The 60948-nt window shown below is 44.8% G+C and overlaps 2 protein-coding genes across 2 annotated transcripts; both read right to left on the bottom strand.

Moving 5' to 3' along the window:
* Positions 1–24639: 24639 nt before the first annotated feature.
* On the bottom strand, positions 24640–34487 carry SLC30A1 (solute carrier family 30 member 1; the record flags this gene model as incomplete). The annotated part of the gene is made up of 2 exons (XM_083856547.1): positions 24640–30483; positions 33854–34487. 2 exons carry the CDS (start codon positions 34485–34487, stop codon positions 29573–29575), a joined length of 1545 nt encoding a protein of 514 aa, XP_083712673.1. The 3' UTR covers positions 24640–29572.
* A 17863-nt stretch (positions 34488–52350) lies between these two features.
* Positions 52351–60452, bottom strand: NEK2 (NIMA related kinase 2; the record flags this gene model as incomplete). Its single annotated transcript, XM_083856167.1, has 9 exons — positions 52351–53017; positions 55416–55504; positions 55589–55643; positions 56578–56797; positions 57561–57687; positions 57939–58021; positions 58700–58937; positions 59961–60187; positions 60357–60452. The coding sequence occupies 9 exons, from the start codon at positions 60450–60452 to the stop codon at positions 52791–52793; spliced, it is 1362 nt and encodes a 453-aa protein (XP_083712293.1). The 3' UTR covers positions 52351–52790.
* Between the last annotated feature and the right edge of the window lie 496 nt (positions 60453–60948).

Below are 60948 nucleotides of genomic sequence, written 5' to 3' on the forward strand. Positions count from 1 at the left end.
TCGCCAAATATTCAGCCTGCAGAACACTTCTTCCAAGTAAAATGGAGGTAAGAGTGTGTTCAGCCTGGGGGGTTGCAGAAATCAGCCTCTCCCTACCCAAAGAAGAGGATCCAGCATGTGCCAAAAATAGCCCTAAGTGCCCTGGAGACCTTCCTAGCAGTGCAGAAGTCCCATCTGTAACCAGAAAGTCGTGATGTCCGGTGTCAATAATCACCAGCAGGCAACCCGAGGAACGCCAGATGTGTCTTCCCCGGGAGCAGAGCGAGGCCTGAGCTTTCCATCGCCTCCCGCTCTGGGAAGGTGCAGCGGGCTGGCGAGGCGGCAGCGTGTGGAGGGAGGGCAGCCAGCTGGGAGCCGCTCCAACGCCGGCGCCCAGAGAGAGGTGAAAATCAATAACGCTGCTAATAAATCACAGCGCGACCGCTGGCGCACGGCCCGGCTTTGCCCCGGCCTCGGGTCAGTCACTCCCGGCTGCTCCCTCCAGGGGCCGGGGCTCGCTGCCTCCTGCTGCTGCTGCTGCTCCTCCGGGCGCCCCTTCCCGGGAGCTCTCTCGGGTCACCCGCGGTGTTTGCGGGGCTGCGGGGCGGGGGAGGGGAGGGGAGGGGAGGGGAGGGGAGGGAAGGGAAGGGAAGGGAAGGGAAGGGAAGGGAAGGGAAGGGAAGGGAAGGGAAGGGAAGGGAAGGGAAGGGAAGGGAAGGGAAGGGAAGGGAAGGGAAGGGAAGGGAAGGGAAGGGAAGGGAGCCAGCGGGCTCACCCCGGCAGGGAAGGGAAGGGAAGGGAAGGGAAGGGGGTCAGCGGGCTCACCCCGGCGGGGAGGGGGTCAGGCTGTCCCCGGGGCTCAGCCCGCAGCCCCCATTGCGCGGCCGCCGCGCCGGCAGTGACACCGCGCGGCCGGCACCGGCACCGGCCCGGGCACCGCACGGCGGGGACACGCCGGGGACACGCCGGGGACACGGACAGCGACTGCTCCGCCGGGGGCCGCGCTCTCGGATGTTGGCACAGAGCTCTGCGTGTCCCCATCCTACATCGAGGGATGAGCCTTCTCCTCCGTCTCCTCCTGGATATATGCGCACACACGCACATACATATATATAAATGTACATATATAGCTGCAGCCCACCTCCCTCCTCCTCGACTCAAAGTTATAACGCTGTCATGTCTTGCCTCCGCGCCCCGCATGCCCATTCCCACTGAGGGCTCGGCAGAGGTGCCAGCAAACACCCTCCAGGAAGCTGCAGCCTTATCTGTAATCAAACTCACCCCGCTTTTTCCCAACCTTAGTCTCTTACACCATATCCCCATTTGGCTCCCCCTCCCGGGATGTTTTAAATGAGATTCTGATTTGTTCAGGCCAGGGATGATCTTTTATCATGTCTGGTGCTACCCTTCCCGCACTGGGGTGCAGGCAGCATGGGACCTGCAGGCATAATTACAGTCCCGATAATAAGCAGCAGTCACGTTGTTTGTCTCCCCGCTCAGGCTGCCACGCTGCGCTGTAATCAAACTTGCTGATTGTTTTTAAAAGGCAGGTGTGTACTTTGTGCCTGATGCAAGGCTGTCCTACATTACATTCTGCTCTGGGTCACGTCGGGATCTTTGGATTCAGTACTGAAGGGCTGTGGTAATCCCTCCAGGCTGGTGTGCTGCAGGGCTCTGGCTCCCTGCCTTCCCTAAAAGACATGAGACCCCTGCACTCAACACAGCATGTGGGCATGATGCTCACTCAGCCTGGGGACACACCTGCTTGTCTGTCTGCTGCTAAGGAGAGGTGAGCTGATGCTGTCCTCTCATTCCACTTTGTGAACCACAGCACTCCCTGAAGGCTGCCAGGCCCATGATGCCCAGCACAATGGATGTGCCAGGTACATTTCTCCTCATTTTCTCATTAATAAGCATGTGGTGAGTGCTGGTGCTGGACACTGTGCTGCCAGCACCACAGACTCCCATGAGACATGGCTGGACAGGAAGGCTCCTCGCTGCCTCTCAGATTAGCATATGTCAAGTCAAGCTGGTCGCTCCAGCTGTGCAGATCAGTACAGAAGAGACATCAGCACATTCTGAGATGCCAATTTGCAGCTGCAGCTCCCTCTGTGTGGCCAGCCTGCCCTGTGGGAGTCACATACCAAGACTGCCAGTGTCTCTGAGGAGCACACCGGTGCTTGCAGGCACTACTGGCACACGATGCTGCCAGGGAGCGGCACCACAAACTTCTGCAGAGATCATGTCCCTGGTTTTCTCCAAAGTGACCTGGTTAAAGGGTAAGACTTTGGCTTTGAGGAGACAGCCAGAATTGTCACTGCCAGATCTGTGATGTGGCAGATCACCTGGGGAAGGGTTGAGAATGCACTGAGACCCTGGAGAATGGTCTTCCTTCCAGATGCTACTGTGCTGAGGCTGACAGTGCTGTGTATCTCTGTGTCCAAGACCCCTTGGCATGTGTTGCCCAGGACCCACGGGCATGTGTTACCCCAGCCCTGGAGGTGACTCATTTCTACACGTCCAGAATGAAAACTCTTCATGTCTCTTCTTTCTGCTCACCCTGTCCACCAAATGCTAGCAGTTTCTTCAGTGTCTTCAGGGGCCTCAGATATTAATTTTCAAGCCCTCTCAAAAACATGGCTTGGAAAAACACAAAGCACATCCACACCTGGCATCGGGCAGATGCCCATCTGGATCTGAAGAATGCTACAGAGTCATCTGTTCTCTGAATATCACTGAGATCAGAGAGAACTGGGCCTCTCATCTGCTGAGCAAACAGTTGCATAAATGAAACTGCCTCAGGCTCGCTGGAGTAAACTCTCACACCCAATGTGTCCTGGAGTTCAAGCATTTTAGAGAAGAAAAGTATGGAAATATCACTGTCTGCTAGGGACAGTTCACTGCTCCACCTTTTTCAGCTCTCTTCTGGCAGGTTGTCATCACACCTTGCCTATCACACCGCTCTCCTCTGCCATGCACTCTGGGCAGGTTTCCAGGCTCCAGCTGGGGAATACCGACTTGATTAGATTTGATTCACAAAGGCATTTCACAACATTTGTTCACCTAAACAAAATAAAAGTCTTAGATCTAAGGATATTAATTAAGGGCAGGATAGATCCTTTTGAAGCAAACTACTGGTAACTCACCAGATTTTAAATAGTACACTTTCCTGCCAAAATCCCCTGCTGAGGGAAAGTTCATATAAGTTCAGCTGCTCAACCCATGACTTCCTGAAATAGGAGGTGACATGTTTCTGACTTTTGGGCCCCTTAAACATAAAGACGCCTGTTCCAATTTTGTCAATTAACCACTCATCAGGTATGCAGGAGGTTTTAGCTATTTTTTCAGGCCTCAGACAAACAGGATGCCACCAAGGATGAGGAGGATCTTGTGTCTCTTACTCCTTCAACTGGTTCTTTTTGCTTGGACTCCTAATTGATGCGTCCAACATGCACACTAGAAACAAGAAAAAAAAAAAAAAAAGCCATCACACCTGCAGCAATGTCCAGTTCACAATAATTTCTGCTCAGGCTGATCTGGGAAGGAAGAATCCCCGGCCCAGTTCCATGCAGTGGTGTTCTTCATACTCAAAATTCACTTCTTGTCCCCTAGCTGATTTCTCAGTAGCTACATATAGATAGGAATGAGCTGGTTCCTTTTTGAAAACTAGCAGGCTTTGATGACTACTGCTGAGTTTATAATGTGGTTTGCCACCCCATGCTCTCAGTCTGTCACCATGTTCAGTTCCACAGCACAGTGCTCACCTTGCCCATCCATGAGGCTGTAGCTGGAACTGCTTAAAAAACAAAGCACACTGCACAAGGAGGAAACCAATGGTGACATACCAACAGCCTTCCTGGGTGCTCAGGGAGAAGAACAAAGCTGACCTCTTTAGAACCAGGACAGGGGAGCATCATTTGCAAACCACTGTCTCTCCTGGGGAAGAGGTCTGCCTCTGTCAGCTCAGCCATCAGCTCCTCCTGAAGCACTCACAGGTGCAGGGGGCAGGCTGGCTTTGGCTCTCACCCTTCTGGCAGTTTCATCCTGAAAGAAAACCACTATGGGAATGCATTCAGTTTCCTCTCCATTAAGCCATTCCAGAAAAATAATCTCGACCAAGTGTACTTTCTTCAGAAGCAGCACAAAGCCTGCTCTGTGAATCCCAACAACAACGTGCTCATTAAAACTTGCTGTTATGCAGCAATGAAACTGCTCTTGGGAAACGGGTCTAAAAAAGAGGGTACAGTCAGGAGCAGAACAAGTAATCGACAGAGAAAGGAATTTACAGTCAGACACTCCTTCACTAGGTTGGAGTTACTTCAGTCTTACTGCAAAATGCTCCAAGGCAAAGCAAGAGCTCTTCCTGAGCAGAGGAAAACAGGCAGGCACATGTTACATTGGCCTATGGACACTGCTCACATGATGGAAAGGGCATCTGAGGGCCACATGACATCTCTCAGGAGAAGGCCATGGTTGAGGTGGACCTCTGACAAGAGCAGGAGACTGGCCTGAAGCTCAGCACTGTTCCCATCAGCTCCCAGCCTTGCTGAAGGTAGAGGGGTTTCACATGGCATCAAGTACAATACAGGATTGTGACACCGCCCATGCTCAGGCGTCATCCTGCACTTCCTCTGGGGAAGCACAGCCTCCAGCTTGCCAGGCAGGTCTGGTGCACCACACTGCAACAAGAGACAAGAGAAAACACTCTTGGCCATATCAAAATGAGTCATTGTTTTAGCTGGAAATTTAAGCAAAGTGAACACCATTATGCAGAACGTTTCCGTGTCGATGAATCAGCTTCTTCCAGGGGGAAAAGCTGAGCCATTTGCAGAACACTGACCCGTTACACAGCACAAGCCCTCCCCCAGAGACCTTGCAATTAAGGCCTGAGACAAGCTGGAGCAAGCAGGCAAAATAAACCCTGAGTTCACAGGTACCAATTAAGCAAGGAGAGCAGAAATCTGAGTTTACCACTGGTCTGACCAATGCCAGAGGGGAAGAGTGTGTTGGCCAATTTCAAAATTAGATTTAAAAGAAGAAGAGCTGGTTAATATGAACCAATAAACCTTGCTAGGTTGAAAAATGATGAAATGCTCTTCTGTGTGCTTCTGTCTTCCACTTTTATGCATATGTCATGAATAATTAACTGGCTCTTTGTCTTCAGCCCGTGATGAATTCTGGGGTGTAGTAACAGGAGTAGCTGATGGTATCTTGACTGTCCTCCCTTTAGACAATACTACACTTCTGCATGTAATCCTATGATGGCACAAAGCAGGTTCTCCTTATCCTCCCAATCAGGTTTCTATCCTGTCTTCTTCCTGTGCATGTAATCATCTTCTGGAGTCACGTTCATAGAAGCAATAAGCACACACACCACACAGCAGCACAGTCCAGACTGGTAGAGATGCTAAGGCTGGGCTGTAATTACACAGTAGAAATCCTTCAGCAGCAGTCAGCAGCCCTGGACAATAACAGCAAACAACTAACACCTTGTAGGCTAGCTTACCCATTAGTTTTTTATTATTTTTGTGGTCATGAGTCATGTGGGAGTACCTAGCAGGTAACATGTCACATACAAGTGTTGGGCCTGGAGACCAACGGAGCAGAAAATATTTTTTCTTTGGCTGTAATTCTGAGCCACCCTCAAGAGACAAGCTGGGTAATCACTGTCCTGGCAGTCATGCAGGTAGCTGGGCACACAGTGGTGTCCCACCATGACCAGGAGTTAGGCAGTTGCCAAAGCAAATGAAACACAAGACAGGAAATACATGAATAAATCTGATCCAGCAGCACTGCAGGCAAACACAATCCGTGCTGGGAACAAGCAACAGAGAATGTGATCCCATCCCACCCAAGGGCAGGATTGTCATATTCCACTTTCTAGCAAACCATTCAACAGTCCAAAGCTTGGGAGGCCCTGCAGGACATGTTGCACACATTCATGCACCTCCTGGGAGCACCATGAAAGCCACAGTAATCCTGGAAGCGTGACAATATTGGAGGCTGAACTAAATCACACCACTATGGTGTGTGCAGGTGCCCACATTTCATTCAGTGTGGTTGAAGTGGGGAAAGGCAGCCTGATGGAATCAGTGTGCACTTCTGGTGTGGACAGCCATCACAGGCTGGCAGAGGGAAGGGAGCTTTCTGGGGAAGGAGACAGTGCGTGGCTGGCACAGAGGGCATAGATGGGAGAACTGGGTGAGACAAACAAGTTTACTTGAGATCTTGGGGGATGATTAAAAAATGAAACACAAAGGTAGGTCTGAAGAGTTGCACGAGCAGTCACAGTGAAGTAGCAGAAACAGGTACCACCAGTCTGCATCTCCCTCCCTCTCACCCACACCCCACATCCTGCCCCAGCTTCTGGCTCCACAGGGTCTGAGTCTCCACAGCTCCCTTCTAGAAAAGGACAGCTCCTACCCTTTCTCTCTGTCTCCTGCCAGGCTGTTAGGGCTCTGCCTTTCTTACAAACATCCTCCTATGGGCCTCAGGAGTCCCGTGGACTGTCCTTGGCTGGCACTACAAAGGTACAAGGGGCACCCACACCTCTTGTGGCCCCTTCCTGCAGGAAGCATGAACAAAAGTGCAGTGGAGATTTTCCCCTCTTTCCATCACATATTACAAGCCTTTTATGAAAGCAAATAATTAAAAAACAAATTAATAAAATAAAATTAACTGAGACATGACCTCAGCCTGGCCACTTGGAGTGAGAGGTGGTGTCTGGACCTGGTCAACTGTTGCTACAACTATGCCACAGCATTTTATTGAGTAGTCAGAGAAAAGGCAGGGTCCATGCTGCATGTAATTAATGTTTTTGATGAAAGAACAACACTATTTCCCTGATTTTCCAGCTCTTTCTTATGGGAAATTATTGGAAAGTGTTTACCTAGCTACTGGAGCTGAGAGTGAAATGAGTACATTGCAACAAATAACCCTCCCATTTTTTCCCTTCAAAACAAATATAAACCCAGTGGGATCAAAATCTGCTCTTTTCTTTTTGCAGATGCAGTGCCTGACTTGTCCCAGCTAAACAAAACACATTTCCCTCCAGCTTTGCCCTTCACTTTTCAGTGATGGTCCCAGCTAACTTGGGATCCCAGGGCAGCATGTAGACAACGGGAGGATCTATCTGGGACAAACGCTCCTGTGCAGAGTGACAACAAGCACAAGGCAGGGGATTACTGCAGGCTAGGGAGTGTATCCACCTCAAAAATGCTGTTGACTGCAAATGTATGAGGAAACATGTCACCATTGTAGACAGACTGTACACAGCGATGTCTGATTCAGATCACTACTAATTACTCTGGCAGGGTGCTTGAGGTGCCTTAGAAAGCCAACACCCGCTGATGAGGCTTGATCCTTCCTGCAGTGGTGTTCTGCCACTGATTGCAGCTTGGGTGTTTCAGCTTGTGCTGGTCTTTCCTCCTGGGAATGGGCTTGCAACTCCTTCTGATGCTGAGCTCCCACAAGGAATGTGTTCACTGCTCTGTCATGGACTTCTGAATGACAGCCCCGAAAGCAAGTAAATTAGTGACAGATTGATACTCAGCTATACATAACAGGTCTTACGGTGTGGGTTTTCACCCACTATTACTTGGCAGTAAATTCACTCAGGAACTGAAGGAAAAGTATGATGCAATCCATGCCCTAGGTGAGGAAGGGAGAAGATGCTAGCTCTGCCCCTCTGTCTATGCAGAGAGGCTCCAAACAAGACTAAAAGCAAAAAAAGAAAAAGGCAAGAAGAAATGATGGATGTGAAATGCAAGAGAGAAATATAACTAAATATCAGAGGGGTAAAAAAACACCCAGGAAGAGATTTGTACTAGAAGCACCGTGTCTCCATGGCCAGAGCTTCCATTCCTAACTGTGCCATCTCCAGCCCCACCATGGCCTCTAACCCACTGCAGGGGACCTGAGATAAGTGAAGGCTGCTGAGCCAAGGCTCACTCATTTGTTCCCAGGGCACACTTCATCCTGCCCAGCCACCTCTGGATCCCAGACACAGTGAATGAAGAGGTAAATGCCAGCTCTCCTGGACACTCCCATGGTGACACTAAACCCATGCAGCACAAACACTGGTTCTTGCAGGAAAGGTAGTCTTCAAAATAGTCAGGGCCCTGGGGAGTAAGTATTTATACATACTTGTAATTTGATTTTAAAGGTTGGAGAATCCTAGGCAAAGAGCTGGGGAAAGTGGTGTGAAAAGACCACATTGGTTCTCTAATTGGCATGTTCTTGGCATTGTAGCAACATGCATTAGCAATGGCAAAAGATCAAAGACAAGACATTCAACAAAAACGAGGTCAGTGGAACAAAACACATTATTACGGAAACCACCTTGCCTCTCGACATTAACTGTGCCATGAGAGAGACTGATTCAATCCTGATAAGAGTTGGAATATTAGAGGTTGCAGCACACATTTCTCAAGAGCTCCTCCATTGATCCTGCTGCCCAGTTGATGATCAGCCTCTTTGATGACTTTCAGTTGCACCAGGGGGTCATTTCATTTTCCCCCGTGCTGATGTGAAACTCTCACATGGCAGCATGTGCCATCCAGTGTTCACAGCAGTGCTGACTGCTCTGGCTTCTTCTGCATACTACACACCCATAGCAGAGGTCTATCCCACACAGAGAGGCTGTGCTATTCCATCACATTGCTCACTCACTTGTTTTATATGTTTGGGGTTTTTTCCCCAGAAAGGAAAGTGGAATTATTTTTTCAGGTTTTCTTTCTGTTTTGTTTTGGCTTGGTTTTGTTTTAAATTATCTTAATATTACTTGTAGAAAAAGGACTTTCACCCATGGTCTCTTGCATCAGTCCAAAGTGCAAGGATACTCTCATTCAAATATTGTACTGAGGTCACACAGAGCAAGGAAGTCAAATAAAATATTTTTATCACTGTTATGGGAAAGAATCTGGAAAAAAACCCCAGTAATTTGCAACCTTGCATTTTCTGACACATGAAGATGAATTCAAGTCTTAGCACTGGGAGTGAAGACTTTTGTTTATTTGATTATATTGAAAAACTGGGAAAGGACTTCAAAAGTGCACTACTGCTTGTTTTGGTGCCCTCTGGGAAAATGGAGGGAAGGTGCTCCAACAAAAACAATTGAGCAGAGGCCTGCAGGTGGACTTCGGAGCCATGACAAAGTTAGGAAACCCACTGATTTGGGTCAGAAAGAAAGGAAAAGCCTTTGGTTGCAGCTGAAAAAGTGATCTTGATGTTTAACAAAATTGACCCTCAAAGTTCCCAAAAAAATCTGAGGTAGACTCTGGCTGTTTCTCTAGAGAAAATAATGCCAGAGCTATACTGAAAACTGGAAAATTAAGTTTAGGGTGGTTCACTAATGATAAATCATCATGACACTCTTCTTTGCCAAGAAAGCAGGAAGTTTCTCTTCTCAGGTGTACCAAGGTCTTCAGGAGGAAATGATTGCATACACAATTGCTGAATCTGTTCCCGATAATTATAATGTTTCTCCACTGAAGTAAACTCCCTCATTCTTCTGCAGTTCAGCTCAGGTGATAGTTTTCAACACTTCCATCATCATCATCATAAAAAAGGAGTGTCCAAAGTCCTGCAGGGATTGGGAGGGGCAAGCAGCGGACATCGGCTCTGCCTCCTGCAGGAGCATCAACAGCACCTGGCAGGTGGTAAGCAGCATTCAGCCATTCAGCACTGGGGCAATATCCGAGCAGGCAAAATCAATAGATCCTGAAGCAAAATAAATCTGCTGAGTTTTGAAATAGATTTCTACTTGAAAGATAAAAGCTAGCATGGAGGAGAAGCTGGGAGAATCAAAAGGGCTCCCTTGCAGACTAAAGAGGGAAACATTGTTCCATCCCATGCCATCCCATCATTACTGCCATTTGGGGGAACCCAGGGACACTTATCCCTGGAGCAGATGCCAAGGAGGGGAGTGAGTGGCCCAGGCACCATAAGGATTGAGGGATCCTCAGCAAGGAAGCGTGGAGAGCTCACCCTGTTCCCTGCACCCTCACACACAGCCTTCTGGGTCAGATCAGTACAAGTATTTAGCTGCCTACAAATGCAAATCAGGCGCAACGTGGTGTTTCCCAAAGCATTTGCATCTCAGACACCCACATATTCCTAAAACTCTCCCGTTCCGCCTATGCACTCTGCGTTAGTTTCTTCATTTCTAAAATGGATATGGTAATTACCCGCCTCTCTGGCAGCGGCAGCAGCAGCAGGAGAGGAGATACGTGCTCTGCTGCCGTTATCTCAGTGGTGGCAGCACCACACCCCCTTCCCATTCCCCCTCTGCGCCATGTGCCAGGCAATGCCGGCTACTCCATCAGCATCTGCAATTGCTTCTGGAGACTTTGGGAGAGGAGAGAAATGCCAGCTCTGCCTCTAGCCCTGTTTAAGATGGCTTTTTGGGATGATGCTTCCTAACCATTACCTCAATATCTTCAGGCTTCTGCCTCAGGAAACCTTCAGGCCCCCCAGACTGGCAGCACATCTGATGGTTGTGTTTCACACACGCAGCTGCTGGCAGGCACATGATGGGCACTTGCCAGAAATACCACGGGGTCATGAGCGTGCACTGCAGGGAAATGAAATCTCTGTGGGTGCCTTTTAAGGAAACCACAAATCCTTGGGCGCCTCAGCAGTCACACAACTGAGGAGAATCTGTCCTCTGTGTGAATTTTTTGCAGTGTATTTTTCCTGGATTGCCAGCCTTTTGTACATCCCCTTCATAGCTAAGCCATGTCTTCATCTCCTCTTGGCAGTGCTCATTTCTCACAGTAAGAGAATATCATCAAAACCTAAGAATAACAAACAGAAGTGTATCCTTGTCAATCAGCATAAAGCAATCTCACATTAAATTGACCTTCTGGAAGGCGCTTTATGTTCTACTTACTCAAACAAAAAAATCCTATTTTCCTTTATATAGGAGAGAGGGAAGTGTACAGACAAAGGGGTTTTGCTTCAGGAACAGAGAATACCAAAGAGAGGTCACCAATTCAGTTTGCAGGCTGAACTCAGCAATTAAAATATCACAACACAAGTAGAAATCTCTATGCTCAAACAAACACTTCAGCTGATCATCCACCTACTTCAGGCAGGCAATCCATCAGGTCTGGCCACTCTGACACTTTTGAAAACTTGTGCAAATAAAAGCAGTAGGCAGTGCTGAGATTTAGACCTTGAGAGGCAGGTGCACCAGCTGCGGGCAGAGCAACATACCTGACCTAAAAGCTCCTAGACCAAAGAGGGAGCCATCAAGATTGAGCTCAGAGTAGCACATATGGTGGGATCACAGTGTTAAATTCCAGGTGTGCAGGTGCTTCTAAAACTCTCAGACACAGAAGGTACCACCAAAGCAGCAATGTAGCAAGCAAGAGGATGCAGCTCCCCTTGGCTGCAGTAAATGCGGCTCATTCCATACAGGCTCTCGGGGAGGTGCTGAGTGTAGTACACTAAATTAGCAGGAATGCTGCAGCACACTTATTAACACATCCTGTGAGCTGCTGGACTCACAGAAACTCTACAGAGTGTGGTGGAAACTGTCCTCAGCTGCAGACCTGTTTGCTCAGCCATTTCAGCTTTTATTTTTCATCCATGCCAGGCCCATCCTGACATAGGGAGCACCATATGGTAATGGTGCAGAGGTCCTGAGTTTTTCACCATAAGTGTAACAAAGAACAGCCCTGGAGTTTTAACTCAGCCCAGGGTGCTGCCTCCTGGGTGGTTTTTTCTCATCTGAGCACTCAAAAATTGTTTGGTTATCTAATTATGCCAAGATACACAAAACTATGGGAAGATACTAACAGTGGAGAGCTGAGCTGTAGTGACTAATGAAGACACCAGATCCTCCAGACTTTCATTAGGAAATACAGCAGAGACCTGAGTCACTGGCTGCTCACAGTGTTTGCTGCAGCTGTGGCACTCAGCAACACCTTGCAACACCTCTGCTGGCTCAGCCACCTCGCCTGCCTGGGAGTTTCACTACAGCCCATGAGAGTTATGCTCCAAATTGTACTGGAGGATTGAAAAATTGCCCAAACCACTGTTTCTTGACTAGACTGCCTTGTGGAGTATGTGCTTCAAATCTCAGGCCATGTGGAGGAATGTCAGGGTATCCAGAACCAGGAGGCACAAGAAGAAAGCCACAAGAGCCCTGGTCATTAAAAGGTCTCAGGGCTGAGCTGCTAGGCAGGATCTTTCTTCTATGTGCATGGTGTCTAAAGCATCCCATGCTCATAAGCTCTTAAAATCACTTCAATGTATTTTTGTCATAGGGACTGCCATCCTGGGTTTGATAGGTCTTTCCTTCTGTAGCCTGCCCCCAAAAGGACTCAGCAGTGGGTGCTGATGGAAAGAGTGAGAAGAAAGATATGCACTGCCCAGCCCAGCCCCTCTCTTGGCACGTCCTCCTTTTCAGAAATTCTTCTTTTTCCTAAAAGGTGTGCAAGGCTAGACAGGCAGTTGTGTTCACAGATAGCTTATCTCTCCAGCTCAGTGCTCAGTCCTGGGCTCCCAGCTGCACTCACTGCCTGCTGGTCAGCAGCAAACCTATAGGCTCCCTTGGGCAAAACACAAGGGGAAAAATAAAGCACATCAGCCCTTAGGACTTCAGGAGGACTCAGATCAAAAGGGTTTCCCAGCAGGCAGCCTGCTCACTACTTGGCAACTCCCACAGCAGAACCCGTTTTTCCTTAGCCAGCCACAGGAGCAGAGTTGAGCCAGAGAAGCAAGTGACAAAATTCCTGCTGATTTCAGTGAGAAGCAGCAGGCCAAGCTCCAATGCTCCAGATATTCCCACCATACTCCAGTGCAGATTTTTTTCAGGGCTGGTTCCTGTTGTAGCAGAAGACACAAAGCATTTATCTGGCTTCTTCTGGCATCCAGAGGACTCTCCTTAGAGAGAAAGGACAAGTGAAGACTTTGGTAGTTATTTGTGCAGCCTGGTGTTATGCTGCTCTCTCCTCTCACAAATGACAACCACAAGCATGGTGGAGGTGGACTAGGACAGAGGCAGAGCCCTGAGATGGGTCTGGCTCAGCAAATGCTGCCTAAGACTTACCATGGGCCAGGACTCAAACTTCTGCAACACTCACCCCTCCACAATGTGAGCTCCTGTTTTGCTGACAGTTGCAGCTGTGGAGAGCCTTTTGCTGATTCACAGGTTTTGCAAGGGTTATTATTAGCTTATTGAGATGAAATGGCTGTTGATTTGAAGAGATTTGGTACAAAACCAGGGCAGGGTGACCTGAAACTGGGAGGATTTCATTTTCTTGATGGCAAATGTCAAGCCCATCATGCTTTGCCTGTATGCACATACAAGCTGATGAGGATTAATGCACAAGTAACGAACTCTTGCCATTATTAAAACAGCAGCACACTCCCCCTGAAGCAAAAAGGAGGAAAGAGAGAAATCCTTTTATATGGATTCCCATCCCCCTGATAAACAGGGAGCTAGGACCTGGAGGTGACAGTTTTGGGGGATAAGGGAGTGGGGCTGATGGTCACTGACATAAAATATCCACCTGCTCTGGCTGGCTGTGTTTTAATTATGCAGTATTGTCTCCTAGCAAAAATGCCCAGTGTCTTTGCCCTCCATCTTCCACAGTCATCTTAATCCTTCAGAGCAAGAGCTCTTAAAGCAGTGGGTGGGAAATGGAGTTAGATGTTTCCTGAACTGTCCTATAAAGTTTCTCTGCTGAAGGGTCCAGGCAGCTCTATGCCATGGGAGAAACACAGCAAGGAGAGGTTACACGATCTCTCCACCACCTTAGCAAAACAGTGTAGGAAGCCAAAGAGACTAATATGTCCTGTAACAATTTATTTGCACAAATCATCCAACTCCAGAAGCAAATCAGATCACTTCCTTGGTGCCTAATTAAGCTGACTTGCTCTCTCTCAGACTCATGGGAATAGGGTTGATTGCTGTCACAGCCTTGACAGACTTTTCAGGACTCCAAACAGGTTTCCACCTGGCTCCCTGTGTGTGTATCAGAAGGGAAGGATTGCTTTTAGTACCAGGTCCTTGAGGAATGCTCCTTGACCAGCCACTTCACCAAGAGGTCAGAGCTGAAGTCCCTGCTGGTGTGGCACCCCAGCAACAGCATTTGGGCCAGTGCTGTTCAGCTTGGGCTGTGCTTGACACACCAATCCAGCTCTGCCCTCCTGCCGAGGGAAACAAGGGCGCTGCAGTGCTCCAGGCAGGCTCATGCTCAGCTGCATGCATCTGCCTGATGGATTCAGCCTGCGGAGCCACTCACACAGCTCTCCTGGATTTCTGCTCATCTCAGTGAAAGAAGAGAGATCAGCAACAGAGCTGACAGCTGAAGCCAGACCTGTTCATCTCTGCTGCCACCAGCAAGCCTGGTTCAGGATCTCTCTCTGAATTTCCATTTGGACCCACAGAATTAGTTCGAGTACAAGAGGGCAGCAATAACACACCAAATTTGTTTCACCCTGGCATATATCATCATTTTAAAGCCTGGAATATTTATCGTTGGCAAAGAGATATTGATTGCTTAGCCACAAGCAGAGTAAAAATCATTGAGGGGAAAAAAAAATAAAAAAATAAAACAAAAAAAAAAAAAAGAACAAGCAACAAGCAACAAAACAAACCAGAAAAATTGCTCTGGTGGCTTCCTGCCACGCTGGCCTCAGTTTTCACTGCCTTCCAGCATCCCTCAGCCCTCACAAGCTTCCCAGGCACAAAAAAATATATGTGCCTTTCCCTTTGAATTTATTGGAGAATGGTTTCCAGCAGCTCCCGGGCACTTTATCACCTTCCTGCAGGGGAACATAAAACAGGGCCCTTGTCTCTGGCTGTGCCGTAGGAACAAATAAATAAGGGCAGCTCCCCGTGGCTGATCCCGGCAGGAGGAGCGGGATTGCACCGGCGGCTCCAGCTGCGAGCTCAGAGCCAGCTCGGCCCCCAGCTCCCACCGCCCTGGGATGTTTGGAGCCACTTGTTTCCTTCTTAGGGTTTGCCCAACAGGAAGGCTGTTCCCCACCCCTAAAACCTGGTTAAAAGCTGATGGTCCGTTGTGGCTCTTGTAAAAGATGGATTTCCCGGCTAATGGGGGAAAAGCTGCCTGATTCCTTGTGGTGGCGGCGATTCAGGCCTTGCCTGGACACTGCAGTTGGGTGCCTGTGGCCGGAGCGGTTTCCTTTCAGCAAATTGGATTTTAATAGCGTGAGGGCAATGGCTCTCCTCACCGGGGTGCCCTGTGGCGAGCCTTGCTGTCGCTCCATTTGCCACAAAAATCCTGGCCCTGGCCTGTGCTCGGACACAGCGACACCGGCACCTTCCGGAGCAGCTGTGGGGCAGCTCCAGGCAGGGCAGTGAGAAAGTGAGGCTGGTCCTGTGGCCATTCACTGGCACGGGGGCTGGGATAAAACCTCCTGGGCGAGTGGAGGGCTCAGGGAATGGCAGGCAGGGCTGCAGGGCCCGCTCCAGGCCCGGCACAGGGATGGCTGCGCTGCCTCAGGCCCCGGGCAGGGCAGGGTGTGCCGGGCCGCAGGGCGAGATAAGTGTGGGGTGTCCCCTGCACCGCTGGACAGGCCTCGGCAATCTGTCCCCCTGTCCATGGCATGGCTGGGCACAAGGATTGCAGCCGGGCAAGGTGGCTGGGGCCGAGCCCAAGGATTGCAGCCACGCAAGGTGACTGGGGCCGAGCACAAAAACTGGGGCTGAGCACAAGGATTGCAGCCCCTCCAGAGGCTCTGGCACGGCAGAGACTAAAATGCCAACAAGGCTGTGCTGGCATCAAAGGGACAGCAACATCCTGGCACAGACACCCAGCTGGCTCTGCCCTTCCCAGCACCCTCTTTGCTGCAGTAATAAAGGACGTAAATTGGCGCCTCCGTGGGTTTTTGCCGCCTGCCCCTCTGGAGATGGGGTAGGCGTTCCTCGAGGTTTTGATTATTCTAATTTTTGCTCGGTTTTAAAGGGAAAAAAATTAACGAAAGGTGCCATCCATATCTCAAAAACAAGAAATGTGGACTAACCTGTCAGTTCATTCACAGGGAACAATTTATTTGTTCCATACTACTATTTTTTTTTTTAAAGGTACAGTCTACTCAGTCTAACCTTATTGATTATTCCTTCCCAAAAGCTTCAGATAATTATTTGGTTCAACATTTATTATCACTTTAAGAGTAATTCATGTGCTAATATGCATAATCCAACAGCACAGTTTAATTGCAGGATCTTAGCACTACGGTTGAACTGCATTGTTTGGTTTAATTTCTCTTATTCTTTTACGAGCTCTAATTAGCCCCATGCAAATAACAGACTTTCTAGATGTTAGCAGCTCTGAAAGCCTTTAGCTACTGGGGTCCAAATGTTTTGTTCTACTAAAAACATTGAGAGAACTTGAACATGTAATTACTTACACAAGTATTTCAAAATGCAAAGTGGTTTGGAGTCAGGTTTTTTTAAACAACTATTTCGGGAAGTTAAAGTGTTTTACGAAACAAAAAGTCATCATCCCTCAAGTCCCTCTCTACAGTGAAACCACCACCAGCTACTGAAATGTTTGTGCTGGTATTTTCAAAATCTGGGGGGGAGGGTATGGATTTCTCTTCTTGCCTAACCATCACTAAAAGGAATAGAAATTGAAAGTACACAAAGTAAACCATCTGTTTATTAAAGACCTGAGCAAGGGCTTTGGGTGCCCCAGGTCGTGTCAGAGCTTTCCAGATATGCCACGAGAGAGGGAATCTCTGCTGTAGACATAAGATTTTGTTCCCCAAACAGAATAGTAGCATTGTCAGAACAATCTCAGTCCTGTCTAAAGCAAACAAACCTGCTTTAAGGACCCTGAATTCTATGCAAGATCACTTATCTAAAGTACACAGGGGCTTGGAAGCACTTGGGAGTGCTACTGGTGCCCCTGGGCTTTTTAGAAACACATAAGCAGTAAGCAGCGTAAGCAGCGTGAGAACATGGTGGTTTGTCCTTACATCCTGTGAGACAATGAGATCTACAATACTTTTGTGATACTTCTGTAGGCTGACAGCAATCCTGGGGGTGGCTGTGACTTGGATGTGGTGCTTCCTTGCCCTGAGAGAGAACAATGAGGGAGGACAACTGAGCGATCTGGGACAAGATGGATTTACTCTCCTCTGAACTCCACAGCTCTTGCTTGCACCTAACATGCTACAGACTCCTCATGAGCACCAAGACAACTTCTCTCTTTCAGCCCCTCAGCCCCTGTGTACCAGGGAAGCACAGGCTGCATGCAGATCGTGGAGGGCTCTCATTTCACCACCTGACACATAAAAGCAAAAAATAAAGAAGTCAGAAACATTATCACCATGGAACTGTTCTGGATGAACTTTGTCCGAGATTAAAACCAAACTAGGAGCATTTTCAGCGTGGCAGGCGTTTTCTTTAGCTTCCAGAAAAGAAAAAACATGAGTCAACAGGCTAAAGAAATCTCAGAAACAGGTGGTGAGAGACACTGTATGGAGTTCAGTTTTTGTGCAGTTGCTCTGGTTCCTACATAGGCCTGTTTTAAATGAACCAAAATACCACTCTGTTTGTGGTTGACTTATATATATTGCCTTATATATACAAGCAATGGGCATCTACCATAGCTTTGCTCCAGTGATGTTTATTCATTTAATAAGACAGTATCTTAAATCTCCTCTCTATAACCATAAAGAAAATCAAAGTGTAACCAAATTTATCTTCTCTCTACAACTTCTAAGAAAATCGAAGTGGGACCAAGTTAAGAATAAATCACAGAAACCTACCACATACTTTTGGGCTTGGTTGGGGTTTTCTTTCTGGTTCTTCTGGACATCAAAGAGAACAAAATTAGGAAAATCCTTGAGTCCAACTGCTTCTGTATCCCTCCTAATTGACCTGCACAGGAGTCTGTCTCTATATCACTTTCAAGCTGCTTTAGCTAAATTGCTTCAGGATACAAGAGGTTAAAGCACCCTGCTGGGCAGAAATCTTTTACTTTAAAGGTCTAACAGCCTGTCCCTTAATCTGCAGAGTGGAGCTGTGATCATACAACAAAGTCATGAGCTTGTTAATGCTAAAATGACAGATGTTACAACAACAGGATATTTATTAAGTTTCCCATTACCCTGCTGGGTTGTCAGACCTCAATTTCTTTCTAAGACTGCTTTTTGGTTTTTAATAACCAAAAGTTAACAGAAGTCTGTTTCCAGCTTTCTAACAAGAATTCACACCAAAGGAAAAAAAAAGAAAACATTTATAAACTTTCTATCTCTGGCTCAGCTTGACTCTTGTTAAAGGAGGAAGCAGTACTACTAATTCTGTCTGTCTTTCTGCCTCCATGTTGTAGTATAGATTTGTTTTAGAATAGGTACAGTTTTAAACTTTTACCTAAACACTATACAGCATTGCATGAAAAGTCAGAGTCCATGTGATTCTGAAGTCCTGGAGACTTCAGTATCTATTATTTAGTGAAGTGCTGCAAACTCTCTCATGGTGGGTGTTTTTCCTCACAGCCAGATTAGAAAGCATCCAGCAGCCCTGCCTGGAGGATACCTACCCCTATGATCACTGCTATGCTGGGAGGCAACAACCCCTGCCCAAGCAGGGCTTGGAAGTTACTGTGGAAAAAGCAGACAGCCTAGAAAAGCCACATGCACAAAGGAAACAAGAAATAACCAGGCTTAAGCAGTTATTTCTTCATAAATTGAGTTTCAAGATTCATTCATCAGTTCTAAACTCAGTAACAGTATTAATCCCAGAACAGCTGGAGTAGCAGCCCAGTATCAGAGTTGTTACACACACACTGGTGGTGCCATTTCCACCAGCCCATTGCTCCCTTTACACCCATGCCACACATGCTCTGGATGTGGAGGCCTTTCCTATAGAGCCAGAGGAAGTTTCAAACATTGAGGGGCAGTGCTGTGCATGCATTTGTTGGTAGATGGGTGTTCTGTGACAGGAGTTGCTCAGAGCACAGATTACCTGGCCTGCACATCCCAGCCCATGGCAGTCATGCCCTCACTTCTCCCATGTGCTGTGGCCCTAAAATCGGTGCAGCACAGCCAGGATCAGCCAGGAGCAATACAGACCTCTTCAAGGAAGACTGCTGGTTTTCCATCCTCAGGTTGGGTCAGTTTGCAGTCCAGTCCAAGAGAGGATGGCTTCTTTCCTTAGCACAGCTGTAGTCCTCCTGGATGCTTCTTGAGATTTCTACAAGCGATCCCCCACCTCTATTTCCGAGGTCATCCTTAAAATGAAATTTTAGCTTTTGGGAGAAACTGAAGTCCACATGGAGATAAATGAGACCCCCTCAGAGAACCACAGCTTCTACCGTGGTTACCTTTTCAAGTCTTAGCAAGTACTTTGTATTTCTTTAAGCACTATCTAGCAGAGTTTGAGGGATGAAAAGCATGACAGAGGTCAGAGCCCTGCATGTGCTAAGAACAGAGAACACTTTTCACCTGCCAGAGTTCCCAATACAAGGCAAGCTCTTATGTTAATAATCTACTTATCAGAGATGAAAAGTAAGATGGAAAACATACTCTAAGGGATCCTGTAATAATCATTACCATCCTATTCAATTTACTTAGTAAACACCTTGGGCTTACCAAAAAGCATTTCAGTGAAATTCCAATTAATATTAACTTTTCCTCCTCTATATATGAGTGGCTCTGTTTGGGGTTAGTCACAGATGCAGAAAGTAAAAAAAAAATCCAACCAATCAACCAAAAAACCACCAAAACCCAAGAGCCCAACTTTTCTTAACAAAGGCTTAAAATGTTGCGAATTAATCTAGCCTTATCTTCAGCACATTCTTCCATATTTCCAGGTCTTTAATATCCTCGATCCAGCTCAGCTTGGTTCAGAGTCCTGCACTCCTACTGAGCACAGGAAAACACAGTGTCACTGGCTCAGCCAGCCAGCATGTGGCCCCTAAAGGCACTGTCACAGGAAGGTGACCTGAAGCCAATTCAGTTAAGATATCCCCCTTGAAAACCAACCTGTCAGAACAAAGTTCCTGTCAGAACCAAGTTGATTGAAAAGTAGGATGGTCATATTTGGGTAAACCCCCCAAGAAACTCTCACATTATTTAAAAAAAGGATCACATGTACCAGAAGGAGTAGCTGAATGATGTACAGTCCAGAACTGCATATCATGCTCTGCACTCCACCCCTACCATACTTTAACTGGCTGGGTAAATCAGTGCATAGGACAGGATCTCATCTGGTATTTATGGAATAAAGTCACCATCACATCATCAGTATCTTGAAGGATTAGTTTTTCAGAATGCTATGTATAGTACAAGTCAAGATGCAACTTAGGAACAGATACATTTTCTTATTCATCACTAAAGCAGTTTTTCCCTCATGTAGTTCAACCAAACATATTTCCACCCTAATTTATTGCTGTGGTCCCTGTTTCCACAGCACATTCTACAGCTATTCAGAGCTCTGAAAAGTGCTGAAGTACTTGTTAGTGGGGAGTGACCTGGTACCAAAATTGCGTGGTTAGCTCCACTTTTTATGAACTGACATTTCCTCTCTTTTTAGCTGATATTAGAAAAAAAAAATGTTAGCAAAAATTGGACAGATTTTTGAAAATAAACTTTATTTCTCTGTTCTGTGGATTAGAAACAAGACTAAATAAATAATTCATTAAACGCTTTATCAGGAGAATTAGTTATTTAATTTGAAAACATTTTTAGTAATATTAAAAAATACTTGCATTTGAACTTTAAAGCATAGAAATATTTCTGTTACCTAGAGGAACTCTCAAACCTTCATCATCATCAAAACAAGTAAGATCTATTAAAATATAGCTGCTTTTGTTTGCAGACACCCTGCACTGCATTAACCTCAAATTTGCAGTTTAAGGTTAAGGTTTAGAGATAAAAGGGAAGGGGAAGATGGCAGCAGTCCATCCTTGTTTATCTTGTTTAATTTTTGTCCTAGCCCAGACCAATGACTTTTTCTCTCCAAACCACTGTTTCGAAAGGGGAACTCTCATGTTGCATAAGAACCCTCCATATCTGACTTTACCTTAAGTCATTTGGAGAAATACTGCTCTATCAGGATTTTCACCACTGCCAGCAACAAACTCCCATGCAAAGACATTATTTTTGCCAAGCTGCCATCTCTTGCAGAGAGAGGCTACTTCTCATATGCTCGGGTGTGAAACTACACTGCTGTTACCTGATTTTCTACACCATTTCTCTAGCAGTGAGTTAAGCTTGGCACTTCACACTAACCTTTCCTGATGGAACAGCTGAGGCTGTGCTGGCTACCTTCTGTCTCAGAAAGATTAAGGTCTCAGCTTCAGCTGTGATTTGTTTAAACATGTTTTTCCATATCTTTCACTAACTTGGATCTCCATGGGCTCCAAGTGTAGGTCCCTCAGTAACAAGCTGTTAAGCACTGCAGAGCTATAGACAAAAACCAAAGAAAACCATTACCCTCATTAAAGCAGCTGCAAGAGGGGGAAAATCTAACCACTCCAAAATCAGAACCCATACACACTCCATTGCTCATCTTTCTCCGCTGATGCCATAATTTCATTTGCTTCCTACTAACCAGAGTGACCCCCAGGGGAGAAGTGACCTGCCTTTTTGATACTATCACAGATGAAAGAAGTTTTGGCAAAAATCTTTTAGATCAGATTTTCTATTCTTAAAGAATAAATCTAAAGAACCACAGTGTCTGCCCTACTGTTTTTCCATGCCACATTAATTATTGCACACACATGCAGTATAGTAATTCAGATAACTCTCTGGGAAGAGGATAGCAAATAAAAGCATCACAGAAAGCTACTGCAGAAGCTGTAGACTTGAGTTTCTCACCAGCTTTCAGCAGAGAAACACTGTTTTGACATTACCTTGCTTTTGTAGACACTTTTAGAAAGGGCACACCAAATGCGGTGGCCTTCAAACTCTGGGTTCAAAGGCACCTTTTTTTTCAGAGCAGCACACAGTGTTGCAAGGCAGTTGAGCTACACACTCTCCCCTTAGCTGTGTGGCTAAACTTCTCAGCATTAAGGGAATGGGAAAAGGGGAAAAAACCCACCCTATGCAAGTTTTCAATAAATGTTACTGAGGTTTCAATAACACATAGAGCTTGGGGGCTGCTCTGGGCTTTTCACATACGGCCTGTGATGTCACGCTGCGGCTGTGACATCAGCACAGCTCTGACACAGGAGCTCTGCCCACGCAGCTTGACTCAATATTTAGTTCTGCAGTTTTCCTACTCCTTCAGAAAAAGATAACTGGGACATTATGGTGCCAAGTGTCATTCTACTTCCAAGCTCAAGCATATGTACCAAACACCTCCTTTTTAGCAATAACTTGCCGACTAACTTGTCAGTGTCTCTGCTGTGCTGCTGCAGCATGCAGGGAGGTTTTCAACGAACTGGAAACACACCTACCAAGGCTGGGCAATGATTCTTGTGGTAATTAAACACAGTTCTTTCTTTTTTTCGTTTTGAGCGGCAATGTGAAGAGAAAATCACTTCAAACTAGCATGACACAGAAGTCTAAGCCTCTGCCAGTATGGTTTAGGAATTACTTGAGCCTAGATTTTACCTGGTACTTAAGTCCAACCCCTCCTAATGCTCAGCTGGAAGCATGCAGAATCAACCCTATCCATTTGGGTCAGAACCTTCCCACATGCCCACAAAAATACAAGTGAAAATTATCACCCAAATTTTGCTAATTCCCATAATCCCTTTCTCAAGGAAAACGTGCTTGTCTGCAACTGACTCAGGGAGAGCCCAAGGCAGCACAGGATAAAACAGTGGATTGAGTCTCCAGTCAGTGCTGCCTAATGAAAAATATTGAGGGTATAGCAATATGTGCAGCATTTATCTGTGGGAGTGTTGTTCACTCCTGAACGAGGGTATGAGCACCCAGCTCAGGTAAGCAGCAGTGACCCAGTTACCTGCAGACTCCCTGTGCTGTACTCGCTGCACCCTCGGCTACAGGGATCACACGGTAACATCAAACCAGGCAGTGAAGCTTGAATCCAGGTCTGCAGCAGGCCAGCAGCATCCACTTACACTCAGCAGACACACTCTGAAGCACAGAAGACTGGCAGCAAATAAATATCTCCCTCGGCTGAGGTCTTGCCTATACTGCAGAATGCCTATAGCATAGAATGCAACTGGAGCAAGTGTGGGCCAGCCCACAGTAAACCTAATCCAAGAAATTAAATTTAACAAATTCACCCAGTGAGTCCAGGGGAAGATGAGGACAGGCTTCAGCCCAGGCCAGCAACACAAGCACAAATGCAGGAAGCCCAGCAGGTTGCACATCCTGTTCCACAGCATCACCAGGGCTATTCTTAGCTGCAGGAGCTGGTGCAGGAGGGAAACACTGGGAAGCCGACCAATGCTGTAACTAGAAACAGAGCTTGGGTGATGGGGGCTGGGGATTGCCATTTGGTCTCAGCAACACTTTAAGGTTTGTGTTGATTGTCACAAACAAACAAACAAAACAAACACACAAACAAAACAAACAGGTGATAAACCAAACCACCACCACATATAAATGCTAGCCAAAGTTTCAGTGGCAAGGCTTTCATGCCAGGTTTGGGATGCTAGCACAGACCAGCCTGAGAAGGTGCCTGCTGAAAAGTGCTTGTCTGCCTGAAGTCAGACACTCTCATCCCACTCTTCTTCTGTGGCATTATCTCTCTCCTTCAGAGGAAAAGCAGCAAAGAGTTGTTCTGGGAGTTGGATCTGGTCTTTGTGGTCAGGCAACTATCTGGGGTAGGAGGTCTGGGAATGACACAGAGGAAGTACATATAGCAAAAGTAAGCTACATAGACCTGAAGCTTCTCTTCCTGCTAATTTAAAATTCCCACACCAGCATATCTCAAAAACGATGTTCATAGTAAGCTCAAATCACATCTTTTCATGAAGAGGTAGAAGCAGCTTTGGAAAATGGCAGAACTCAAGCTCACATGCAGTGCTTACAGCATGACCAAACATACCCTCCTGCACATATAATTAATAATGTGGAATCACTTTTCCCTCTTGAAGCAGAAAAAGGAGCTGCTGAAGGGCTGAACTCATCACTGCAAGTTTAACAGCTCAAGGCAGGCATTGGTCACCATCCTGCCCTCCTCAGTACTAGTGCTGGCAGCTGCAGTCAGTCCTTTTCTCCCAAAAAACTCTGCAAACTGCAGTGTTTCTGAATCGAAACAAATGAAGCTGAAAAGCATCAAAGCATCTTCTGCCCTAAAGCAGCTTTCTTCCAAAGACATTGAAAGAACAGTATAGAGTCCTGTTAGGAAGCCTACCTTATTGACCTTATGTCAGATTTAACCAGGCCCAATTAACAGGTCAAGAAGATTTTACTCTTTTCAAAAGCTGTTTTCCTTTGAGATAAAAAAAATGCTTTTTGCATAATTAACTCTTCATGATACTAGAACTGAGCAACTATTCTTTAAATTGCACCTGGAACCCAGACAGTTGGAGGCCAGGACTTTAAAACCCATTTACTAACCTCCACCTCCTCTATTTGTGCTCTTTTCATCTCTTTTTCATGTTCTGGGAGATGGTGAATGTACATTTCTACTAGTTAGATTCCTTCCTGGGAGTTGATCTGAGAAAGAAATCCCAACTAAATGTATTTGATAGTCAAGAGCTCCATTTATTTTCTTAGCACTTTAATACTTAAAAACAAAACAAAAACAAAAAGAAAAAAACCCCATTATTCTTTATTTTAGAAGAAGGCAAAAAGAAATATCATCAATGAACAAGCTATGCCAATTATATTTTAACATTGTTCAGAAACAGGATCCAGGACATGAAAAAAATAAAAGCCAAATTAATCCCATGTGCTTTTTGGAGACATACAGATGAAAGATATTTTTCGGCTTTGTGGTTTTGCTTTTCAACTAGTTAGACAACATGGTGAGTGCAAAATATAAACGTGAGCCTGCTAAAACATGGTGCTGTACCTCACACGCAGCTAACCACACAAAGCAAAGGTCACAAGGAATAATCAGACCTTCTGTTATCAGCAAAGCTACGTTTGATTTGGAAAATTGTCAACTCTGGCTTCAGCTCAGGCAAATGGAGCATCCACCTCGTTCTGTCTAGCAGAGAAAGGGAAAGCCTAAGATACTGTGGACCTGAACCACTTAAATGCATACCTAAAAAGGGTGTAACTGATGCTATGGAACTAAAATAGTCAGAGCATATTTATATGCTTTTAAATATAGTTAGCAGTATTTCCCATTCCCTCCACATGGAACTTGGAACATCTAGTTACAAAATTCACCTCCTTCATCCCCCCTGGTCTCTCCATAGCTGATGAGATTAGAAAGTGCAGTCAAAGCAGGGGGCAGGGGAAGGAAAATGGCAAGAATCTTTATTCCTCCCCCCCAAACTTCATCGGGCAGTGTTTAATTCAGATGGCCTGACTTCAGGAGCTAACAGCAACGTCAGTTTAGCTATACTTGTTAACAAATCTTAGGACACTCAGTGGGCTTTTTTCCCTTTCTTTTTAGAGAATGGGGAAAAGGAATAAATCCTGGAATTATACCAAACTGACAGTATTTCTGCAGCAAATTTAGATACACCATAGCAGTCCTGATTTTAATGCATCCATAAAATCTAGGTACTTTTTTCTTTAAAAGCCAGGCTAACACTGGCAGAAGCTTTGGACTCACTCCCACGAGTAATTCCTGGCGTGCAAGTAAGTACTCGTCAGCCCGATGAAACTATTTAAGAATACAGAAATTTTCAGGCCTGAGCCCTTGCCATGACTTTTGGGGAGTCACAAGTTGGGGCTGGTTCTTTTACATAACTCTGTGTATGTCCGTACCACACCACTGCGATGTGGCAACTACAGATATTACCAAAGCCCACACTGGGTGCTGAAAGCAATTGAGCTACAATTATTAGGGATTCCACAGAAGCAATTTACTCTGCTAAAAAGAGTGATGATACTGTGGCTAGCTCACTGAGTGTCTGAATTAGTTCTGCACTGCACCTTAGGTGCAGATATAATCTAGGAAGTGATTCTAAAATAGCATGTTCCTGGATAAGACACGTAGCAAGGGTAAAAAAATTCATCCAGTGATGTTTGGTACATCTCTGACACATTTAATCAGAAACCTAAACAATCTAGACACTGAAGTACAAACTTATTTTTCCTTAAAATCAGTGTTCCATAATTGTTTTTATTTCAAAAATTCAGGAATGTGATACACAATACAATTAGCTCCCCACCACTGCAGTGTTCACTTACATGAGATTCACTGGTTTCATGCTTTGTGGAAAAAACAAAAATAAAATAGAGACTGTGCAGTGCTCTTGAATGTGCTCAGTATTCTTAAACTGTGATCTTCAGAACAAATCAAGTCTGTATAACTCCAGACAGATCAAGTTTTTTTTAAAAATCGAGCTATTTCACAAGCTAGCAGGCTACAGTCGGGTCTCCTACAGTCAGAACAGAGAAATTGTGCTCCTGCTGCTGCACAGCCACCACCTTGACCTCACTCTGTGCTTTCAGGGAGTTTACCACCAAGGGCTAAGGAGGCTAGAGGGCCCTGATAACTCCAGCTGGTGCTGCATGGGCAACAGGGTACATGACAGAGAGGCCACACAACTCCCCCTCCTGCCCCCCTCATCACTGTCACCTCTGCATTCTGTCCTGATACTTAAAATAACAAGGGGGAGAGCTTTTTGTCATTTTAGCTAGCCATTGCCTGCAATGGACACAGAAATAGAAAAATATGACTTCTGGCACAGGAAAAAAAATTAAATAGTTTAGAATGGAATTAGTGACTACAACTCCCTCTATTCAGATGCATTTACTGAGACTATTAACCATTGATGGTAAGTGTTATGACTTACTAGTTGCCCTCTTTTTATAGGAGCAACAGGAGAGAAGGGAATCAGACTTCTCACTGCTACCATGGTTTGATTTGTTGGTATTTTTAAAAACAAAGAACAGTAGTTCTATGATGCATTAGTGATATAGGGCAGAACCTCAACAATTCATACTAATGGCTGAGATGAATTTTAAACTAGTGATGAAAATAATTAGTGAAAGTTTATCATAGAAAGCAAGGATACACATTTAAAAAAAATAGTACTTTGTTCATTTCAAAATTTACTTGGTTAATACTCTGTAGTATAGTAGCAGTGGTAGCATACTCGGCAAACGTAGTCTCATACAAGATCTCATTTAACAGTCAACTCTAGATCATATACAGGTAACAGAAAAAAGAGTTAAGATAATTCAGAAAAAGCAAAAACATATATAAATACTATATTAACACATTTAAGTTAGTTTATGAGACTATACAACAAGCATAAACACAGAATAAGGTGAGCAATGCTGGTGGCTGCGAAGCACCAACATCCCAAGCCAGCACAAAGCCGAGCCCACCCATCCACAGCCCAGAGCTTCCTGTGGATGCATCTGAGCAGCCAAGGGGTAAACCCCAGGCAGTGCTGTGCTGCACCCCAGCAATGCAGCCTGTGATGGGGCTCCCTGGAAGCAGAGCCAGCACCTCCACCTTCCCCGTGCCTTGGCACATGGCGCTCAGCCAGAGCATGGTGGGAGACAGGGGACTGGTTCTGGCTCCGCAGAGCGCAGTTAATGCACAACGCTGGTAACCCACCCATGGACAATCAAGAGTTGACTGCAGTGCTCTGCTGAGAGCTTGGGTAAGACCACTGACAGGACTTGGGCCAATCCAGGTCCAGTGAGCAGCAGGACTATTTTTTTTACTATTTAGGAGCAATTATGATGCAAGACACAAATTAGAAAGGCAAACTAGGGAGGTGTTCTGTATCCGGAGGCACAGCTACATTCCCTTCACTAACAAAACATTCTTTAAAAAAAAAATCTATACTTAAATACTGTTAAAAACCTGAAAACCACAGCATCAAAGAATTTTGTAAGGCCAAAACTATCCTCAGTTCCCTCTGGTTGCGCCTCGGTACTGCAATACATTTATAGAAGTAGGAAATGCCAGGTAATCTAGTATCTCATCCTCTTTTCAGTGCCTTCCAGTAACAGATCTCAGAGCTCTTCACACAACAGTTTAGCCTCACAACACCCCTGTGAGGTAGGTATTATCCCCATTTGAAGACAGGGAAACTGAGGCAAAGTGTTTATCATGTCCAGAGTCATAGAGCAAAGAATGGAAGATCTGAGTTGTTTTCCAGTTTTGCACACAGTAGCAATCCATTAATCACAAGACATTAGTTCCCATACATAATGTGAGAGTGGATCAAAAGGGCCAGGGTTTTAGATCAGACTTCTTGTATGTTTTATCTTTCAACTCTCATCTTGTCTCTGCCAAATTCACAGAGTCCACAGAGCAGTTTCCTTTCCTAAGGTGTAAGTTGGCAGCGCACTGTAACAGCTTCTTTAGAGCCAGTTTTCAATTAACTGGTCAAGATTTTAAACCATAGATTCAGATACTGAGTAAGTGAAATTATGTGATACATAAACATCTCGAAGTGTGAAGCACAGTGAATGAAATCTTACTCCTTGCATCACTTCCTCAAAAGACAGTGGAGGGCTGCTGAGGACATGGTGGGGGGCCAGGACTGAAGTCACTGCCAGTGTTTACAGACACACTCGGCTAGAAGCAAAATGCACCATCAGTTACTTGTTGGGGAGCTGCTGTCTGTGCCTGGAAGCAGGAGTTACACTGTCAGTGCTTGGCAGACCTTCCCCAACAGAGCATTTATAGACAGAACTAATTATTTTGCCTTAATAAACTCAGCATCAGCTAAATATTTATTGATAGCACTGTTGAGTCAAGGGTTCTTTAAACCTCGAAGATTTTCATGACCAGACATAACTTGGAAGTAACGGAAAACAGCAGAAAATCCATAAAATGTAAAAGTCGGTGTTACTTTATCGACCACACTCAGGTCTTGATCACAGAGCAGTATACAGTAGCTTGAACTGCCATTCTGACAGAAAAAAACCTCTTTCACATCTGTTGTTTTCAATCACCTTGCTACCTTACCAGAAGAGGAGGGGAAAATTTCTGACAATCACATGATGTTGTCTTTAAATTATGCTGTGCAATAAATTCCTTAGAAAAGCCTTACATTTTTTATTATTATTACATAGCTTTAAGAAAAACATGTGAAATTGCAAAGTGGTTTCCAGTTTTTAGTAGTTATAGCTTTAAAAATGTTCTATGAACTTTGGTTTTCTTAGGGCTTCTAAATAAACAATATATTAAGATATCTACAAATCAAATATTAAAGGAAAAAGTAGGTCCAAGAAATCTGTAACACAAATTGAGTTCCTACATGCTTATTTTTCAAATACCTTTTCATTGGAAAAAAAGTATCTTAATTTGAAGCACAGCAAAAAGTGTCTGCTGAAATGCTGAAACTGGTTTTCTGAAGTGACAGCATGGGTGCACTTTCTGTCTGTCTCAGTCAAACAAAGTCAACACAAACACATTGTATCATGACAGTGACATTATATTCTTTAAAACAAGCATTCTATATTTAGCAATATGACAAGAACAAGGACTTCAGCAATTACACTATTTGGCAAAATTGCATCTCAAACGTCTGTCTCTTCCTCTTGCAACACAGCTGTTGACAAAGTCTCCACAACTCAGGTAGCACCCTTCAGGGAGTTACAAAGACGACTCAAACTGCTCGTTTTGATCGGTGTTTGCCTCCAGCTTCACTGAAGGGATGCTCTCTGACTTAGTCCTCCTCGTTTTCGGAAATTCAATGACAACTTCTGAACAAGAAATACTAAGTGACGAGGATTTTTCTGTCTTCTTTGTGGTACAATCTTCTCTTGTTCCACAACACTGCTTCAAAGCACACTGAGTCCTGCAAGGCAACTCGCATTTCCCTCTCCCTGACTCGGAGCCAACACTGGCAAACTCGGGCTGAATGGTCGTTGCATGAATCCCTTCGTCGTGAAAGATCTCTTTGATGCGCTTGGCCACCATCATGTATGTGGAAGGGTCAGGACACTTGATGTGAGCAGTGCCAATGATCCTACTGCCTGCTAGCTGCCAAATGTGTAATTCGTGGATCGCTTCGACTCCTTCCAGGGTACGTAACTTGGAGTTCAAAGAATGGACATCTATTTGTTTAGGAACAGTCTGCAGAAGGATGAGGGCTGACTCCCTAAGTAACGGGTAAGTTGTATAAAGGAGTATACAGACCATAATCAAACAGAGGACAGGATCTAAATACAACAACCAGCAAGGACCAGCCACCGTAATGCTCCCTTGCTCGGACTTGTTAGCTCTGCCAAGTGCTTGGGATAAAGTAGCGTTTTCCATGCAATGATTATTGACACATGGATTAATGCAAGGCCCATCTTCAGGGCACGGATTCCACAAGCCATAAAAGAGCAAGGCATTCACTACCACAATTACTGAACCTAAGGCATCTCCAAAAACATGCAGAAAAACTCCACGCATGTTAAGTTGTGCACTAGAGTCTTCTTCAACTTCCTCTTCATCCAGAGGATAATGGCCAGCATTCCCATTCACTTGTACGTCACTCATGTCATCTTTTGTATCACCTGAGAAGAAAACAATGAAACAATTAGGCATGAGCTATAATACAACATGTTACTATAATTTCTTATAAAATTATATCCAACAGTAAGCATGCCACTCTGAGTATGAAAGCAAAAAGCAACTCAACCCACACACTTAGCAACATCTTCTCTGGCTGAGGAAAATTCACTTTCCCCAATAACTGATCTAAATAATCTAGAAGACAACTGTTTCTACATGGAGATTAAAGATGAAGAGTGGCAAAGAATGAGATGACCATGTTTTAACTTACTCTGCTGGAAAACTACTTTTACCTTTTCCAGCTGTTTAACCATTTGCTTATTCACTGCTTGTTTCTTAAACAAAATGCAAAACTACAGAGGATATATAAAAAAGCTGGTTTAAGTAGTCCAGTTAGTTACATTTGTTCCTTCTCTTGAAACACCGATAGACTGATCACATTGTTAAAATCTCTCTTTGACCACAGGACTGCATTGCTATTTAGTATTAAAATTTGAAGCTAGAAGCTCAAAAGCTGTATGAATACAGCTGTCTAGTAGCTTCTTTTCAGGTTTACCAATGCCTTTTCAAGAGGCTTCTAAATTTAAGGAAAAGGAAGTTCTTCCAAGATGGTACATGGAGTAAGCAGGACAGTGAGATACAATCAGCTGAAATTTTAGGTCTAAAACACAGAATTTACTAGCAGAATTGACTATAGGGCAGTGTAAGTTATCATTGAAACTCTCTGAGGATATGAACTACTGTTATGTATATTTTGGAATAAATAAATAATAGTAAAATTACATTTTTTATGCAAGTGACATAGAGCTGTTGAGTGACATACAGCTTCTGATGTCCAAAGTCATATGTCATGGACTGTGCATAAGTTAACATTTTAGTGTGCTCTTCTGTCACAACTGTCTGCAATATTTACCACTCCAACACAGCTAACCAGCTACATGGGAATAAATACACACATCATTACAAAGAAGAATCTTTTTTGAAAGAAAATCATCTTCCAATGTTCAAACTGGAGAGAATTGTATATTGTTAACCTCCTGCTTTTCTTCAGAAGCTCTTCTTTGGATACTTCCAGTGCTAAAGAAACACAACAGGCACTGGCCCCTGGCCTGACAAAATGAAACAAGGAGCTCTTACTGCTTCTGAGGTTATTGAGTTCAGACCTTTGTAAACATTAACACGCTAATAAGACATGGAGCTTCTGCTGTTCTGCCCTCATGGCAGCAATTCTGCCATTGCAGAGTGTGCAGAGTCCTCTCCTCTCTGAGGAAGGAGTGGGCTCCTACCAAGGCTGAGTTCCAAGCTCCAGCTCATTACCTCATCCAGTACACTTCTGCCCTGAAGCTCCAGCTACATTTTCCACACTAACTCTAGGAGTTATGGAACATGAGACCTGTAACTTTCCAGAGAAGTACAAACATTAGACGGAAATATGTCAGGTTACAGAGTTCAGACCTCAAGGTCCATGATGACAGCAAGGAAAGAGGAACACTCACTCTGCTTTGTACCAAATACAAAGAATAATGGAGAACTAAAAAGTCAGTACATAAGAGTATCTATCCATAAGAGTGAGTAACAGAAAACGTAGTTTCCAGAAAGCCCTTGAACTTTTTTTTAATGGCAAATGGTAAAAACATGTCCATTTGAAATATGTTCATTGAAATGTACCAATAAACAGATTATTTTAGATAAAGTGCATGCACAGAAATGCCTGTGAAGGCCTAGCCTTTAAGGCTATGCCTACTTTTCACTTCCACCTTAGGAAATCAGGACTACCCTACTCTGTGATTTCTAATGAAGGAACAGGACCAGCTTTGTCTTCATCTCTACATCTTATATCTTCTCCCAAGCCTCCAATCACCTTTACTTGTAACTTTTCCACAGGCAAACTATGAATAGCTCCATCCATTACATAATCATGACAAGGCACAGAAGGAAATAAAAACTTATTTCAAAGTTTCACTGTGACCAAAATTATGCCCTATTACCACCTAAATACCCACAACAAATTATTTGTTGTTGCCAGAAGCACATCCATGAGACATTCCAGACGAGTTAGCTCACAACAATATACATTTTAATCCATGCTATAACCTTTTGGTCTAACTAGTGCAAAACTTGGCTAAAAGCCCAACTTTTCACCATTAAAGAATAATTCCCAAGTCAAAATATGTATGAGATCAAGGGTTAGGGGGATTTTACATTGTTTGAAACTAATTATTAGAATACCTTTGTTGGAATTAAACCAACATTAAGAGCTTATTACATGGTCAAGAAAGTGGTGTAGTGTATTCAGAGGAACTTTCCTATCCTCATGAAAAACCTATCAAAGCCAACATGGAGTACAAGAAGCAGAAACTAAGTTTCTCAAAAGTGTATTGGAACCTCTGACCACAGAAAACCTGAAACTGTAGCGAAGTTCACTCCTATCAATTAAAGCTCCCTCTAAGCTACAACAACGGGCTGATGATGTCACCCTGACACTGAAGAGTGAAATTGGTTCCAAAGCCTGAAGTCCATTCCTTCTGGTGACAAGAATGTCCCAGGAACAGTGAAGTGGCAATCACACACACCTTTCACTCCAATACTTGGACGCGGTACTTGGCTTCGACCAAGCAGCCTTAAAATGAACTATCCCGCCTTCTGGATCCATAAAAAAATAACCCAAAAATTCCTACCCATTAAACTGCTTAACTACAACCGGGAAGGGAAGATTTTAACGTATGTCTGTGTGCAGGTGAGTGAGAAAGCACATGTTTTATGAAGCTAAAGAAAAATTATTCCAAGATACCACACATGTGCCTTGACACCAGCATGGTGTCACATTCCGGCTTCCACAGTCCTAACCGGCAATTCCCAAGATTTCTTCCTATTAGCACCGACGCTATGAAGAAGCACAACGTTATTGCAGTGAAATAGAGATCAGTGTGTTTGGTTTAGATGAAGAGCAGCTTCCCAGGTAGCTGATAAGTGACCCAATGGAGCAATCCAGCTGCCGGGACCGCGCTCCATTTGACGTGCGGCCAGTTGGGGTGGCATTAGGAGAGCGTCTTGTGACAGCTCGTGTCGCTAGGCAAGGAACGCTTGTCATGCGCCTTCCCTTGCAGAACCAACTTTTTTTCCCAGGGCAAACCGCTTTATCCTAAGACTCTTTCTCACTCTGACTTGTCTGCAAGACAAACAAGCAGCTCAGAGCATCCGAAGGAAAGGCGCGAGGAAAAGGTGCGACAGCCATGTGCCCAAAGAGCTGCTAACAAAGTTTCTCGCCTCTTTCCCAGGAGTGGGGACAGCTGGTCCTCACAGAGCCCTGACAGACCCCGCTGACCACGGCCACGGATCCCTCCCGCTTTTCTGGGCGTGGATGGGGCTTACCCAGCTTCTCCTGGCCGAGCCCGTTGGAGCTGCTGCAGTTCTCCACCAAGGTGCTGGTCTCCTCGCGGTGCAGCGCTGCCTCCCCGTCCGCGGGCGGCTGCTCGGCCTTGGTGCCGCCGCGGGGGTGCTGCTGCCGGCCGCCGTGCGAGTGCCCGTGCCCGTGGGCGTGCCCGTGGCCCCCCACGCCGTGGTGGTTGAAGAGGCAGAGCCCCAGCAGGTTGATGATGAGCCCCGCCACCCCCACGGCGATGACCACCAGGGGCTGCTGGATCTCGTGGGGCTCGGTGAAGCGCTCGATGGCCTCCAGCAGGATGGTGAAGCAGAGCGCGGTGAGGAACACGGCGTTGACGAGGGCGCCCATCACCTCGGCCCGCACCCAGCCGAACGTGTTCTTCTTGGTGGCGCGGGTGCGCTGGGCGAAGCGCACGGCCACCAGCGCCACGACCAGCGCCATCACGTCGGAGAGCATGTGGAAGGAGTCGGAGAGCATGGCCAGCGACGACGTGACGCGGCTCACCGCCACCTCCACCACGAAGAAGAGGAAGGTGAGCGCCAGCATGCACAGCAGCCGCGCCCGCCGGTTCTGCCAGCACCGCGGCCCGCCCGGACCCCGCGTCGCCATCCCCCCGCACATGGCGGCTGCCCGGCGGGGGCGCGAGGAGTCCGGCGGGGGGTCGGAGCCCCGAGCTGAGGGCGGCCGCTCCGCTCCGCTCCGCTCCTCCCGCGCCGCCGCCGCCGCTCCCTCCGCAGGCGCCGGGCGAGCAAACTTTGCACCCGAGCCCCCTCACTCTTTTCACACGGAACCCGAGCGCCGCCTCGGCCACGCCCCCGCCGTCGCCCCATTGGCCGTCGCGCCCCGCCCGCCGGGCCGTGCCCTCCCGCCCCCGCGCCCGGCCCCGATCGCCATTGGCTCGCGCGCCCTCGCGACAGCGGCGCCCCGCCCCCGCCCGGTAACGCCCAGCCGGCCGCGCCCGCCCCGTTCCGCCCGCCCGCGCCCGAAACGGGGGAATGGGCGGGGCCGCCCGTGACGCGCCGAGGAACGACGGGCCGCCATTGGCTCGCCCCGCCGGCTTTCCCCTCCCGCCCCGCCCCCGCAGGCCCCGCCCGCGGCGAGCGGGACTCGTGCAAAAGGTGCGCTTCACACGGCCCCGGCCCGGCGCGCGCCCGGGGGCGGGGCTCCCCTGCGGGCCGCGGGGGCGGGGCCCGGCGTGAGGGGCGCTGTGACGTCACGCGCCCTGAGGGGGGAGTTCATTTGCATGGTGGGATTTGCGCCTTTTCTGTGGCTTTTCCCGGGGTTATTTCTCTTTAATTCTTTTCCTGTTCGTGACACTGAGGGCAGTAAGATCAATGGTAACTGATGAGCGGCTGAAAAAAAAAATTGGAAGAGAAGAAGGAAGAAGTTTTGCTTGGAGTTTTGAAAGACTGTATAATATAATAACACGTTAATAAAATAATTATATAATTGCTATAATACTAAATACTAAAAAATTACAATAATTGTTTTTATCATAATAAAGCTCAAAATATGTAAATGCTTAAAGATCAATCCCTGGACACTGTTTGGTTTGTTACACTTGTAGGTAGGAAAGGGAAAACAAGTGTTTTGAAACATCCAGAGAAATCACAGAAGCACAGCCACAAAATTTTAAAAAAATAATTGCTAAAGTGACAAAAAGGCAGAGCTGACCTCTTACTTTGCCCACTGTGTTCCAGGGAAGCAACAGACACGGCAGCAAGAGAAAGAGTTTGAAAGAATATTCCATCAGCAGAACACGGAGAGGAGACAGCAGCCCTTGGCAGCTGTAGAGGTGTAACTGGGTGTGGACCAGGAGAGGCAGGAACAGAACGGGTGCCCTGAGAATGAAGACCAAGCCAGAATGCAAAATGTTGTTCCTATACTTGGAGATTTCAAAGGGATTGTGATTCAGGGTCCATGCAAACGTTCCTGACTTCATTTTGGCAGCGTCCTCATGAGCCCAGACCTGGGTACCACACTGTTATCCATGGGTACCATCCCCTCACCTTTGCTTAACCTTCCTCACCTGGCAGAGCTGACCTGTGACCCTGCACCCTGTTTTCTGTAAGAGTATCCTTGTGTCAAAATCTAGGTGTGCTAGGTGCTGGACGTAGCGGTAGCAGCCCACACAGAATTCTTTAATGACCATTGTAAAGGGAGTCAGCAATTATATTGCTATAACGTTCTCCTCACCTGGTTTCCCGTATGCCTGACGTCACTGGCTGAGAAGTAAATAACCAGGAAGCTGAACAGCAATTACGTGGAGACAGAACATGCCCATTTTGTGCCATCCTCACTCCCACACAAGGCCATTAGTTAACAAGGAAGGATTGCCCGAATTTAGGATATATGGGTCAAAGAAACTGGTGCAGCTCAAACCTCTTTTAATTCCTGCAGGTGAAGTGGGTCATCATTTTACAGGGATTGCTATTAATCCGATGGAATTTAGCTAGGAAGGAAGGGAGGGAGGACAACAAGTTTGGTGTCTCTCACTGGCTCAGGTTCAGGAATTAGTGAAACTGGGTTTTAGTTGATTGCCACTGGGGTGTCATCATAGTTTTCTTGATTAAAAGTACTCAGTCCCCTCCTGGGAGAAATAAGCAGGATATCAATATCAGTAGAACCCTGATGAATAAAGCTTCATTATAAACTGTGTCAAGAGCTTTGTCTGATTTAAGGAGAGAAGTTGGGGGGTTTTGGGCTTCTTTCTTGGCATGCAAACGATGTCCAGATCAATTTATGATCCTTATAACATCTCTTCACCATAAGACCTCCTGATCTGCTCATGAATACCCACACCACTGATCAGTGTGCTGCAGCCTTCCCCTTACAGGATGGCATCTTGTTGATCCCTAGCTATATCCAGGGACAGCTTTTTGTCCTGCTATACCAGGCTGGGTGCTGAATTCTACTTGGGGCCAAAAGCCACAAGGCGTGGACTATATACCCCAGAAGAATGTGAGGGTATGGTTTCTTCCCAGGCAGGGAAGAAAAATGGCTCCTGAGGCCTTCCACTGCTCCCTGATGAATAGGACTGGGCATATAGTTTTGACTCAGCCACTGTTGTCTCCATGGGCTCCAAACACGGGGACTTTGATGAATGATCCCCTGTGGCAGCCCAGTCCCACTGCTGGATGTGCCAGGCACAGACCGGCAGCTGGACCACACAGGAATTCATAGTGCTACCTCTTCCCCACATCCTTTTCTGTAAACCAGTGGGCTGTATGCTACTGTTTCCAGGCATTTCTATTGTATTACCATACACCAGCAGCCAAGAGGAACAGGGATAGTTCCTAAACTTAGGGCTGTCCATCTGGCAACATCATCAATTTTAAGATTAATGGGAAAGTCACTGATACAGGTACCTAATGAAACCATAAATGGTGTGTTAGAGGAGACACAATGTTCCTGCTTATGCTTTTAGGGAGAATACTTTGTCTTCAGAAGAGAGAGGACTTTGAATTTTTTGTTGGGTTTTTGGGTTTTTGTTGGTGTTGTTGGGTTTGTTTTTTTTTTTTGGGAGCAGGGGGGGAGCTTCCAGGCATTGTTCATGGCTCAAAGAATTCCTTCTCAGCTCAGCTTCCGGTCCACAGATGTGGAAGGACCCATCTACAATCTGTTTACTTGCCATAAATGCTCTGTGTTCCGAGGGGAGCAGTAGCTGTGGATGTCTGGCACACAGCTCCTTCCCCCTCAGAACCAGGTGGCAGGTCTGAACAGAGAGCTGCTGCTTGTCAACTGTCCTGCAGTGAAACGTTTTGTACCAGGTCCTGCTGTGCTCTCCTGAGCCAGCCGAGCGCTGTCTGAAGAGCAGGACTTTGGCTGGGAGTTTTGCTATTACTCAGCATGTTTGCTGAGTAAATAAAGTCACGGCTTTTTCCCCTTTGAATTTCTGCGCAGATTTGTGAGTGGAGAGATCTCCACCATAGAGGGCTCTTCATCACTCTTTGCACTTGAAAAAGGTGAAACCCTGCCTATAAACTGCCGATGCAGCCACATAGTACAGAGCACCCTGCCTCCTTTTGAACACCTAAGTCTTCCCCTTTCTGTGCAGTCATCAGACCTGCCGGCTTTTAATGAGGGCTTGTGGGACTGTGGCAAACATGACTCCATCTGTCTGTTCCACTTCAAGGCTGTCAGTGTTCATTTTAGGCTGCGTTTCTCTCAGGCAGTGTCTCTCTCTCTGGTAGCTGTCCTTACAAGGTTTCTTCAAATCAGATGCAGTCGACAATGCCAAAGCCAACAGAAGCGCTCACTGTCCAGTTACCTGCATAAAAAAGGTTGTTCCTTGTAATGAAAAACGGCACAAATGAAAAGTAAATATTACTGTTCACGTAGCTCTAGGTTGGATTCACTGTTATGCACTGAATCAGGAAAGCAGCTTTATCAAGGAAAGGACTTAGACGTGTTTGCAGTTAATTAAAAGGCCTTCTTTGAACAGAGGCAAGTTCAGCATGTGCTTACAAGCTTTTGTTTGTGACACGTTAAGAAAGACTACAGCAGTATTTGGCACTGAGATAGGAAATTAAGGATACCTTGATATATATATTATGCTTATATATATGCTCTATAAAGAGATTTCTTCTGCTACCTGGTTACTCTGTTTGTGAAATCTGGGCTCTGGGAAGTCCATGGCAGAACTCCAGGCAAGTTGAGGGGATCAGTATATCATCCATTATACTTCTTCTGAACCTTGCAAAACAGATTAAACACCCATTTTTTTCCCTTCCAAAACTTTTTCTCCCTAATGAAGAAACAGCTGATTTTTTAAATATGCCTCTCTTATGTCCAGTTTTGATCTTTCCTTTATTTTGTGTTTTTACTTTCAATCTGTTCATTTGATTCAATGGCAATCAGTATCCAGTAACAGCTCCAGAACTTTCGGGCACAATTAACTGTATGGCCAATCTGTAATTGTTTCTAATGAACAGTCATGCCCTTTTTGGTGGATTAAAGAACATTTCCTGGCTGCTTTAATTACCAATTTATCTGCTTATGATACAAATAATATTTTTCTTAAAATCCACAAGTAGGCAGGCAAAATAGTTGCTCTAATCAGCTGTGAAATTAATACTGATAAGGTATTAGTTAGAGCTAATGCCTTATTCAGACAGTTCTTGAGTAGATCCAACTAGAAAAATCACCACCATATTAATCATTAAAGGAAAATGGCAGGAAAACTGGTGTTACTCACTTTTGCACACAGTGTGGCTCTCTGGTGGAAAGAGTAACAATGATTCAACAGGAATGGGAAAATTCTGTAAATATGGAATTCTGGAATGAAAAAATGTTTTTCCATCTGACCGGTTTGTAACATTTTTCATTATTACTGAAATAGATTATTATCCTTCATATGTCATTTTTAATAATCATATTGTTAAGCTCTGCCTTTTATTATCTTTAGAAAGAACATTAGAACAAGCCAATTATCTTGGAGCCATGGTAATGAGTATCAACAAATCAATGGGTAATTGCTGGGGACAGACATTGAGATATGTGCTAATCGCTGTGGTGTCTGCTACACCTGATATTTGCAGTATCAGCCCCTTTCAGAGAGCTCACAGTACTTTCTGGTGCCCAAGCTGGTTAACTGGGGGCAAGGATTTCTCTGTCACAGTAGGATCCTGGATTTTATTGGCGAAGGATCTCTAGATGGTCTCTTGTTGGAAGAAGATCACTCGGGTCCTTTGAGGTGAGTCCCTAGAGGAACAGTTAATACTGTAGGAACTCATAAACATGCATGTACTCGTATTGGAAAAGGCAGTTCAAAACTAGTTCAACAAGTGCAGCTCTGAGTTGTGGGAGGCTGCAGAGCACCTCCATGTAATGCTGCTCAGAAGCAATGCCCTTTGGTGGCACATTTTGCCCTGAGGAATGGAGCTCTGCTGGTTTATCTCCATGTCTCCTGGGAGCTCGGGGACATCAAGGACACACTGTGCAAAGACCTCAGTCCCAGCAACTGAACTAGGCTGTGTAAGAGCATGATGCCAGAAGAGGAAGATCCCCAGGCAGATTGGAAAGGAAGCTTTCCCCCTGGCTGCGTGTATGCAGAGTTTACAGGCTGCTTCCTGGAACAGCCATGAGCACAGGATGCGGCACATCCTATCATTTCAGCCGTGAGGACAGGCCTGCCTGCAGAATGGCAAATAGCCTGGTGGCACAGGATGTGCAGGGCATGCTCAGGCTCTGTGCAGCACACCTCAACAGGCTCCTGCTCTGACCTGGCGCCAGCAGGTCTGATCTGGAGGGCAGCCTCAGGCTCACCTTCCCTGGCCCAGGTACTCCTGGTGTTTCCAGCCAGCTCACCTACCCACACGCTGCTCCTGCTGCCACAACACACACCAGGCAAGAGCTGCAGCCTTCTGTCCTGGCACAAAGTATGTGAAGTCATTCAAGTTGCTGAAAAATAGCATAGTCAACATTTTACCATTTATGTATTGGATATTTACTGTGTCAGCTTGAGGTGGATGGATTTGCCTTTATTACACAATAAATACTGATGCTTTGACTTGGAATGTGCTGCAATCCCAACTCCAAGATCTGCTGAACACTCCTGCTTTACCCAGATACCACATGTGGCCTTCACATAAGGATGGAGTCATGAAGACCTCTTTTTAAGGATCAATTATATTTGATGTTTATTAAATCAAATTCCAAGGCAGTAAACATAGATAAACATAAACATGTTATGTTCTGTAGCTGAATCTATTAATTTTCAGAAACTGCCTTCTACAGAGGCCATTTTATTCTCAACTTAAACTGGTCCAACTAAAAGCTGGTGCCAAAAGGGGCCACTGCAAGACCCTTTCAGAAATTATATTCCTGCTCCCAACCAGGCCTCAGGTCTAGCAATTAGGGCATGTGATGCCATGAAAGGCATCAGCTTTGCCTACCAGTACAACCAAAAACCAACTCTTTTTGATCTTCATTGCTTTTCAGCCAGTTCAGCAAGCTAATCCTATTTACCTAGGGCAGCAGGATTGCTAGAGCTGACACACAGGACCATGTGATCGGGGCAGGGGAAAGTGTGTGACCATACACTGGTACCCACTGATGCTGGTCATGAAACCACAGCCTCAAGTGGACAATAAGAGAGGGATTCATGTCTGGGAATTGGTAGCTGATACACAAACATCTTGTGATCACGAGTCTCCCTTTAGAGTCAGCAGAGATCTAATCAGCTTTGTCACTGGAGTCTGCAACATGATTTATCTCCTCCCTACGGTGCTATGTACTTGATTAGATGAATTCCATCTTTAGAGTGCGCATTTCTGTCCTGGATTATAAAGAAAGCCTGGTGTAAATTGCTTGGAGATTAGGTCAATGAATGGGTAATTGAGTCCTGCCCCCACCGTTGGTTTTGCCCACTGTAAGACAAGGATTTTCCTTATTCTTACATTAAAGAGCATGAGCTAAGTGAGTACTTAAACATCACAAACTGAGTAATGCCAGCAGAAAGAGCAGAATCCAGTGGCCTGTCCTGACAAGACCAATGGTTTTACCAATATGCTAGAAATGTGACGTTCGAGGCTGTGTCTCCAAACTACAATTCACGGGCACAGCAGAGGTGCTGTGATTTAATCAGCCCTGGGCAGTTGACAGTTCCCTCAGAAGCAAATATAAGGGGTGGCTGCTTTTGGAAGGCAGGTCATTTATGTAGGTGATTAAGCACAGAGGAGCCTCACTTGGGGCATGAGTTTTCAAAACACCTTCATTCAAATCTTACGAGCTAATTCTATACAACCTATTATCAATGGTTATTAGCATAGCAAAATAGTTACTGTGAGCATTGCTTGTTTAAGCTTTATTTGTGTTAACCTGCTTTATATCTAGCCAGATGTTTCTGGCTTAATGTTTGGGGAAACAAGAGTTCAGATCGGCATGGGTGGATTAAATTATGTTCTACAATAGCTGCAGAGCCAATGGAGGGAACCCATTTCTATCTCTGCTAAGATGACAAAGCAGTTATTAAATCCAGCAGCTGTCCCAGGAAGAACTTGTCAGTCAAGTTTCCAAGTAATCTGTCTGTGAAATACGTGTTCTGTCTCCCTTATTGACTAACAATATATATTATCTGGTTAGTTAACTGTGGGGATAAAGGTCTTTTTGCCTGTCATTTGTCAAGCTCTTGTACAAAAAGCTGCAGTTAAACTGTTTATAACCTTAGGATCCTGAACAGTGCCAACTACAGTTCTAGGAATATGCTTATTTAGTTTTTTATTAGCCACATAAGATAAACAAACTTTGTGCCTTTGCCAATTAAATAAACCAGGACTTATCTCTTTCTTGGAAATTCCGCTATGGAAAGATATTGTCCTTGTAAAAAGGGAAATACATAAATAAACAAAATATGTATTTGAGGGCTCGTACCATAGCATGCCAGTGTTGTTGAAGTTCTAGTATATGCATTTTATAGCATTGTAGGGATATAAAACCACCACAGTTATTATCAAAACAGTTACAGACAATAATTGTTAAAAATCAGTCAGTTAGGAGATATTTTTCAAATTGGTCTTCAAAGCTTCTGTGTTGTTGATAATTATATACAACACCTTTGTATCTAATCCTAAGTAGGAAAGATGTTTCATGGAGAATGATTCATGGAGACTTGGTTACTGCCTATAAGCACACAGAAAGTCAGGCAATGGTGTTTGAGTGTTCACATATCCCCAAAGAGCTGTAACAGGCTGGGCAGACACAGTCCTACATGGGAGACAACCATTCCAGTGGATTGCCCTCTAGGACACTGTGTGGGTGAACAAGGATTTGGGTGTGCGTGTGTGGCCATTACTGAGATCTTCTGTATGGCAACAAGCAGGCTCTGTGTGGGCTGGGAAGTGTTACAGGAGGGACAGGAGGAGCTGCTTGTTCTCTGTCATTATAATTCATCCTACATGATGGATTCCTGGCATTGACTCTGGCTGATCCAGCAGTCAGGGCAGCAAGAGCCCAGCTCTTCCTACCAGGGCATGTAGCATGAGTGAGCCTTCTCTCTGCTGAGGTGATTAATCCTAGCCCCACATACCAACAGCATCCTCCTGACCTTCTCAGTCCTCCTGGCCTCCTAGTCTCTCTCTGACCTGCTGTAAGTGTGTCACACAGCCTGCTTGTGCTGGTCAGGATGGTGGCACAGATCCCAATGTATGGATCTCTGGCAGTCAAATCCCAGTGCTCAGCCTGCCCAAGGCAGGGAACAAGCAGTGACAGGAGCCCAGTGCTGAACCCTCTGACTGACAGGCCCCAGTGGAACCCCAGACTTGGAGGCAGCCCAGTTTCATGTTTCTGTCTTATCTGCTTCACACACCAAGGAACCCTCTGGGCCAGCAGGATAGCACAAGTGCCTGGGGACCCTCCCACCTGCAGCACAGCCACCAGTTCCCCTTCCTCACCCCTGCACAGCTGTTTATCTGGGACAGCTGGAGCCTTTCAAGGGCAATGGTCACCTCCAGCTCTTCCTTTCAAGACTGCTTGCACAGCCTCTGGGTGTGCCTGATTGCCATGACCTGCAAGGACTCCACACAGCCTTTTGAAGCCACCAAGGTGCAAACCAGCTAATGATTAAACCTGCTTTCTCAGTTTTACTGCTGGAGAAATGCATCTGTGGCAAAGCACCGAGGAGAGTACAATACTCCTTTCACATCAAAAGAATATGCAGACACCCAAGGTAAATACTGGCCTGCACTGAGCATGCTTATTTCTGTGCTGCTATCTATTGACCCTGATGGTTTCAGTGAACTCAGCTCCTCAGCTCCTCCTCTAAAGAGTTCTCTGCACAGTGGTCAAACAAACAATGTAATTTTCTGGGGTTTGTTTGTTTCAGTAAAAAAAAACCCAACAGTGTGACTAAAAAATACAAAGGAAACGGAGCAGACAGACAAGAGGGAACAAAGACAGCAAGAGGGAAAAGAAAATCAAAAGCAAGTAATTGGCAGAGTTAGAATTAGTTATTTCTATTCATTCCAAAGTTCTTGCTTCCTTCTGCCAGCCTCATTTGATTGCTGGGCAACAGGGACAGTTTCTACGGGTTTCCCTTTAGTTAAAATGATTTGTTTATAAGGCATATTATTTGTAATAAACATAAGGGTATCACTTTGTAAAAACATTCTTCTTCAGGAAGTAATAAAACACTTGCTCAGTTTAAAGTGTGTCCTCAAGTGTTTTTGCTGGATGGGTGTTATACTCATGTGGCTTTACTCCACTGAATCATCCCCAGAGAGAATAGAAATGAGGGATGGTGGGGAAAGAGATTTGGAAACAAATAAACACTCTAAATCAAAAGGACAGGACTTTGTGCACACCCCAGGCCACAGTAGCATCAATGGCTCCCACAGGACCAGAATTCCTCCTTCATTTACCATCCAAGGACAAAACCTAATAATCTTGCCCTCGCATTTCCTGCTGCAGCAACTTTCCTTGGTAGTTTGCAAACCTCAGTTCATCAGTGTCTGATGCATGGCAGATGTCTCCCAGAGCTGTGGAGCCCCCACACTGCCATTCTTCTGATGTCACTCATGCCTCAAACTTAAAGGACTTACCAGCAGGGGATGGGGGAAATGGAGAAATGCATTTGTCAACAGCTTTTACTACAATAGTTCTTAGTAGGATTTGTATTTTGTGAAAAAGGGCAGGTTTTCTTAGGAGTTCCCTGTTCTTTGCAGATGCTCTAAGTAAAGAAAAATTACAGAAAATCTCAAGGGCAGGTTCTGAAATTATTGCTCAAAGGCTGATCATTAGGAGCTGTGGCTTTGATATAACTTTAAACCCTGTCTCAGAGATTCCAACATCAGGGACTCCTGCCTAAATTGTGTACTGTCTTCTTGAAATCTATCCAGCAGTGATGGAAATGTTTCAGGTTGTGGGGAAGCCATCTCATTCCTCAGTATCTCAGGCCTGCAGTCTGGCTATCCCCTGCCTGCCAGTATCTTCTGGCAAGAGCAGCCCCAATCACTCAGGTCCACACACTGGAAATGTTTCAGAAGTAGATAAATAAAACATTAATGAGCATCAATATAAGAGAAAATCCAGAAATAATATACTGCAGAGAGATGACCCTAATGAACAGCTGAGGGTCAATGGACTTTTTATTATGATGTTAAGCCCAAATTTTTATAAAAAGTTTCTCCATAACTGACAGAGGAAGATGTAATCGTGAAATGGGTACTAAATTAGAATTTCCAATTATAACACATGCCTTGAAAAGGCAGTTACATGGAAATCCTTTGCTTCCAATGATGCTGAATTAGGGTTAATATTTCTACCACCGCAGGGAAATTACAGTGAAACCCCAAGTACCTGTAAAGAAACTACTGTTGTTTTAACAACCACTCTCCCTCCCATACCAAGGGACAATTAGCTTAGAAAAAAAAATTAAAATGGAAAGCATATCAAATATAGTCTTTTGATACCTACTCAGTAATCTATGTAAAATTACCTAAAATTATCCTTCCTCTTTCTTGAAGAAGTAACCACTTCATAAAACACATAAGCAAGAGTGACACTACTCTGAACGACCCAGATGAGGAAGCAGAGCACTGAGTGCACATACTGACAGGTTCACCCTGTTAATAATTCAGAGTGAACTTCCTCTTATCAGTTACTGGGCTTAATTTAAGTAATAAAATTAGAAGGTTGGATGTTGCCAGAGAGACATTTTCAGTTTACCTTGTGGCCTGTGTTGGTCTGTTGAGAGGGACCTGATAGCTGTGCAAGGACAACATAACAGCATGGGGTTGTTTCTTCTAGATACATGCTTAAAACAGACCAAAAACTCACTGCCAGGTAATGCAAGTATTAAATGGGAATTTCCTTGGAATAACTCCCAGGCTGAGAAATGTCTAGTACATGCATTTATTTAATTCTTTATTATAGTCTATATTTACATTACATACATGTATCTATTAGACATTATATTTTGTATTTTAATATTTGCATGCATGCTATATATTTATACAGAAAATATAATATTATGTATTATAGATTATGTCCATGCTTATTACATGCATTTATTACTTGTTCCTTGCCAAGGACAGGAAGGGACCTCACTACTAATTTTGGGTCTTAATGCAGCTTGGGGACATATGGTGTGAGGCTGGGTTCATGTCCCGTTCCCCAGCGCTGCTGGGGCTGGAGGAGGATTTACAGCACGGTAAGGAGTCCTCCTGGCATTAAAGCAGTGAGCAGCTCCTGTTCTTCCAGGCTGAGTCACTAGGGAGAATGAGGGGAATACGATCGGGAAGATGCTCACTGTTCTGTGTTTGGTTACTAACAAGGAGAGTAGGAGACAATTCTGTGTTTGCATATACTGAAAGCTGTCCTCACCACTGCAAAGGCTCGTTTTTATTCAGTGCTTTCCTTGCCAATGCTTCTGATTTTCTGGAAGAGAACAATTGGTGATTCTACTGTAACATCTCTTGAAACTATTCATTCACAGCCCGATATTGTGGGATACTGGATTAGGACTGCAGCTGGCAGTATATTTGGTAGTACATGTTTTTATAATAATAACAATAATAAATTCATGCAAAACATGCAGTTTTTCTCCAACTTTGTACCAATTGCTTACATACAGCATATCTTATCTACTCCTAACTAGGAAGAGTTAAATAGCATTATTCAACATCTATAGATTTCAAAGTACTTCACTACAGCACAGTAATTTATTCAATCCCACTTTCTAAAGCTGAGGGGTTTGAGGGGGGAGGGAAGTGGCTCTTTTCTGTTGAGTGGGGTTTTTTGTTTTGGGTTTGGGTACATTTTGTTTGGTTGGTTGGTTTGGGGGTTTTTTGTTGAGAGGTTTTGGGGTTTCTTTGAGAAAATTGCGAGTTTCCCCAAGCTGAAGATGTGGAGAAACAGCTCGGTAAGGGATGCAGGGGCAGGACCTGCAGAAAGGCTTTAGAATCCATTTCCGTTTCTGACAGTGAGCCTTGCACACGAGTGAGGCAATGCAAACACGGCTGGCCGCGTGCAAACGCCACAAATCACGGCAATGATGCTGAGTTTGGAACTGAACTCGGCAGCGAGTGCTACTGCCAGAAAGTGGCTCTGAAAATGGAATAGAAACTGAAAAAAAAAAAAAAAAAAAAAAAAAAAAAAAAAAAAAGAGAGAGAGAGAGAGAATTTTTTTAAAAAGAAAGTGCCCAATAGAGCATCTGCAGCACCAGCAGCAGGAGGAGCGGCTCTCCCGAGCGGTTTTCTGCCTGCTCTCCTCTCGCTGCCCCGCTCATCCCTCCCATGCCCCCTCCTTCTGTGGCTTCCGCGGCCGCCGTGAGGCCCCTGGGCTGGTTGGAAATCCCCAATGGCTTTGTGCTTGTGATGGAGCATCCAGGGTGAACTCGGGACTTCTGGGTTCTCCTGGGGGAGCAGCGATTCTGGTATTGTTTTCAGTCGCAGAAGGATTTGGGCTGTTCTACTCCCCTTTTCAGCTTTGGCCTATGATATTTTTCTTGGCCAATGCAGGTGTAGGGGGTAAGGGCATAAAGGCAGGGTTTTCCCTACTCAGCCGTCCTCTTCCAGCACCAGAGGCTTCCTTTCACAACCCAGTTTGTAAACAAGAGGCAGGTGCTGGTGAGAAGGCAGTGGGTGTGCCTTGTGCCACCAGTGCAGCCCTCACATCCCCAGGATGCCTGAATAAACGAGGGTCTGAGAGGGAGCAGCAGCTCTGCCTGTGTCCTGCAGGAATGCCAAAGTACAGCCTTCCAGAGTGGATCTGCTTTCCACTGCTACGGTGGCCATTTGGGGATGATCCAGTCCCTGGACATCCTGCTCTATGACACGGGCTGTGGAGACCTTCCAGTGGACAACAATGAGGACATCATCCAGGCTGGCTGCTCTTCACCCCACAGGAGTCTCGGGGTGGGTACCTGGCTTCATGGCACAGAGCAAATAACAGTGTTGGGAGGGTGCAAGGTGGCACACAAGCATCCCATTCTTGCACCTCTGGAGAAGGTGGCACCTATCCCTCCGTCCTGCTCTTCTCCAGAATGCAGAATCGGTTAGGACTCTTGGGTGCAGCTCTGAGCGCCCCAGTGTGGCCTGAGTGCTGGGGGCACTGGGGACACTGGGAGAGGGTGGACAGGAGTTTTCTCCCACTGACAGCAATTTCTGTCTTCTCTCCTCCTCAGAGTGCCAGCACCTCACCACGTGAAAATATTCTCACTTTTACTGTGAGTTTGAAGAAAGGGGGTTAGGAGAAAATGAGGAGAAATGTTTTTATGAGGACAAAACACTTTATTCATGGTCAAAAATAAACTTTAGTCTTTTGGTCCCCTTCCTCCAAGGCAATCATTTTGTGTCCTTGCTCACCAGCTTTATTGTAGTTAGGAGGGGGTTAGGCAACCCAAAGAATGAAACAACAGCCCCTGTTTCAAACTGCAGTAGCCACTTCAGTGGCCCTGAACTGCCACCCAGGCACACGTGTGAATGTGAAAAGCAAGTGTGTTGCAGGGGTACAAGTCTCACCCCCTGTGAAAGCTGGAAGGAAATCAGAAGTGACAAAATGCCATTTCAGGTCAACCCCTGCCAAAATCGTTCATCTTCCACCTGTAGGCTCCTACAAAATGGCCAGGCTGCACTGGACTTGAGCAGCTTTGGAGTGCTTTGTGCCCCCTAGCATGAAAGTGATTAAATAAACTATAGCCTGTATTGATTGGAAAATGGATACTGTAGGAAGAAGAGGATCGTGGGAGATAGGGAAGTATCTTCTTGCCTCTCTTTTCTGTCCCCAGGAGCTCCTCATGAAGAGACATTCCCACCCTGGGTTTAAAGCTGACACCTCCTCACCTATCCACCCCTCGCCTCACTTGTGTCTGATCCATTCTGTGGACTTCAATAGCTAAACTTAGAGAAGTCTCAGCATCAATCAACACCGACCACAGAGAGATGAACTCTGTACAGTGAAGAAAGAAGATTACAAATCTTACTTCAGGGGTAGAATTTGAGAATTGTATCTCTCAGGAGTTTATAATTTACTCTAGCAAACCACAAAACACTGAACAGCAGCTATGAATCATAAATGAAAAAAGCAGGAGGTGTGAGTGCACAGGGATCAATAAACCATAGGCCCTGGACCACAGGGATACCCTGTAAGCCGTACACTCCTGGCAATCACTGAAGGCTAAACCATATACCCTAAGCAATAACCACTAAAGCTGGGTGAAAACCTGGAAATGCTGCTTGCTGGTGTTTTACAACTTTCTTTGGAGATGGAGAACACAACACAGAACCCTGGGTTCTGGCTGTCAGATGGTGATTTTGGCAAGTTTTATGTACTATTATACCTAGACTCTATTAACATTCCCTGTGGCGAGGCCCTGGATCTCCGGCACAGCATCAGCTCCACTGATGGCATGATGGTCCTCCCACGTATTTTCCACATCTCTTTGTTGGAATGGGTGATGAGCAACAGCCAAAGGTCTGGCACAGCTGGAGAAATGCAGATTTACCACCGTGGAGAAGACCCTTCTGGGGTATGGGGGCCACACTTGCCACAGGGACCCAAAGAGATGGAAACTCAGAAGTGGCATCTCCCATTTTTGTGAAGAAGCTTGATGGTCCTCTATATTTATCTCTGATTTTCATTAAGTTTTTTATCTGCCCAGCTTTCACACTGTTTAAGTGCTGTTCAGATGGCTGCAGAGGGGACAGGGCATGACTGCTGAAAATCAGGAGACTGGTCTGTATTTTTCAAAGATGATGCAACTTCCCTAGGCTATCCTTCATGTTCTTATGCGTATAAAACTTTAGTGATTTCAGAGGTGCTCACAACTACTCCTATTATTAAAATTCCTGACATCTGTATTAAACATTAATTAATTTCTCTCACAACATTCCACAGTGTACACCATTATTATCATCCTGTAAGGCTTAAGCTGTACCATATCCATATGTATCCACTTCCCTTCTAAGACATTAGAATATCCATCAGCATGATGGTAATGTTTGGAAGCACTCCATAAGCAGTCACCATTCCCATAACTGTTCTATTTGTGAATGTTTTATTTCCTGAATATGTTTGAAAATTGCATCCTGAGTGTGATTCCCACGCTACACACATTCTAGTGGAAAAATAATTCCGCCCTTGCAGGAAAATGTGAATTTCAGGATTCCAAAGCAAAAATCCTGAGAGAGAATGAAGACCATCTCCAGGATGCCTTTCACTATGTTTGACACATACTGGTAGGAAGTTCTTATTTCAAAACCCTCAATAAATACTGCATTTATCATATTAGACTGATAATACTTCAAGAAGACACTGTAGTAATACAGTTAAACAGCTTAATGCTACAGTTGTAACCTAAGCTGTTCTCATTTATTACTGCCATTGTGATTGATACAGTTTCCACTCTCTGTAGCATTTCAGATTCATAACAGCATAGTTGTTAACCAAGACTTTGATTCAGCTATTTTTATAATGCATGCATAAAAGATGCAAAATGGCAAATCGGAGATAATTATAATTAATTGCACCAGCAAGTACTAAAGCATCCGTAGCCAAAGTAAGTCAGCATCTTGCAGCAACGTGCTTAGAACAAAACAGGTAAAAATAAATGTAAATAAGACATTAGATTCTGGATGAATGTATAATTGAAGAAGTTCTTATAAATGACAAGGCAACAGTGCCATCTTGAGGTTACTAGAGAATTAAAGGAAGAGGAAAGACACAGACCGTGCTCTCTCAAGGCATAGTACTTTAAAATGAAGAAATGTGTGTTTCACTCTTAAGCCATTTCCTTACCTTGGTTGTGCTAAAAACAGAGCATTTGTAAACGCCAGCTCTTTCACAAGATGATTGGAGAGATGGAGCACCTCCCCCATGAGGAAAGGTTAAGATAATTGGGATTGCTCAGCCTGGAGAGGAGAAAGTTTTGGGGTGCTCTAACTGTGGCCTTGCCATTGCTGGACAGAGCCTACAAGAAAGATGACAGTCTGTTTACAAAAGCACGTTGTGACAAGACAAGGGAGAATGGCTTTTAACAGAAAGAGAGTAGGTTTAGATTAGATTCTAAGAAAGAAGTTTTTTGCTGTGAGGGTGGTGAGGCACTGGAACAGATTGCCCAGAGAAGTTATGGATGTTTCCTGGATGGTCCCTGACAGCATTCAAGGCCAGGGTGGATGGAGCTCTGAGCAACCTGGTTTAGTGAAGTGTTCCTGTCCATGGCAGATCCATAAGGTTCCTTCCCACTCAAACCATTCCGTGACTCTATGAATATTGTCCTTTATGAATCAGTATCAATTTATTTTCTTGGCTGCTTGTTTTCCTCCTTTCACTGATACCTCCATTTTACAGACAAAACATTCTTGAATCTTTTGGGGTTTTTCTGACTGTACGAAGACCACTGTTTGTCTTATCCTTTAATGTTTTATGGGTTAAGGCATAAAGATCCCCATGAAGGCCAGAACTGCACTGCAGTGCAATACAGTGACTGAGGCACAGAACAGAAAAACCTAAGTGTGCAGACATGGTGACAAAACAGGGATTTACCCTCCATATATGTGAGAAGCTTCAAAAATATGAACGAATGCAAAAGAAAGCTGCATTGATCCACATGGCACATTCCCACCACACCCACTGCTGAGGAATGACCACCAAAATGTTGGTAGTTTTAGATTAGCAAACAAAATAGTCATCTCTAATTCTTTTAAGGAAAGGTTGTGGTGAAAACAGCAACCACTCTGGAAGCCAATGTTAAGGGGTTGTTAAGAATCTGCTAGAGCAGATCTGTTGTTGGGTTACACAAGTACTTCTTTATCTGCAAATCATAGAATGATTTGGGTTGGAAGAGACCCATAAGATGATCTAGTATGTCAAATTAAATAGATGTTTCAAAGAAGATTCTCTCTTAGGAAGTAAAAACCGTCTAGAATACCTCCTCAGATAACATTTATAGCCCAATAAGGAAACAGATGTCTTGAAAACAAGCTGTTTTCTAAGAATGTATGTTTTATGGCATTTCAATCCAGAGAAAAAAAAAATCTTTATATACACAACAGTTTCAAAGGACATGTTAAAATTCATGACTCTGAGTGCATAATACTTACACCACCCTAAGTGAGCAACTCCTACATTAGCAGAGAATTGTTAAGAGTAAGATGGAGATACCTCCTAAGCTTCAAGAAAATACAGATTTACTATTTAAAGGAAAACTGCCCCACCCCAAAACACCCATGCTAATACACTGGATGCTGTCCCATCATGAACAGCAGTCTCAGGGGATCAGTTTATAACACAGTTTCAAGGCAAGGCAAAGAAAGTGTTATTTGAAATGCCATGCCCTGGCACAGGCCTTGGAGGAGGATGGACAAGGCATTCAGCTGCTCAGGCAGAAAGGAGTATAAGCTCAGAAATTGTTATTCCAACCCATCCCACTCATTAGTCAAAACACAACATTAAAAGTAACCTGCTTCAATAAGGCACTTACTTAGTAGGAAGAGATGCATAAAATCTTTGTGTTCTTTTGTTAAAAAATATTTACAACTGCAGAAAAGAAGGCACTGTTTTCCCACATATACAGAATATCAACACTTCCTTTATCAACAACTGTGCATTACATACAGCATCATGTGAATCTCTGAACATTTTTCACCTGAAAAATTTTTCACATCAGATTTTAAACAAATGATTTTAAACAAATCATTTATATATATTCATTCTTTATATTTTTAGAAGAGTATAGTGTGGTAAACAGGAGGACCAAAATATTTTTCTTTAATAATACAATTAATTCAGTTTGTTTTATTTGGTATCAAAAGAACCTATTTTCATCATATAGCATCTTACGCATTTATCATAAACTACCTGTCATAAACTAAGAGTTTGTACAACTGTTAAATAATTTTTCAGTAGGTTCTAGCTTAAGAGAGGGAGGCACAAGTATCTGCCTATACATTTAATCTTCTTTTCAAAGATAAATATATGTTACAGTTTCAACGCATGCCCAAGATTTGTCTGCTCTTTGATTGATAGTTTTTTTCCAGTTCAGCCAGTGCTTGAGCCCGTAGATTCGCAGCATATAGACGCCTTTTGAGATCAGAGCTTTTCCCTTTGGAAAGGAGATAGTTTTCCATATTATGAGGAGGCACAGCTTTCTCTTCATTTCCATCTAAGAGTGAGTTCTTCTTGGTTGTAGAAAGGGGAAGCGGGAGTGCGTTATCTTAAGAAATCAAAAAGTACTGCATTAGTGTATCTTCCAGCATTTATTGCTTTTAACCCTGGTGCCCATTTTGTCATCTACCTATGGCTTTAAGTGATCTAATTAAATGTATCTCAGTTAATAGTAACAAGTCTTTTCTATATTTTGAGAAAAAATTGAAAACTATTTTTAAATGACAGTGGTAAAAGGATATATGCCATAGTAATTTTATACCTAAGGAAAGATTGAGTAAGAAGAAAAGACATGATGCTTCTTCTGAAGAACAAGAATTAAATAAAGAGTAACATAAACCAGCTCCAAAAGAAAATGAAAAATGAATTTTCAGCTTTTTAATTTTTTCAGCTACTGAAAAAAACTTGTCTTTGCTTCACGGCAGGGGCAGATTCAGCCTGTCCAGTGGTCTTTGTACTTTACCCACATTGTTCCAACTCTATCCTTGTATTAAGTCACTGGGGTACAAATTAGGCTGACTTGATGAGTAATGAGTTTAGGTGAATTAAAAATTAACAAGCTACTTTCACTGCAGCTTCCATAACAGGAATTTTCATAGTGTATCCTACAGCATGCCACTATCAACAGGCAGTTAATGACTCAAGAGTAGAAAAACTGCCATCAAAAGCTATATAACAGCAGAGTTGCCTCACATAAGAGCCAACTTCACAAGGCCCAACTTAAGGACCTATTTTTATTTAATCAAAGATCTAACTATTCTAATTTTAACACTGAAGCCTTATTGTCAAATTATGAGGCTACAGCAAGAATGCAATAAGCACAAAAGAGCAAGAAGGAATTAAAAAAGCCAGCAAATATTTCAGTATTTTTTAGCTTTATTAGTAAGTGAGATCTGTTTTAACATTAAATGGTTCACTAAGAATCAGAAAATCCCTGGAAAAATAGGCTAGTGTTTAGGACACTGCCTTAAAACCCAGGATTTTTGGTATTTCATTTTACTGTCAAGTGAACCAAACAATGGACTTCCAAGAGAAATTAGGGCTCTAAGAGATGTGTGAGATGCAATCCAGTTGTGAAAAATACAGCAATATTTGAGCAACTGAAAATACAAGCAAAGCTATCTTGGTACCACTACTGGAGAAGCACTTGATGCATTTGTATGAAATATATAGAAAGAGTTGTATAAGAGCACCGTGGAATGAAAGGGAAAAGCAGCAAAACAAATGCTCTGCAACTATTGCAAGATTTGGTCAGATTTTTAAAAACTGTGTTGATTTTGCTGCATTATCTAGCTTGAGGTATTAACCACCCAAACTCATTTTGCCTGTTCTCAAAAATAATATGCCTAGTAAGGTCAAAATATCATGTAAAGGGGTGGGAAATGCAGAAGAGAACAGAAGGAAGAGCTGAAGCTCATTCGCCTTCAGTCATCCAGTTTTAGGTGCAACATCAGAAAGCCAAAAGCAAGTTCGTTCTCAAATTCTTTAATGTGTCGATGTCAGACAAGATGTTGAGAGACGGGTGGAGCAATTTCTAGGGACATTTTTACTTTGTCGTTTTCTGCTCTGATAGGCACTTCTTGGGGAAAAAAAGAAAAAGCTACTTCAGTTTTATTTGCTTTGGAGGCATTGATATGCTTATCTTGCTTTATCAGACCAAAACTAAATGAAGAGAGTGTTACTGCATGTTAAAGAGTGTTCACATGTCTTTGTTCTAGATTACTACTTCTGACCCAGCTCTTCACTATTCCTACCACTATCTAAAAAGGCATTTAGCTACTTGAATATTATTTTCAATAACAAAAGATGGGAGCAATTAACAGCCTTTTGATAGCAAAGATTGAACAGTCAAGGGCAAAGTGAGTATAAAATATTACTGTAAAATAGACTGGACTAGAGGCAGTCAGGAAGCATTTTACTGTATTTTCAAATATGAGTTTTCCTTTCATTCTATAGTAGTGTGTATGCTTCATCATTTATATGGTGCACCCACCAGTCACAGCTGGGTCTCTTGCAACAAATATTTCCCATGTTGAGACTTTTGGAAGTTTAATGAAAGCTGAATTTATTAGACATGTGCAATTTTATTAAAATTAACTAAATCAAAGGTCTGTAAAAAAAGACATCCATACATAAAATAAGTGCAGCTCTGAGAAAGGTTTGGGTTACAAGGAGGCACGTCCCTTAGTTCACCACAAGAACCTAATTTCCCAGACAGCACAAGATTGCAGTGCAAACAGTGCTAACTCAGACTTATGGTTGAGCATCACTCCTTAAGTCCTTTTGCAAAGCAGAAAATCAGAAGTCTCTTCTCAACCATGCAGCCATAAATGGGCTTTGCCTTGCCCTAAGGGGACTGTGCCAAGCACATTGAGCACCAGGGGATCTCTTCTGGTCACACCTGCATACATTGACCTGTGCAAACGCCTTCTTGCATATGTGCATACCTGGACCTTCCACACACGTTACTTCCGGCTGTGGCTGTGGCTGCGGCTGTTGCTTTTGGAAACTGCACCTCTTCATCAGGTTTTCAGCTCTGGTTTGGAAAGAGAAGTTTAAGCTTTTTGTTGTAGGACTGTAGAGTTTCTAATATAGAGTATATTATAGGTTAGTAAGATACCTAGCAAGTTTGTCCTCTGCCAGTCTCTCCCGAACACAGAGTTCCCGTTCTCTCTCTGGAAGCAGAAATATGGTAGTATGCAGTGTGAACATGTAAATGTTAGAGTGACTGTGCATGGGGGGCTTCTCTCACAGGGAAAGACAGCAGTAATAGCCAGTCAGATGCACCCACACTTCTGATTCTATGGCTCTAAACAGAAGTAACTGCTGTGTAGATACACCTTTATCAATGCACTAATAAAGCACTGACAAGTACTCTGAACTGCCAGGCACACTTCTGTCCCAAACTCTGACATGTCTGCAACAGAGATAGCAACTTTCTGTTCTGCACATTAACTCATGGCACACATGACACCAGATATTATAATTCAGCTATGATTAAACACTCTGCTTACAACAGTAGCAGCTGTTATTGAGGCTCAGATAAAAAAATACATATGGTTTAAAAATGTATTGTAGAGCCCACTGCATGCACAGAGATATTTTATGTGGGCAGGAAGTGTCAACACCTGAGGACCAGGCATCTATATACTCACAGGTAAGCTACCTGCGGGGTGCAGCTTTTATAAAAGCAGTTGGCAGATTACTCAAAGTTTTTTTTTTTCCTCCAGCATGCGGCTCACCTTAATTTACATGTTAGTCTAGGCAATGTTTACTTACACAGTAGATGAAAAGCAACCTACCCTGCACAGTGCAGACCCTACAGTTCTGTGTACCTTCCTAACTGCCACTCATGTTTAATAACCTTCACAAACCACACTCCACATTTAAACCACCAATTCTATCTTAGTAACTTAAAACAGAAGTTAGTACAGCAGAGTAAGCCATGAGCAATTCTTGATTTGGTCTTTAGACACAACTCTGGTGGTGAATGCAGGACTACAGTACCCTAGTGCATTAGAATGATGGTTGTGAAAACTGTCTACTTTTTCTTCCTCCAACTGAATCAGAATCCCATTGCCACCCCCTTCCCAAAATGGAATAGCATACGCTCCAGACGGTGTTCTCTCTCTTTAATGGCTTGCTCTCGCTCCTGTAATTGTTGCTCCTTCCGTTTCAGCTCATGCACTGCAACATCTGAGAACTGCAGCCTTTCTGGAACCCATGGTCTCAAGCCTCTTCTTTCAAAATTTTGTTTTTGTTCTTCTGTCACCACATCTTCTATCACGGGGTGCTGCAGAATCTCTTCAACAGAAGGTCGGCAGTAATCCTAAAGGAAAGACATTACCAACAGGTTCCATCTGTAAGAAGAAACATTAAGGCCAGAGATTCCCAAGCAAGACCAGCTGAGGTGCTACAAAGTGAAGGAGAGATTGGAGAAACCTGGAGTTAGGAAGCAGTACCACAACCAGATAATAAAAGCTAAGGGAGGAGGCTGTTACCAGCCTTCAGATCCAGAGCTGCAAGTCTGTGTCTCCCAGCCCAGGGACCCTCTCCTTGCAGAGTCAGAAGGGGGTGGGTGAGTGTGCAAAGGCAGCTGCCAGCAGATTCCTCAGCTAACACTCTGCTGAACAATCCATGCCTGCTGGAGGCTTGGGTGCTTGTTACAGCTTTGTTGTCCCATGCCATGTTCTTCTCAACACCCCCACACCAGCCATAGGGGAACAAGCTATACATTAGCCATATAAAGCAAACCCTAAAATGAAGGCCCCTTCCAGCTTCCAAACACGCTGGAACCATTTTAACCCTGAAATCAGAAAACCTCAATAGGCATGCAGTCAGGAAATCCCATGTAAGCCAATATGGAGACAGCCTTTTGGCATCCTGTGACCCTGGCACGACACTTGAACTGCTGCCTTTGTTTGATGGACTCAGCATAACTCCTCCCTCCTTCCTCTACAAGGGACACTTCCAGTGACAAAGTGATAACAACCACTACTCCAGGTTGGTTTGTTTCATAACTAAGACAAAAAAAAATAGTATTTCAGTACGAGGTCAAATTTTAGGTGGAAAAATTAGTAATTGGTTCTTACCTTTACATTCAGCATCTCCTTGAGAAGGTTGTTCAGCTCATCTGAGTAACGATATGGTATTCTCCTGAACCTCCCTTCCCTTATCTTCTCTGCCAGCTCCTTTTGGTTGTAAGCTGTAAATGGAGGCCTGAAAAAGAAATTTTTTTCTTGGATTTTTTTACTAGTTTTACAGGACTTATTTTCAGGAAAAAAAAAAAATCAGACTATGAAAAAACCCTGCAGTCAAGGTTTGTTTTGACTACCTAATGTCAAGACCAATAGAGAAATAAAAATCTAGGACTAGTCACTGAAACCTTTAAGCTTTCATCTATACAAAATATAATCACACCTACATTAGCAGTTATGCTCCCACATTTGTTATGACATTACCATACTTACGAAAGAGCACATAACTCATACACGAGACATCCTAGCGACCAGATGTCGGATTTTTCATTGTATGACAGGTAGTTCATTTGTTCCTAAAGAAAGAGAGCAATCTTAGGTTTATTAACAAAGACATGGTTACACTATTACAGGATAATCAGCTACTATTCAAACCTGAAATAAGCCATTAAATACCGGAGAAACTTCTAATATTCCATCTTAATTAATTGCCATATCCACTCTTACTGGAAGGATTTTAACTATTTGTGGCACTACTACACTGTAGAAGACTGAAATGTTGCACCAATCTTTAGCTGATGCAACTCTATTTCAGTCAACATTAATCTTTCCCACACAAAGTGCCCCATATCAGGGAAATAAGCCATTCCTGCTCATTTCCACTACAAACAAAAATCCTACCGTTAGGAGGTAATTCAATAAGCTCTTTACCTTAACAGTATGAGGCATAAAAGCTCTCTAACTTCCTTGTTCATTTTCAGGAACAATATACTCCAACATCTCCAATGTCCCAAGAATATAAGAAAACTTAACACAGTGAAGAGCAACTATAATTAGAAGGAAGTTGATTGTGTGGAAGAAAAGAGATGAAAATAACCTTGTCTCCAGAACACACATACTCTATGAAAAAGTCACCTGTATTTTAAGGCTAATAAGTCTTCATTAAAATCTCCCAAACATTCATAGACTCTGAGACCAACACAGCACACCTTGGAGGGGCAAAGGGAAGATCATGTATGGAAGGGAGGTCTTACTGGAGACATGTAATATGGAGTGCCAACAAACGTTGTGGCAAAGCTGGTGTCATGGTGCAATATCCTAGCCAGTCCAAAATCTCCAAGTTTCACATTCTGCTTGCTGTCTAGAAAGACATTTGCTGGTTTCAGGTCACGGTGCACAGTGACTCCACCATCGCTCCGCCTGTGACACTCCTTCAAGGCCAACGTCAACTGAGTCAGCACTCTGAGAACGAAGCTTTCGTCCAAGAAATGCCTGGAAAACCAACACATTGTTTAATGGATTTTCTGAGCACACGTCAGTTTGATTAGTCAGTTTTAGTTCCATAACTTTTTAATGCTACTGTTATAAAGCACCACTGCAATAACCACTATCAGCAACAGGCATCTATGTATTCTAAAACTGATTTTTTTAAAAAGAAAAACATCACTGCAAACACATTAGAAGCCATTGAGGCTTTCATTGCAGAATCCCTGCAGTATTTCCTTCTTCCCCCAAACCGTAAAACACATAGCATTTTCACAACAAATATCAATTTGATGCTTTTGTGATGAGATCAGTCCCTTTGATCACTTAATAATATGTTGTCACCTGTTAATAATGAGCAACATACAATAACATCCAAAACAGGGCTGATTTTTTAATACAGACTTCCTTAAATGAAAACACTGATACTGGTGGGCAGCTACAGTCCTGTTTTAGACTATCCTCACCAAGTAAAAGAGGTGGTGCCATGTACCTGTTTGACCTAAGATTGTAAAAATTGACACTATACTTACATAGGATGCTAAGTCTAACATTATACCAAGGTGAAGCCTTATCAACTTATCTCCAAGCTCTATATATAGGCAGATAAAATAGTTTATCACATTGCTTTCAAAATCACTCCACCCCTCCATTTTAGTGCTCTCATAAAACACAGGGTCCCAGGAGTTTATACATGGGGAAGACCAGAGCCCACAGACTAAGCTACCTGTCAAAAACAGCTGTGACCTCCTGGTTTATGTTCTCAACCCCATTCATAGCCAGAAACCCCTCAACTGCCTCTGCCTCACAGGAGAGCTCTGGGTTTTTTACTGCTTCAGCACCAACATCCAATCCGGTGATGCACTCAATAGCAAGTTCCCACCACTGTTGTAACTTTGTACAAAACCTTTCACGTGTGAGAAGAGTCGTCGGATCCACAGGGTTAAATCCGAAACTACTCAGAAGTTACCAAATAAGTTTCTCTTCTCTCTGGGCTGCCCAATACTCGTGCCAAACATTCCACAAGCACACTCCACATGCCTTTCTTTGGCGCACTTGGCGATCAGGCTGGCCAGGTCTCCCCCATCGCAGTACTCCATGACGATGTACAGGGTGGTGCTGCTCCTGTCGATGATGCGATCGTAGTAGCGCACGATGTTGGGGTGCCGCAGCTCCCTCAGCAGGTTCACCTCCGACACGAGCATCTGCTTCTCCGACTCCGTCATCGCGCCGTAGTCCAGCTCCTTCCATACCAAGATCTGCGGGGGCAGAGACACCCTGGGGAGTGACCGGGGCAGCGGCGGGGCCGCGCCAGGGGCACAGGGCCTGCCGGAGCCGCCGGCTCGCGTGCGGCCGAGAGCACCGGGCAGGGACGCGCGGCAGCAGCAAAGCCGCGCTACCCCGCCGCCTCCTCCTTCTCCTCCTCACCTTGCCGTCGGCCTTGCGGCGCACCTTGCGGCACTTCCCGTAGGAGCCGGCGCCGATGGTGAGCAGCACCTCGTAGTCGTCAGGGCGGCCGGGCATGGCGGGCGGCGCACGGACCCCGCCGGGGCACGCAGGCCCCTGCGCTCGCGCCGCGCCGTTCAAACGCACCGCCCCGCCCGCCCATTGGCCGCGCCGCCCGCGCGCCGCGCCCGCCCATTGGCTGCGCCGCCGTAAACAGCGCCCGCGAAGGCCGGCGGGTACGGCCGTTACCGCCGGGGGGCGGGGCCCGCGCACGCCGCGAGATCGGGGGCGGGGCGAGGGGAGGCCCCGCCCCGCCCGGGGGCTGAGGGCGCCCCCCGCAGCTGTTCCTGTTTCGCTTTCTTTTTCCCGGCTCGTCTTTTTGTTTCCTTCCCTTCCCTTCTTCCTGATTAGAAGGGTCTGCACGGGGTATCAGTATTAGATTAGAAGGGTATATTATTAGATCTGCACGGGGTATCAATAATATATTAGAAGGGGCCTGCAGGTATAAATAAGGCACATACTCACAGCTCCTCAGGAAGGGGTGGGTTCTTCTGCATTAAAAAAACAGTAAATT

The sequence above is a fragment of the Zosterops lateralis genome, assembly GCF_965231275.1.
Source record: "Zosterops lateralis genome assembly, chromosome: 3".
Taxonomy (NCBI): domain Eukaryota; kingdom Metazoa; phylum Chordata; class Aves; order Passeriformes; family Zosteropidae; genus Zosterops; species Zosterops lateralis.